Source organism: Podarcis vaucheri (genome assembly GCF_965113315.1).
Source record: "Podarcis vaucheri genome assembly, chromosome: 1".
Taxonomy (NCBI): Eukaryota; Metazoa; Chordata; class Lepidosauria; order Squamata; family Lacertidae; genus Podarcis; species Podarcis vaucheri.
The window spans coordinates 53,313,237-53,385,133 of NC_138759.1; the positions used below are offsets into that span (position 1 = coordinate 53,313,237).

At 44.4% G+C, this 71,897-nt stretch overlaps 2 protein-coding genes and 3 long non-coding RNA genes across 11 annotated transcripts in view; 1 reads left to right on the forward strand and 4 right to left on the reverse strand.

Annotated features, from left to right (window-relative positions):
• The window catches only part of CRY2 (cryptochrome circadian regulator 2), a 28,664-nt gene extending 11,415 nt beyond the window's left edge, over positions 1-17,249 (reverse strand). For both annotated transcript variants that reach the window (XM_082222827.1, XM_082222826.1), the window contains exons 1-3: positions 16,954-17,249; positions 10,845-10,953; positions 5,756-5,898 (exon numbers count right to left, since the gene is read on the reverse strand). In XM_082222827.1, coding sequence (XP_082078953.1) covers positions 5,756-5,898; positions 10,845-10,953; positions 16,954-17,174 — 473 coding nt within the window. In that variant the 5' untranslated portion in view covers positions 17,175-17,249. The remainder of the gene's footprint in view (positions 1-5,755; positions 5,899-10,844; positions 10,954-16,953) is intronic.
• A 5,059-nt stretch (positions 17,250-22,308) lies between these two features.
• SLC35C1 (solute carrier family 35 member C1) lies at positions 22,309-44,849 on the reverse strand. 6 transcript variants are annotated; one of them, XM_082226254.1, is made up of 4 exons: positions 44,734-44,849; positions 43,868-44,047; positions 26,360-26,913; positions 22,309-24,038 (listed from the first exon to the last, which is right to left on the reverse strand). In XM_082226254.1, the coding sequence occupies exons 3-4, from the start codon at positions 26,880-26,882 to the stop codon at positions 23,479-23,481; spliced, it is 1,083 nt and encodes a 360-aa protein (XP_082082380.1). In that variant the 5' UTR covers positions 26,883-26,913; positions 43,868-44,047; positions 44,734-44,849; the 3' UTR covers positions 22,309-23,478. The 6 variants fall into 6 exon arrangements, with proteins under 6 accessions (XP_082082380.1, XP_082082381.1, XP_082082379.1 ...); XM_082226255.1 differs by having other exon boundaries at positions 44,682-44,784; XM_082226253.1 differs by lacking the exon at positions 44,734-44,849 and adding an exon at positions 44,327-44,634.
• A 12,449-nt stretch (positions 44,850-57,298) lies between these two features.
• On the reverse strand, positions 57,299-64,568 carry LOC309535133. Its single transcript, XR_014221026.1, has 2 exons — positions 63,677-64,568; positions 57,299-57,555 (listed from the first exon to the last, which is right to left on the reverse strand). It is a non-coding gene; the product is annotated as an uncharacterized lncRNA (long non-coding RNA).
• Positions 64,569-66,704: 2,136 nt separating this feature from the next.
• LOC309535084 lies at positions 66,705-67,307 on the reverse strand. Its single transcript, XR_014221009.1, has 2 exons — positions 67,241-67,307; positions 66,705-66,907 (listed from the first exon to the last, which is right to left on the reverse strand). It is a non-coding gene; the product is annotated as an uncharacterized lncRNA (long non-coding RNA).
• A 298-nt stretch (positions 67,308-67,605) lies between these two features.
• The window catches only part of LOC309535088, a 7,559-nt gene continuing 3,267 nt past the window's right edge, over positions 67,606-71,897 (forward strand). The window contains exon 1 of the long non-coding RNA XR_014221010.1: positions 67,606-67,728. This is a non-coding gene — a long non-coding RNA (uncharacterized lncRNA). The remainder of the gene's footprint in view (positions 67,729-71,897) is intronic.

Sequence of the window (71,897 nt, forward strand, 5' to 3'; positions counted from 1 at the left end):
TGCTTTAGTTGAGAATCCTGCATTGCAGGGAGTTGGACTAGATGACCCTCAGGGTACTTTGTAACTCTACAATTCTATGATTCTAAGTATTCCTCAGTACTCTTCTTCATGACATCTATGGCCTGGAAGCCCCACCCCACTACAAGAGCAATGTACCAGACCAAAATATATACATTAATAATAATCTATAAAATCATACTGCTCCTAAATTAACAGTTGGCAGACTAGAATTACCCTTCTGGGCAAGTCTGGTGGAATAAAAAAATGCCTTAACAGGTGCCAAAATCCCAAAAGGGTCAGCAGCAGCTCAATACCCAACCATAGGGCTGCTACGCTAAAAACCCTGCTCCATGTCACCAGAAAACAGACCTTGGGAATGTGCAACCCTACAAGAAGCAGTCCCCTGATGACTGCACCAGTATTCAGGGGGTAAGGAGACTTCTCAAGTATCTTGGTCAAAAGTTGTTAAAGGATTTAAAAAAGAAAACTAAAACATTGAATCTGTTCCAGTAACATATTGGCAGGCAGTGCAGATCCCAGTGCACAGGTGCTATTGTATTGCCAATAGGTCACTCCAGTTAACAGGCTAGGTGTCATTCTCTGCACCAACTGCAACTTCTGGACCAAGCCAGAATGCAGACCCAGACAGTAATCAAGGCTTGAGGTTACTAACACAAGACTGACTTTGGTCAAGTTATTCTGCCCCTAGAACAGTTGCATTTGTTTAACAAGGCAAAGTTGGTCGCTGAGGACACTTGGGTTTCAAGTGATGATGATGGATCCAGAAATATCCCCAGACTATGAAACTGCTGTCTTTGTCCATGGAGTTGTCTATGGAAGTGAGAGCTGGACCATAAAGAAGGCTGATCGCTGAAGAATTGATGCTTTTGAATTATGGTGCTGGAGGAGACTCTTGAGAGTCCCATGGACTGTAAGAAGATCAAACGCATCCATTCTTAAGGAAATCAGCCCTGAGTGGTCACTGGAAGGACAGATCATGAAGCTGAGGCTCCAATACTTTGGCCACCTCATGAGAAGAGAAGACTCCCTGGAAAAGACCCTGATGTTGGGAAAGATGGAGGGCACAAGAAGAAGGGGATGACAGAGGATGAGATGGTTGGACAGTGTTCTCAAAGCTACAAACATGAGTCTGACCAAACTGCGGGAGGCAGTGGAAGACAGGAGTGCCTGGCATGCTCTGGTGCATGAGGTCACGAAGAGTCGGACACGACTAAACGACTAAACAACAAAAACATGAACCTGCTTCTTCAAAGTGAGCACAATCCTGCCAGGTAATTGACCTATCTCCCAGACACTGAAATCACTTGCATACGGTATGTATGTCTTGTTAGGATTCAGCTTCAGCTTACTGGCCCCATTCAGTCCACTTGCATGTCCAGACACAAATCCAGGCCTTGCACAGCCATTCCTGGTTCAGCTGTTTAAGAGAGACAGAGTCAAGTGTCATCAGCATACTGGTGACACTTTTCTAGTTCCAACTGAGGCTGAGAAACACAAACTAGTGGTTTGGTTGTTGTAAAGAATTATTTTTTGTGAAAGTTTCATGCTTAGGTAGTTTCAATCACAGCTGCAAAACTGCCTTAAAAAGAAGTTTACTGGTGTGGTTAAGAATGCCTAAATACTGCAGAGATCACCACCACTAAAATAATGATTTCATATGTGGGTTAGGAGTCCACATTGTTTATGCTCTCAGTGTCAGTCATGTCACCAATGTAACTTAAAGATGAACCCAAAATGCCTCTGCAGGGTGTGAAATGCAGATGAAGATGCTTTAAGTTTCCCAGAAAAACAGAATGGTTTCCTGAAAGTCATACAACACACAGAACATGCTGTTCAGACTGTCTCAGATCCAGGCACCCACCAGTGATTCAGGCTATGCTTGAACACAGAAGCGATCTGCATTCGTTTAATTGCTTTATACTGTACAATTCTAAATGGGAACCCTCTGTATTAAAGAAGTTAACAGCTAGCTAAGAAGATCCAGAAGCAACAGATCTTTTCTCTGGCGAAACAAAGCCTCCAGAACAGAAATAACTAAAGACTCTCAAAAGCCAGAATGGGAAGAGTTAAAGAGGAAGGGAGAGAGCCAAGTTGCTAGCTTATGTAAAGCCAAAGCAGCTTCCTGCTCAGCTTGTGTACTAGGAGTTACAAGAGCAGCAGCCACGTCCTCCCAGTCAACAACTTACGCAAAAGGGTTGGGCTTTCAGTCTAATGTTTCAGCATAAGCCATGTGCCTGCCTTTCCCCTGGCATCTGCACGTGTAAAGGGGAGGAGCTCCACGCCATCCAGGCTTTTACAGAGCTACACTCACATGCATGGCTCCGTGACCTAGCTTCCCAACAATGCACAACAGCCGCAAAACGGAAGGCAGCTCCTTGCCTTACGATATCTCTACCTATTGAATCCAAGCAACAAACTAATCCCCTCTTACGTATTGAAGCAAAAGGAACTGTGCAAATGAAACTGTGTGAACTAGAAAGCCAAGAGTGAAGAGTAAGTGTGAGGGTTCCAAAAATTGACTGGGTCAGTGCAACAGGATCAAATACTGAGTGAGCATAGTCCAGCTGTCAGGAGGAACACAGAAGGTCAACCCCCCTGGCTCAGCCATGCTCAATAGCAGAACTTGGGCATAACTCTCCAGCTCAAGTTCCCCCAGCTTAACTATAGAGATGTGAATGTCTTATTTTCACATGTTGTGTGAGGATGAATGAGTCAAGAACAGCAAATAAGTTTTAAATTGAAATAGAGCTCCAAAATTAAATATGCTCTTTAGAGAAGAAATAGGAAAATTTGACCTTTTTAGCATTAAAAGACAGAAAGTGAGGGCCATACAACAACATACAAGAAAGAAGATTCCACCTAAACATTAGGAAGAACTTCCTGACAGTAAGAGCTGTTCGACAGTGGAATTTGCTGCCAAGGAGTGTGGTGGAGTCTCCTACTTTGGAGGTCTTTAAGCAGAGGCTTGACAACCATATGTCAGGAGTGCTCTGATGGTGTTTCCTGCTTGGCAGGGGGTTGGACTCGATGGCCCTTGTGGTCTCTTCCAACTCTATGATTCTATGATTCTATATGATTTCCCCCTTTCCAAAATGGTCAAACTCTGTAGTTCATATAAATGTTCTTCTTCCTCCACCATTAGCCTTCTGCCCTTATAAGCAATTATTTCCCCATCAATAGAAATTCTGCATTTAAATAGTGGGGGGAATTATATTTTTACACTCTTTTATAAGCATTTTAAGCAGCTTCTCAGCAACAGATGAAATAAGCTCACTCATCCTCATTAATTACAGGAAGTTCCCTGATTGTATCTGAATGTTTAGTAATGACTAGACGTTACAATTCTGAGTAATACACCAGGTTGCAGAATTTGCTGAGGGCATCTCAGTCAGCCCTATACTTCAGACCCTTCAGTCTAGCAAGAATAAAATGTCTAGATTCTAAAGGAAAGAGGCTCTTCCTAACAGCAGAAAACTAGGAAGCAGTTTAAATACTTTAAAAATGTAAACAACCTGTGATTGCGGAATTATTTTGGCTACTTTCTCCACAAACAATTCAAGCTACAAAACAGTTCAAGCCACTGTCCAATTCATACACAGCATAGGCATATAGCATACTTATTTTTAAAGTCTAATAACAATACTGCAAATACAAACATATCCACACTAAAATTTAATTCCTAAAAAACTGAACTGAAATTACTTAACACTGAGTTGATGTAAAATGTTTACTGCCTGAAACATAACACTGATCTAATGCTGGATGGGAGGGGAAAATACCAAGTGTTGGGGGAGGGGCATAACAATAATCATAATTTTTCAGCATTGGAAAGAATCTTGGTGAGCTTTGGTCTTAACATGTCCCTTCCAACACTACCACTCTGGTGTGGTTGCAAGGAAATGCAAGCCCAAGGCTTGCCTAGTCCCATTTCCTTTATAATAAAAGCCAGCTTATCATTATATCCAAACCCAGCCACTTTGAATGAAATAACATAAAACCAGGAAAACTAGCACATTTGCTAATATGGTAATTAGCTACTGCCCCAGCTTTTCAGATTTTTCTAATACCAGGCAGTCCATCAGCCACAAGACTGTGGGGAGGGGAGTGCTCTGACTATATAGATCCCAAGTAGCAGTATGCCTAGCATGCTTCTAAGCTGGGGGAGGGGTTGTGAAGGAGGAGAGAGCAAATGTGGCTTCCTGAGAAACACATGCGGCTTCCTTTTAAAATACAGTGGCTAGAGATGGGCCTCCAACATAGACTCTAAAAGACACCTAATGTCAAGGCACCAATATGGTAGAGCTCTGCTGCTGTTTTGCACTTAAAAATACAGTAAGTAGATAAGTACAGGCATGACACAAAGGAGAATATAAAATTTCTAAAGAATTTTAAAAATTAGAATGCTCAGAAATGGTAGCAGTGTACAGGCAGGGCCAGAAAAAAACATTTTCTGCAACATGTACAAAACCTTTAAATAAAACCAGCCCTATCAGAGGTCTTGTACATGGACTTCCACTCATGCAACAGGGCTTTCCCCACTCCTCTCCCTATCCCCAATTGGGGAGCTAGAACAACCTCCACAATAGCACATGAGAGAAAGGGGGGGGGGAGTGTCCCTTTTGGTAAGCTGCAATGTTTGCACAGCTGGAACAGTTGGAAGAACAGGGCATGGAATTCCACATGTAGATTGTGCATAATGATAAATGGGCAAGCACTGCATAAAATTCCATCTGCAGAATGAATAGCTTCCCCTCTCAAGAATTACAAAGCTGGACAGACTCTGAAAGACACTGACAAAACAGAACCTGACTGGGTAAAGGGCATGTCAGGATTTAAGTTACCATCATAATAAGACAGGATGTGCCACACCAAAGATACTTCTGTTTTAATTTAAATTTGCAATTACTAACTTAACATATTTGCACACTTAAACAATACAATGCAGCTTAACACCTATATAAAACCTGTACAACTGTGACCACAATGTTTATGTTAAGTGCTGCTGCCTTGCCACGAGAATACAGGTGTGTGAGAGAATGAATCATGTTTCGTTTAAGAACAAACAGAGAGCAATAGTGAATGAAGGACTGAACAGTCTCATACAACCAGTTTCACAGTCTCTTTGACCTATTGTCCCTGCGACAGAATGCATACATATCCCATGCATCTTCTCCCAGTCTCCTTCAGCTCCTTCCTTGGGGAAGAATTCAAAGTTGTGCTATGGCAATCATTCCATCACTGAAAGCATTTCAGCTTGCCAGGTGGAACATTCCCCTCCATGTACTGTTCTATGGGTTTTTCTGGAAACCCCACCGCCACCAATTGTGGGGAGGCAAGGGGAGAAAAGCCCTGTTGTGCTAGCAAAAGCCCTCACTTCTGCTAGTGGGACTTGTTAGCTGAATCTGTTCCCTAATGTTTTGTCTTCAGTAGATTACAAACCTGTAGCAATAATGAACTTATTCCATAGCACTTTGCAGCAGTAGCAATATAATTAGCTCATAATTTATAAACTCTGGATCAGCTGCTTCTTTTCCCAATTCCCACACCAAAAGATGGAATTCAGTATGAAACTTGAGATCTTTTAATCCTATAGCAGTACCACAATAGGATGAATTGAAACTCTGATCAGTTAAGAAATCCTAAATATTCTCTCCCACCTCATCACCAGATGTGTTTTATTTCCCCCCAGATATCATAATACCTTAGCATCTCCTTAGGCAGATCTATATCTTACCTGTCCAGATCGTAAAGGGTATGCGAGTTCTCCATTATCACTGATACTCCAGCTTCTTTAGCCAGCTTCACTATAGCTGCATCTCTCTCTTTTCCAAAGGGCTCAGAGTCATATTCAAAGGTAAGACGTGTCACTCCCCATTCCTGCAAGAAACCACACAATATTACCCCACTACAAATATGAAATGCCACTCTTAGCTCACCATAGAAGTCTGAGAACTAACACTTTAAAGGTAGGCTGAAATCCAAAGACAGATTTAGGGAAAGGATCCCATTTTAAACAATAAGCATTAACACATACAAACAAAAGATAATCCACTAATAACAGCTGTTCTCACAATGCATTAAAAAACTTTGCTTTTTAAGAGTAGTTTCTTAGTGTCTACTTTCAGGTCACTTCCCTTGCTATCCTCACTGAATATCAAAAATAGGAACTCTTTGGTTTGCTGCTGACTTTCTGGTGTGTGAGTGTGTGTTTGTGCGCCTCTCTGTATACGTATGTACAAACATCAGGACACACAACATTGTTTAATTACAATCATAGTAACGAGAAACTTGAGTAAATTGACCTTTTTTCTTGCCAGTTCAAATCATTATTTAAATAATTCCAGTCTGCCACTGTGTATCCCAAACAGCACTATAAGCCACCTAGGATAACTAGACACCTGAACCAGAACACTCCCTTTATGGGATAATGAAACACTGCAACATGGTTGCAGCTCCCAGCTGCATGTTCATGTTAATAATATGTAATATGTATCAAATTGTGAAACCACAGTACAGTTGTACCTTGGCTTCCGAACACCTTGAGACTCCAACGTTTTGGCTCCCGAATGCCGCAAACCCGGAAGTGAGTGTTCTTTGGAACCTGAACGTCCGAGGCGGCTTCAGCTTGAGTGCAGGAAGCTCCTGCAGCCAATCGGAAGCCGCGCCTTGGTTGTCGAATGTTTTCGGAAGTTGAATGGACTTCTGGAACGGATTCCGTTCGATAACCAAGGTACAACTGTACTTGCATATTGAACGCCATCTATGACCAATCTAGTAACACAATATAGGACCTTGCATCAACCATAGAAAACACCACAAGGGAAAGCCTATGCTTCGCATGCAGAAGATTACACCAGTGAAAAGGAGAACAGGTTTCAGGCCAAGAAAAACTAGTCAGAGGATATAATGACAGCTTCACAGAATCTAACAAGAAATTGAGGATCTCACGTTTTAAACTTTTCATATACCAAATTTTGGGAGAGTGCTGGGGTGCCAGTCACAAAATGGCTTCCATAGAAAGTGTGGCATAACACAAAATTTGAGAGATAACCACCCCTGACAACCTTATGCTTACCATAGGAAGTCAGCTATGTACTGATTGTGGAAATCACACAATACTGATTATATATACACACAGATACACGCTGATGGTGTTGCTGTCTAACAACAACAACAACAGGGAGTACCCCTCAGTACCAGGAAAAATATGCAAGGTAGTCACATCACACTCACTTTCATTTCACATGCCCCATGCCTTTCTTTCTAGGAGAGCCAGAGACTGACTTATTTTTAAAATGAAAACTCAGAGCCTGAGGAACCTGCCAGGGGCACCAATGAAAGTGTTCGCATGTGCTGGGTTGGCAACCCCCATTCTATTCAGCCAAATTAAAGTCACCATCATTTTGGAAAAAAATTGCCTACAAGATATGTAAAGTTCTACACCTAATTACAGTGGCCACACTACAATTTAGAGATAAAAGAAGGATCAAGAGGCTAAAAGAGCCCCCATTCTGATATTGTAGGTCCCCAACTGGACAGATTAAGTTCTTGAGAAGCTTGTGTTGCATCTAATGCTCTGCATGTGTAGTTCAGCTGGTGTAACAAGACTTCTTTTTTTTTTTTAATTAATTTTAAATATTTTATTTTATTATTATTTTTTATCATTAATACACATATACAAGCATACAAACATACATTTCATACAATCTTTAAAAATATTCAAACATACTTACACTCAATCCCACAAATAGTTCCTTTCCCCATCACCATCCACCGACCCTTCACCCCACCTTTGTGTTGACTTCCAATCTACTCAATTACAATATCTTTCCACTTCTATTGCTTTCTTTCACACACCTTTACCCTAATTTCATGCTTCTTTTTCTAATACACGTTGTTTTCCATCTTATTTGATATTTCAGTATTTGAAACGGAACTTGTTTATTCTAATAGGAGTTCTGATTTTTCGATATGATTTTGCAAGTATCTTTTAAACACCTTCCAGTCCCTATGTATCTTTTCTTTTGAAATCCTTCCAATTTCTTCCATTGTTTTGGATATATTGTAATACTCCAATAATTTGGCAAGCCACTCTGTTTTTGTCGGTATTATACCACTTTTCCAGTTTTTCGCAATCAATAGCCTTGCTGCTACTGTTGCGTATAAATATAAGGTCTTATCTTCTTCCTTTAGGCTTCCTGGTACTATTCCCAATAGAAAACCTTCTGGTGTTTTCCTAAATGAGTATCTAAACATTTTTTTCATTTCATTATATATTATTTCCCAAAATTGTTTGATGTTTAAACAACTCCACCATATATGTATCATAGTACCTTTTCCCGTGTTGCATCGCCAGCAGATATCGCTACAGTTTTTATTCATTTTTGCTATTCTTTCAGGTGTTAAATACCATCTATGTTGCATTTTAAGGTAATTTTCTTTCAGTATATAACACATGGTGAATTTCATATCTTCTTTCCACAATTTTTCCCATTGTTCAAACATAATATTTTTCCCAATGTCTTGCGCCCATTTAATCATTGATGCTTTAACCAGTTCATCCTTTGTTTCCCACTCTAAAATCAGATTATACAATTTAGATATATTTTTTGATTTTTCTTGTATTAAATATTTATCGAGTTTTGATATTTCTTTTTCAAATCCTAACTTTTTGTCTTTTGCTAATCTATACTTAATTTGAATATATTGAAACCAATCACTAATATGAGCTTTAATTTGTGTGTAGTCCTTTAATTCCAATTCCCCGTTTTCTTCCTTTAATACAGTTTTATAGGTAGCCCAATTTTCTTTCATATTTAATTTTTTCACTGCGACAATCTCTGCTGGCGATGCCCACCAGGGAGTTTTCGGTTCTAAAAGTCTTTTATATTTCTCCCATATTTTGTATATAGATTTTCTGATTATATGCCCTAGGAAGCCTTTATGCACTCTCACTTTTTCATCTATTAAATAGGCATGCCATCCAAATCTCGTCTCTACTCCTTCTAAATCCAATACATCCGAGTCATCTAATTTGATCCATTCCTTTAGCCAGGTCAGACCCACCGCATCGTTTGTTCCCTTTCTTCCCTCCTTTTAAGGGAAAGTGTGAGCTGGAGTGGGGAGGAAAAGGAAGAGGAAGCTGTTGTGCAAAAGGAGCTGCAGCACTGGATATGACCCATGGCCCTGCAAATATACAGACAACCTAGAAAATTACTGGAAGAAGCACCCAGCAAACATCCCAGAACAGACAGAAGTACAAGAATTTCTACCCAGAGTGTGGTGCAGCCCCTTCAGAATATTCATAAGACCAGTTTTTTAAACATGAAAGTTGAATGTTACTGGATAGATCATGAATAAATCGTAAGCTGAATGGTCAATGCACTGGAAAGGACAATATAAAGAATTCAAGCATCTTTAGAACCTTAGCTACAGCTTTTTGCAGCATCTTGATCTTCAAAAACATGGCCTATTTTCTCTGACAAAATGTGTTAGATGTAATTGCTTGCCACAGCAAGCATCCTAAAAATATGACAAAGGGAAGTGTGTATGATGCAGAAAACTCTGCTTCACACAAATCAAGATCTAGGTACAATCAAGATAAAAGCATAAGGTGGAAACTTTGGCAAACAGGTGCACAGACTATTTGGAATTGAGTCCAACACGTATTTGCTTTACACAACCATTTGAGATAAAAGTTATCATGTAAATCCTCAACTTGAAAAAAAGCAAGGTTTCTCTATTCTGCATGCAAAATTCTGCATGATCTTTCCCATTCATCATGCTATGCCGCTATATACATATACAACTTAAGAACAGAATGGTACACTACACTGAATTTCAGCATGATCAGTAGACAAAAGAGGGATACTTTCTGCTCCACATAAAATTTACAACCACAGAAATGGCATAAGCCCTCAAAAAAGTTACTTCAGTTCCTTGAATAAGCCCTTAGGGATAAGGTGTTAAGATATCAATGAGCTAGATTAAGCAGCTACAATAAGGGTAGAAATAGTTGCAATTTTGATGCAGATTCCCAACTGACAATTTTAAAAGAATGGAGAAACCAAAAGATGCAGCTGTTGTGCCCTGTTCCCCCACCCTAATTGTCTAGTTTCTTATGTGGCAAAACTAGAACCCTGTTTGCTAAAATAGGCAGCAGAGATGTGATCAGTGGAGGAATGGAAGGCACAGCAGCTGCATGCTCTCCCATCACTTCCAAACATTTATACATCAGGCCCAGGGGCCAAATTGTCCCTCCAGGCCCTTCTATCTGGCCCCCAAGGCTCTCCCCAGGGCACATCCCTCATAAGCCCTGATTTCAACCCTCCTTAAATGTTTTTGCTTGGCTACAATCAATGTAAATATCAATGTTAGTCAGCAGCAGCTGAATGAGGCATGGAATTTTAGGGTGGTATTCAACTTTTTGCGGTAGCTCCTGGGTTAACAGTAGTGCAAGCAGATTCCCTCCTCCTCCCCCACCATCCCCAGATTTGCTCTGGAGAGGGGGTGGTACCCCCCAAACAGATTTAGGGAGTGTGCAGGAGAGCATTCTGTCACACAAGGAGAAATCCATGTGTCAACATAACACTCACCTTAGTGCTACACTGAATACAAACCTAATTTACAGGAAAATTCACTTTCCTTTAAAACAGGCTTCCTCAAACTCGGCCCGCCAGAGGTTCTGAGACTACAATTCCCATCATCCCTGACCACTGGTTCTGCTAGCTAGGGATCATGGGAGTTGTAGGCCAAAAACATCTGGAGGGCCGAGTTTGAGGAAGCCTGCTTTAAAAGCTTTTCACACAGAGACATTTTTTTACCTTAAAGAGTCTTGGGAAAACATCAGTAGGCTGCCCTCTTACTACAAACAAGCGAGAGTTGAGTTTTCGTAAACTGTTATCCAAATCTTCCAGGGACTGGAGTAAAAACCTATGGAGAAGAAGAAATGAGATGGCATCAGCAGCTGTTGGGTCAAGTAGTTAAGGGTCCTCAAACTCCAAAGCAAAGAATTCAGTTTCTTATCTATCAGTGCTTGGCAGTCCTTTGCCAACACTTATATTTTATATTTTCTTCTCCTTAAGAAGAAAAAAACCATATGGCAGAAATACCAATCAGAAATACCAGGTTGTGTAATCAGAAGTTTATGTTTATGCTAGAGAATAATTCAGTTGCATGAGCTCTTCCATCATCCTTGATGAACTCTTCCTCTACATTTTTGCCTTTGAGCCAGGATACTAGGTTGGAATCAAGCTAGGCAAAGCTACCTTTGGGCACCCTCTGAAGGATATATAAGGATTGTGGGAGGAATGTTTGGAGGTGTGTGAAGAGAAAAGAGACATTTAATTGCACTAGAGTAAATCCTCTCACATAACACTAGATTCCGCACAAATATGTGCACAAATAATACTTTTCATACAAATCATACTTTTCATTTCCATGCATTTAATTTTCTTAGTCGATTTGTCTTCCAAATAAATTCTTCTTTCCCATTGCTACATCTAAAAAATGATTCATGTAACAATTTACTATCAATCCTTGCATACCCAAATCAGGAATGAAGTGTGTACACACACACACACACACACACACACACACGAACTGCCATTTTTGCATACATCTATCACTGTAAAGGTGAATTTTTCCACTTAAAAACAAAACAGAGAATATAAACAGTTTAATTTTTGAAATGCAAGACTCGTTGCTAGAGTGCATGTTCTAACTCTATACAAAAGCATTGAATTTCAGAATCACATCACATATCTTCCTTGTTGCATTCAAGTGGAAATGTCAAACTACCGCTATTAATTTAGGCTTTTCTCCGTAAAACAAAATAATGATGTTGACAAGCTGCTTGCAGGGCTACACCAGACCATATGTCTTCTTGTTCCCTGTCCCAAGCTAGCATGACTGTATCTGAATCACGAGTAAGAATTCACTGTGTAACCAGTTGTTGCATACACCTTGAAAAAGGTGGTGGTATGGCCACTCCTTGAAGCTGATGTTTTGGATCAACTACAAATATTCCCCATTCTGGAAAGTAGAGATGGTTATGGCAAGGCAACTGCAGGCATTCTTGGATGAAATCTACACCCATTCCAATCTGGGCTAGACCTGGCCATGGGACAAATCTGCCCTTGATTGCATTGAAGGATGGCCAGTGTTGACAGCGGGCAACAAGGGGATTACAACCTTGCTCCTGCTTCTTGATCTTTCTGTCGTTTTCACTATCGTCAACCATGGTACCCCCTTGGCCTGGCTTAATGGGATAAGAATTGGGGGAATTGTGTTGCAGTGGCACAATTCAAAGAGTAGCATTGAGAGAGTGCTTTCTGACCCTCTGGCAGTTATGCTATAGAGATGCTACAGGGCATTATTTTATCCCCAATGTTGGGAGCAGACACCAGGAGATTTGGGGCATTAGTATGCTGATTACACTCTATTTCATTGTAACATGTGAATCAGAATAGTCCATGAAGGCTCTGGATAACACAGTGCCTGGATACAGTGGTGAGAGGAATGAAGGAAATTAACTGAGCTTGAATCGTGACAAGACAAAGACACGGTGAGTGAATGGTTCCTGTGTCCAAGAAATCGGTCAGTTTACATCCACCTGAAGGAGCAGGTATGCATTTTGGGATGGCTTCTGAATCCAGCTTTGTCATTGGAGGTGGCCCCAGTAACTAGGAGCACCTTTTATCAGCTTTGACTCATACATAAGCCACAGTCCTTCCTGGACAAAGACAGTTTGACTACAATAGTCCAGGCACTGGCTTCCCCTCTGGTTGGTCCAAAACCTGCAGTTAGCACAGAATGCTGAACCAAATTGCTAACAGGAGTGAGACCTGCACTAGCTTCCCATTTGTTACTGGGCCAAATTCAAGGTGTTAGGTTATAAAGTCGTCAAAAACTTGGGATCGGTTTACTTGAAGGATCACCTTGCCCAATCACTTGACCATTTTAATCTACGGAACTAGTGCTTTTATAAGTACCACATAATACTCATTTTGCCTTTTGAGGAATATATCCTTTAGTGTGAAGAACCTGCTCTCTGGAACTTTTAATATTAGGAAGGCCCATTCATTGCACCTTTCTTAATGGCTGCTAAAGTTCTGCTCACACAATCAAATGAAAACATGTATTTTTATTATATATAGTCACACCTCAGGTTGAATGCGCTTTGGGTTGAGCGCGTTCGAGTTGCGCTCCACAGCAACCTGGAAGTAATGGAGTGCATTACTTCCGGGTTTCGCCGCTTGCGCATACGCAGCCGCTCAAAATTATGTCACGCACATGTGCAGAAGCGGCAAAAAGCGACGCGTGCATGCACAGACATGCCGTCGCTAGTTACGTTTGCTTCTAGATGTGAACGGGGCTCCGGAACGGATCCTGTTCATATCTAGAGATACCACTGTACATTTGTTGTGACTTGACTTTAGCTATATTTTATTATGTATACTTGTTTTTCAGTTTGATTTTATGGGTATTTTCCTATGACTATTTTATATTATTTAATCATCTTAGCGAGTTTTAAAATTTATTTTGCAGCATAGTATATAAATCTTGTTAGTTAAAAAATAAATCTGGAGGAAAAACTGTGCCTTCAAAAACTATGCAAAAAACTCTGGAAGACAGTTAAGCCTCTTTCTGTATTAATGATGTACATGTAAAAGAGTATGTCCAAAATGTTAGCTATGTATCTGTTGCAAGTGATATTCTTCTGCCCCAAATGAACTCTCTTAAAGTAGCCAAATTACATCTCAAGTCTCACAAGGTATTTCTCTGGCTTAAACATAGAATAATCCTGAGCCAAACTAAGCATGCCATAACAGGGCTTTCCCAGCTTCTTCACCTAGGATTCTGTATGTTGAAACCACATTTTGAATGTGCAGGTATTTCCAAACTAGTAGAACAAGATTGTCCTATTAGACAAGGTGCAGCCTATCCTCAAATGACAGCATCATTCCAGCAGCTATGCCAGCTACCAACAACAGATTTACTCCCTTTTACAGCTGCTCCAGCACATCTCATTTTTTCCATATTTTTTTAGAGGGTGAACATATTCACAGCTAAGTGGTGGTTTTCAAAGTGTATTATTCTGTTAGAAGTACAGAGGGGGACACAAACGTAACACAGGAATTACTCACAAAACTACTCTCAAATTACAAACAGCCTAAATTATTTTACATGGTTATGGCCTACTGAACTTACAGCACAAATGGAGAGAATTAGTTTATATTCCATTTATTCCAGAGCAGTATTTTGTGTATTGTGACCCTAACAAGCTCCCTGTTTTAAAGATTAAAAGAAATTTAAACAAAGCCACGCAACATAGCAGCTAGTACAGTGAAAAGGCATTTTTAGATGATAATATTTGCTTTCCCTTAAAAGCACAAGCAAAATAAAAGTATCAAGGGTGGGATTCATTGTTGTACTATTACAAGCTTCCCACCCCTGCAAGCATTGCAGCTTGCCAAATGGAACAACCCCCCTTCCCCTCATGTGCTGTTCTGGGTGTTCTCCTTACTCTGATCCAATTTTGGAGGATGCTGGGGAGGGGGGGAGAAGGGGGGTGCCCTGGAGCTCAAGGGGAAGTCCTAGCACAAGACAGGGTTTCTGTTAAAGGGGATCATTAGGTGAATCCCACGCCTAGTTTCAACTTGTTTTGTTGCTGTCATATGTTATAAAAAGATTAATAGCCTCCATGGTTGCTTAAATATTGCTTCAAATGTTTTTTGATGTATTTAGGCAGTCAGAAAGGATGCCAGAGATGATTCAGTTGTGGGGAGGAGAGACATCATTGTCCTTAGGGCAGTGGCAATCGAAGGGGCAAGTAAGGTGCTTCCCTTAGTTGGTTTCCATAATTGCGGGGGGGTGGGATGGGGCGGGCTTCTCTTTAGGCAGCATCAGTGAAATAGTATTCGTTCAATAACAGCCTGATATTTAGGCACTAGCCTAGTAGCTACAGGCAACTAGAAATTCCATGCAGATGAGTGCTTCGAATTCCATGCAGGTGAGTGGGCTGGCAGAGGACAAGAGCACTTTGTCCTTCATCCATGTCCTGGACAAAAACAAAGCAGGCTGCTGGACAAGGAAAGCCCTCCTCCCCAGGCCCAACACAGCAATGCAGCTCCATGTTTCCCTGCTGCCAATCCCACAAAATGGCTAGTAATTTTTTTTTAACCTGCAAGTAACTTTTGTGAGCTTATTTTCAAGCATGCTCCATTAACCTGACTACAGTCTTTGGGCAGTGAGGCCATACATGGCCTTCCTTAACAGACCCAAGGCATATTATCTTTGGAAATCAACAGAATACAGTGGTATCTCGGGTTAAGTACTTAACTCGTTCCAGAGGTCTGTTCTTAACCTGAAACTGTTCTTAACCTGAAACACCACTTTAGCTAAAGGGGCCTCCCGCTGCTGCCAGAGCACGATTTCTGTTCTCATCCTGAAGCAAAGTTCTTAACCCAAGGTACTATTTCTGGGTTAGCGGAGTCTGTAACCTGAAGCGTATGTAACCTGAAGTGTATGTAACCCGAGGTACCACCATACTCTATGGCAAAAGAACAGAATCCTTGGCTGCTCCAATTTACTTGTTGAACTCCAGAACAGAACATGATGCAAGAAATCTGAAGTGTAAACACCAGAAAATCCTATTGGATACTGTACTTGTGATGTCATCTTTACAACAACAACACCCCCCCCATAAGTTCAGCCAAAGGCAACTAGGGGGTTGCAGCACTCGTCTTGCTTTCAGGCTGAGGGAGCCGAAGTTTGTACACAGACAGCTCTCTGGGTCATGTGGCCAGCATGACTAACACGCTTCTGGCGCAACATCTACTAGCACTGGCGTGCTTTCGAACTGCTAGGCTGGCAGGAGCTGGGACAGAGCAACGCGAGCTCATCCTGTCGCGGGGATTCGAACCGCCGACCTTCCTACTGGCAGGCTCAATCTAAACCACTGAGCCACCCGCGTCTCCCCCCCCCCGTCCGTAGACACACGTAACAGACGCACAAAAACATATGCAGCGCTGACACTCCTTTTATTTCATAAGTTGATTTCCCCTCATTTTCTGCTCCTTCTTCCCTTCCTCCGGTATTTCTGACGTCTGTCCCGCGCCCGCCTGCAGCGACACACTCTGCGTGCCTGTTATTTAACCGGGTGAAAGGCTTCGCCCAGGCATCGCTGCGAGCCTCCTACGCGGCTCCTACCACCAGCAGGCCGGAGCCGACCCCGCAGCCGAAGAGAGCTGCGTCTGGAAGTCCCAAGCTCAAGCCTCGTCCCCACTGGGCTTAACCCCCCCACACACACAGGGCGCCCCCTATCGATTCTCTGCGCCCTGCCGCGCAGTTCTCGCGCCGCTTAAGTTATCGATTCCTCCCACGGGCTCCACGTCAGCAAGGCGACCGAGTTAACCTGCAGGGGGGGCTTGTAGTCCTGCTAAGTCTGGGGCGTTTTACAGTGGTACCTCAGGTTACATACGCTTCAGGTTACAGACTCCGCTAACCCAGAAATATTACCTCGGGTTAAGAACTTTGCTTCAGGATGAGAACAGAAATCGTGCAGCAGCAGCAGCGGCGCGGCGGCATCAGGAAGCCCCATTAGCTAAAGTGGTGCTTCAGGTTAAGAACAGTTTCAGGTGAAGTACGAACCTCCGGGACGAATTAAGTACTTAACCTGAGGTACCACTGTATTTTAGGCCACTGACGGGCGGAGCTTCACCTTTTCTTGAGCCCGCTCTCCTGTTTCTCAAAACTTTACACCCCCCTGGGCACGTCTGCCAACACCCTCCGCGTCGGGGCACCGGGGTGAGAGGCAGCCTCTCCTCCTACGTCCTCGCGCCCCAGCTCGCGCCAATTCTCCACCCCCAACTCCCCCGCCCCGCGAACCCCGCGCGCCCACTCGCGAGGCCTCCCCCTCCCCTCGCTCACCGCCAGCGGTTGATGCCCACAGCCGAGGAGGCCGCGAACCAGGGGTCCAAGATGTAGATGCAGCGCACGGGGCCGCCCTCTCGGATGGCCGCCTGCAGCGCGGGGTTGTCGTGGAGCCGCAAGCCGCGGCGGAACCAGTGCACGGAGCAGCCGCCGGTGGTGCGGGCGTCGCGGCCGCCCGAGGTCCGAGAGCCCGGGCCCATTGGGAAAGCAGTCGCCATTCCGTCAAGCAACGCAGCCGCCAGAAGAAGCACAACCGCCGCCCGTGTCTGTCAGGCGCGCTGTGCCCCGCCCGGCTCCCAACCGCCACACTTGGCGCGGCCCCTCCCGCCCGGAGCTCTCGCGCAGAAGCTCCGCCCCGCGAAGCCCATTGGCCGCCCGTGCTACATAACACGGCCAGCTCCCCCTACACGTTCCAGGGATGCGGCGCGGCACGTTTCTGCGGCGTGTAGCTGCCGGGGGCGGAGGCCGCGCCGCACAAGGGAGAACCTTACCAAAGAGCAGGCGGGGCAGGCAGGTGGGGCAGCCCCTCCGAGATCCCGAACCGTACATGCCTTTCGAGCTGAAGCGCTGGTTGAAACGTAGCTGTCAACTTTCGGATTTGAAAATAAGGGATCAGTAGCCTCACCTGTCCCGGGGGCAGTCTACGGGATATCTAAGAATCCGGGATAGCAGCGGGAAACGGGGCTGGAATAAGGGAATTTCCCGCAAAAAAGGGAAGGTTGACAGCTATGGGCTGAAAATCGGGCCGGTTTTGTTGTGAAAACGTGCCCCGGACACAGAATTAATATCCATCCTACGGGATAGTTCAGTCGGTAGAGCATAAGACGCTTAATCTCAGGGTCGTGGATTCGAGCCCTGTGTTAGCCATTGCAGGGGGTTGGACTAGATGACCCCTGGGGTACCTTCCAACTCTAAAGTTCTATGATTCAACAACAGACCGGCGTGCTTTTCGCAAATGAGGCAACCCACAAAAGTGCCTCGCTGATTCATTTCTCCCTTCAGTTCCTTTCTGTTTTGAGGTGTGCTTAAAGCGGGCGCGCCTAACCCTGTCTGTATGTGTACAGTCTAAAACTGGGGAACGGCACACGAGCAAAGCAGTCTAACTGCTGTTTGTCTCCGGCATCTGGTCTTCAAAGGCACACTGTTGACACATGGAGGTTATGTTCCCAGCTATTAGCATTGGCTCGTTGCCTGCAGCAGGTCTGTCCGTGCATTTATGCAATCTTTAAACGCTGGTTATAAGGTCATCACAACATCCTGTAGCACTCCTGTGATCAGTGCAGTACTGTACCTTATGTGGACAGGGAAGGGTGCAGAGCTGGGGGGGGGGGAGAACAGTATCTAGGAAAGGCATAAGAAAATAGTTATATCTGAAATCTATGCATAATTCTTTGAAATTTAATGAAACAATTTTTTTTTACTTCCAGATAAACTTGCTTACAATTAGATTGGAATATTAAGGGCGTTTTTCACATTAACAGCAAGGCTGTCTTCCTGTCGTATACACTTTTTGGAGAGTTGATCCCAGTGAAATTTACTTCAAACTAAATATTAATGTTGAATACAAAAATATAAAAATACCCTCCTTTTGGTCTGACGTGTGTTTGTTGTGATTGCCATCCTATATCTACTTCACTGGGAATAAGTCTCGTTTAAATCAACACATCTTATTTCTTGAATATACATGTGTAGGCTGACACTGTTAGGTTGCAATTTTAAGCCTTTAAACTTTGTAGTGTCTTTCAAAAGAGTTTGGTTTTCGTGTTCTCCAGTAGCTTAATGTGCTTAATTAAGGCAACTGGAGCCATTTACTTTATGTTGGGTTGCTGACTGACCAGAGGGGGGAAAAAGCAAAAACAAATTGCCTGGCTTGCTCTTGTGACTTCAACAGGAACTCTGTGTGCAGAATCAGCTGGTGAAGTTTTTCACAGCATGGAGAGAAACATTATTGCCTATTGATATCTGTCCATCCAGCTGCTTTTAAAAACAGTAAAAGCAGTGACAGCCTGAAAAGTTAGGAAAACTAGTTTAGTGAATACCTGGATGATTTGGCACATGTGTGAGTTATGTGTGCTACTCCATGCAGGAACGAATCCAAGGAAGATCCTGCCTCAGGATTGGAGGCTGGACCCAGTAGCTTTCAGTGATTTGCCAGCAGAGTTATAGGTTACCTAAGCCTTTGGTTTGGTAACCTGTAATCTGTTCCTATGGTTCTACGGGCTCATTTAAAACAGGGAGTAGCACCTTCTCCTTCCAGCAAAACAAGGAGTCATTGCAAAGGAGTTCTATTCAAGGCAGTGTCTGAGCTATGGGAACTAAAGGGATTCCCTTCCTAATGTAGGGTGGGACCTTTAACTGCAGCACAACAAGCTGTAGTGAGGTAATCACCCGCCAGATTCTCCCATCCTTCTTAAAGGTGCAGGATCTCTTCCAGCCTCCACTCCAAAAATTGCCAGCCTTATTCCTGATGTCAAGGAACACATCATACATGAGATACACCCAGGTGATATACATAGTTGCACCCAGAGCCAGCCCAAAGCAATTTTGCTGCCAGAGGCAAAGGACAGGCTGTCACCCACTCTCCATTCAAAGAAGCCCACCAGCAACTGAGCCTCACCTGAACACTGACACACAGACTAGCTTACGGGGCACAGGGCTCTGTCGTTTAATACCTTGCTGCCACTTGCTCATCAGTCTGCTGGGCGGCCCCTAGTTCCCTCTCTGACAAATGGTGCAACACAGCAGCAGTGGCACCTGCACCCGTCCAATGCACAGAACAGCAAACGTAACGTTCACGGTGCCTGGCAGAGTATGTGAGCTGGGCTGGTTGCCCCTCTGCCTGCTCACTTGGTCAAGGGGCTTGTTCAACGACACCATAATATTTAGAGAAGGCAGCCCAGGCAAGCAACACAAGCGAGCATTGCCATGACCAGACTCAGGAGGATGGGAATGATGAATGGGGGGCTGTGAGGGAATTCCAGAGAATGGCTGGAAGGCGGCCACCTCATCTGCTGCCACATGGTGGGTTTGATCAGGATTAAGTCTTGGATCAACACTGCTTGCACTTTCAACTGTACCCTTCTTGCTGCCTTCCTTTCTTGGCTCCACATTTCTTCGTGCTCTCAGTGGCGCTGTGGGTTTACATACAGTAGAAATTTTATTATTCACCATAAATGAGTGTTTGCTCAGCTGAGGCCTCCTATAAATGCTGTCTTCTGGCAAGGCCAAGAGCAATAGTGTGTCCTCTTCCTGCAATCATCCTCTTTTAACAGCTTCAACTTGAGCTTTGCTAGCAACAAAAGGGCACATATCCATTGCCTGCAAGGAGTCCAAGACAGTGACAATCCCAAGCTTCAGGTTAAAAATACTAATGAGACCCCCTCCCCATGCATTATACGTGCTGGATTCAACCCTGTGCAAAGGGAACATCCAATAAGTCAGGGCAGCAAAGGAGCACAGAGAGAAGTATCTGTTCTGCTACAGAGGTTACTCAGTGGCTCCTTCCTAAGCCAGGGAGCCTTAGGCATGGGGAATGAAAGTGCCCCTCTTGGCACTCAAAACGCTACCCAGATCACACCCTGCTTCACACCTTGAGTGTTTTTACCCATCTGGGATGTTTCCTTAAAGTCTGAACATGCCTCTTGCTTGCCTGGATAGAGGCTAGAGGTGTGTGTCTACTGTTCCAAGATAAAATCTGCATTCATTACTTCATCCGCTTTTGCCTCTGGTATGTAGTTTTGCCACTGCACTCTGGTATGTAGGTTTGCCACTACACTCTTTTAGAAAGTAGAACAAATACATAATACTGTAGGGAAGAGCTGAATCTGCAGCATGTAGAATTTTTTGTTATTTTAAGGTGATTTTGGTGTTACTGTTAAAAATATTAAAGATGCTTTTTCCTTGTATGAATGTCTGCCATGATATTGTAAATTCTCCCTACACTCAAAAAGGAACTTATATTGAGTTTTGTCAATATGAAAATGTAAGCAAGTTGATTTAAGTAAATAACTAATAAATAATGGCTATATGCTTATTTAATGATGGGCTTGAAAGTGGGGTGGGATAGTATAAAGGCACAGCCTGTGAAAAGATTTGATCTGCATTAATTCCTTCTGTGGAAAAATGCTGTCTCAAGTGATGCTGGCCCACTTGTGAGCGGTGTTTGCCAATTTATGACAGGTCTCTTGAACGCTGTTTCTAAGACCTACAAGAAAGATTTAGGAACATAAGAAGAGCCTGTTGGATCAGGCCAAATGGCACATCTGGTGCAGCATCCTTTCTCCCAGATGCCTGTAGGTAACCAACATCTCAACATCTTCCAGGGTGGTGCAGTGGTTAAGAGCGATAGACTTGTAAACTGGAGAACCGGGTTCGAGTCTCCGCTCCTCCACATGCAGCTGCTGGGTGACCTTGGGCTAGTCACACTTCTCTGAAGTCTCTCAGCCCCACTCACCTCACAGAGTGTTTGTTGTGGGGGAGGAAGGGAAAGGAGATTGTTAGCCGCTTTGAGACTCCTTAAAGGGAGTGAAAGGCAGGATATCAAATCCAAACACTTCTTCCAACATCTCACTTCCCTGGATGTCCACTTCAAGAATCCCTACTGTCATTTGATTAGAAGTTCAAAATGTTGTGAGCTTTTTTGAGCTATGATTTTAGGGAGTTGAACTCATGTGACTCTTGCAGAAGTGTCAGTGGCCTTGTTCTGACTCAGGTGTGGCACTGGTCTATCAACATACGGCTCAGAAGTTCTCGTGCATGGCTTCCACTGGCAGGACTCAATGCCCTAGTAGGTACACATGTTAAACGGGGATCACCAACATTTGGAATTTTGAGGAAGTCCAATGGGGGGGGGCACGATATGGCACAAAATGACTGCTACATTCAAAAGACAGGGCCAACCACCCACCAAAAACAAGTGCAGCCATTTCCCCTCCTCCAATTAATTCAGCCACCACCACACTTGGGCACTGAGAGAAGCTCTTTGTGTTGATTCACTGGCATCCAATGAAATATGGGCATGTTTAAAGGATGTGTGTTCAGTATAGCAGAGGCAGTGCTGGTTCAAACAGGAGCTGAACAGGAAGAGCAAACAGTCTCTCCTGCATAGCAGATTTTTGGCAAGATATTTACACAGGAGAAACTGGTGCCAGCAGCAAGGGGTCACTTTCACGATCCTTGAGATAACATATGCTAACACCAGTAGGCTAGAAGTGAGTTAAGGCTTTAAAAAGGAAAAAGCCTAGGGTTTAGTTTACATGAAATCCTCTGCTTGGAGCCATCCGTGGCCTCCTTTCACTTTTTATCCCATTCACCTTACCATTGTCCAGGAAGCAGTCAAGCCACTCAAAATAGTAATAATGGTGAACCAAACTTTTATTAAATAAATGTAACAATCAAAGTTCCACAGTGGAAGATTCGTTTCCCAATACAAAATCATAGAAGATTGGGGGGGGGCACAGACATGAGAAAAAGGCAACAAGGCAAATGTGTGAAACATTCCAATGAGACGTGGGCTCTTAGAGCCCATGGGAGGGTCACTCAGTAAAGGAGTGCATACGTATCATTAAATCCTATCTCTCTGAAGAGCAGTGGGCATGCTGCCATTTTAGTTTCTTCAGAGCCCATTAAATGCAAGTCAGGCCGGCCACTGACATACTTTCTTTTATCAGTGATCCTGGGGAGAAGAGTCGGGCCTAGCACGACCGCTACTCAGTTAAGAGCTGGAATTTCTCAAGGAATTGTGGGAAGGCCAGACCACCACTTTTCAAAACTCCTCAGGCCCAACTCCTTTTCTTGTGAGTCAGCCCTGAGGCCCAATGACACTCCACTTGGAAATGAACTTGATGAACAAATGGTGCTGTTCGAAATCCTCCACAACCCTCACTAAACCCAAATGCATATTCTTTGGTGTCTCTGGGGGTATTTCCACTCACCGTTGGAAGGCGGTGCCCTCATATTTCTTGGTACAGATTTGCCCCACGGGGGCAAAAGGGGTTAATGACCAAGAGGTTAGTCCTTCAGCAAGCACACCAGATTGCACTGTGTGGGAAGACAATGTACAGATGCACCTTCACAGAAAGCCCACTCCCCTTGGGACAAACTTAGGCAGAACCCCTCTACTCTTATTTCTTTCAAGTCTCCTTCCATTGGTCCTTTAACAGAACACACACACCTTCCTTTTACCAAGGGAAAAGCAAGGCACACAAAGGCAAGTAGCTGGTAGCGATAGCAGCCATTTTTTCAGGAGCGACTTGACTGACCACAAATCCCTTATCTGAGCTCCCCAGCCCCACCACCAACCCTCATCACCTCCATGATAGAAAACCATTTGTGAAAATCCCCCCTTGACCACGATTACCACAGCAAACTGTATCTGTGGAGGAATCTGGCTTGCATATTTGCAGCCACAGGATTTCCCGGCCTTGCGGACTCCAAGCCCTGGCTCTCTTCTCAGCCAGGCTCCACTGCATCTATGCACGCAGGCTGCAAGTGCAGACAGTGAAGGTCCAGCCTGGGGCAAGTTTAGACACCAGTCTCATTTTTCTCATTTGCTTTGGGGATAGGTTCCTCCTGCACCTTCTTCATCTCCAGCCCTTTCACCCAGGTGTAAGCAAAGGAGCCCCCGAGAACCATCATGTTACTAGTCCACCATAGGAAGCTCTTGACTTCTTCGTAATAGCCAACGGCTAGCACGGTCTGAGCACATGCTTTCGCGGTCCCGGAGACGTTGTGAGTGAGCGGGCTGGTAAATTTGATCTGAAGTCCTGTCACATAGCCGATAGCGAAGCCGAAGACCCCGCTCAAAGTCATCATGCCCCAGAAGTTGAGGCTCCCCAATTTATCAAAGTAGTAGAGTGTATGGAACTCACCAGAGAACAACATGAGCGGCAGGAACAAGATACAGGCATTGATGTTGTTATAGAACGTCAGGCGCCAGATGCTGCTATCCACAGCAGGCAGCACTTTTTTAGTGTAGATCGCATTGAGGGAGACGCAGAGGCTGGCCAGGATTCCGAAAACTATGCCAGCCCAGGACAATGTGCCTTCAGCTCCCTCCTGGTCTATACCAAGCCAGAAGCCGCCTGCGAAGCAAAGAAGACTGGTGACATACTGGCCAGGCAAGAAAAGAAAAGCACAAGAAGAGCCTCAGAATTAGCAACGTAATCCTTAAGATGCGAGACTTTGACAACTCAGGAGGGGAGAGCAGTTTCTACTCCCTTAGTGTTGTTTATCTTTGGAGATTTGTGGACACACATCAAGACTATCCTGATTCTTCTGGAGATCATTGAAAAGGAGAACTGGGAACTCCCGCAGAGCACTGATTACAAGGAAATGTGTTTTTGTTTCTAAAACTTTAATGGAGAGTCCAAAATTTCAACACAATATTGCATTTGAGTAAGCATTTTGCTGCTAAATATCTTCAGGGCTGGCTCAATCAGCTGCCCTCCCTTACTGAAATTCTGATTCTTATTGGGCTCTGACTCTTGATTTTTAATTCTCTGTTTTCTAAACTCTTCAGTTTTATTTGGGAGAGGCAATTGTGTTTTGTTTTTATTTTGTTTCTAGGAAATGTTATTGAGTGTTGTTAGATATTTTTATTATATTAAGACGTATAATATTTTTGAACAAATAAATACCTTTGTAGCGGGAAGAGGAGATGGACTTGTGGGGCAAGAAATGGTAATTGTAGAGAAATACTAAGCTCTGAAAGTTGCTCAAGCTTCTAGCTTTGACACCAACATCTTTGCTCAGTATTCCCTCACTCAGCTCAACTCAACTTCTTACCAATTCTTTCCACAGATGGTGACCATATGTTGCTAAGTTTTTCTGTATAAATATAAGAGCTTAAAACTTTTATGTGGAAAAATAAAAGTCTATATGCAAGTCACTGGATTTTTCTCCCATGTGAAATGTAAGCATGTATCTTCCATGTATCTTCCATAAGTACTGTATGATCACCCCCATCACTAATGGAGATTAGAAATTTACATGCTATTACTACCTACCAGTTTAGAATAGGCAAGCATCTCTCAGCTTGTAACAGACCTAAATATCAAATGTTCCTTCTAATCCTTACAAGTAATACTGTGAGTGAAACCAATGGTACCATCCATCATACCCATGGCACTTACACCTGTGATGTACTTAATGTCACATTGTCCAACAGCAGTTTGCATTAGACAAAAGGGCCTATCCTTTTTAGGCACAGTAACAAATCAGATAAAGAACAAAGCACTAAGGGACCCATGAGTGATCATGGAATGCAACAGGGACGAACAGGAGTTCATTCGGAAACTTCACAGTCTTAACAAAGGCTATGGTTCCTTTGCACGCCATGAAGAAATGATCTTCATTACTGTTCCTTTAAGAACTACAGAATATTTCCTTCTGGTCAACTTTCAGCAGACCTTTCTGCCTTATCTTCCCCAGTTCTAAGACAGCACCTGACAAATTAGATTGTCACTTATGAAAGCTTTATTTTTTTTAAAAAAAAAGCTCCAAAAAAGTTAGTTCTAAAGGTATTAAACAAATTTCTCTCTCTCTGTGTTATAGAGGACAAGAATATAACTGTCACATTTTATATAAGCTACAGATCCGTGAGGCTAACAGTCTAATTCAGCAGGGGAACAGCCTTTCAGCTGTTACCAATAGGGCTGGCTCTATCATTAGGTAGAGTGAAGAAGCTGCTTCAGGCAACAGTTGCTTGGGGGAAAGTAATGGCAGCAATTCCAGTTATTTCTCCTGAGCCATTCCCCTCTGCTGGAGGGCAGCTGTGCACACCACACCACACCACACCACCTGCCCTGCAGCCCCACACTAGACTGCTGCTGAGAGGAGTGGTGGAGAATGCTGTCCCAGTATTGAAACAAGAGTCAACTACCATTCCATTAAACTTCTGCATGTGGTCTGACCGAGGAGGGAATGGGGGGGCATATTGTCTTTCAGGCAGCGAAACTTCCAAGACAGGCCGCAGTTGCTATTGATAAACAACTGAAAGTTAGAAACCATACTGCAAATCATCCATAGACTCTTCTGCCCATCCTTGCCCTAAGGCTGCAATTCTAGGCATGTTTTCCTGGATTAAATCCCAGTGGGATTCAAGGGGGCTTCTAAGTGAGAGTGCATAGGCTCAAAAGGCACTGGACACAATTATTTGTAGAGAAGTAAAGGCTTGGGGGGCAGGGAGGGAATGGGAGAAGTTAGGAACCCATTTCCCCCCTGCTGGTTTGGGAGAAAACGGGGGAAACCCTGGGGTTTCTTCCACTTCGGGGGTGGAGAGGAAACCAGTTCCCCCCACTCCAAAATTGTTCCATTTCCCCCACTTCTCCATTTGCAAATTCTACCATACTAGAACATACCACCCCCAAGGTGCTTCTCTGCCATACCACTAGACCCTACTCACCTATGATGACCCCGCAGGCCAGCAGGGCGTAGAGAGAAGTGGTCTGCTTCAGGAGCAGGTAGGAGAGCAGCACATTGAAGACGGTGGTGAGGGAGCGCCCCACGTTGTAGAAGGCCACGTCGACGAACTTGAGGCACAGGTTGTTGAAGGTAATCATGCCTATGAAGACCACGGAGAGGGGCAGGACGCTGCGGGACACCTTGAGGTCCATGCGGATGGAGGGGAAGTCCACGACGCCGGCCGGGCAGCAGGAGGCCACGAGGCTCAGGACCTTGCAGATGAGGACGGTGACAAGGCACTGGTAGAAGGTGACGAAGAGCGGCGCTTCGAAGCGCAGCGAAGGGCTGCCCAACAGGTACTTGTTGAGGAACACCATGGTGATGGAGATGAACCAGTAGAGGGAGACCACCGTGGCGATGCGCAGCGCCCGGATTACGAACGGAGGCTGCTTGCCGCCGCCGCCGCCCTCCCCCTCCGGGTGCTGCTGCTGGAGCAGCGGGTCCGAGGATCCGCTGAGGGCCATCTTGAGGATCGCCGAGCGCTTCAGCTGCACCCTGTTCATGGCGGAAAAGAAGCGGGGGAAGAAGCTCAAGGGAGGAACGAGGAGGAGGTGTCCGCGGCCACTCGCGCCCCGACGGCCCCGCTGCCAGCAAAGGGCAGCGCCGGCAGGTTCATGGACGGGATCCCCGCGCCGAGAGCAGCAAGCCGCGGGGCAATCTCGAGGATCGCTGAAAGGATCTGGCGGCGCCGGCGAGAAAAGGCAAGGCACGCAGCGTACTTTACTTGCAAGGAGGACCCATTGCAATCGATCAGTGGGACGCGGCTCCAAGAAACGTGTTTGGCTCGGGGAACGGGAGCCAGGTCCGCGCAGAGCTCCGGCCTTGCTAGGTAAAGGTTGCGCTCACCCCCGGAGCCGGGAAGGGGACGCCCGTTCGCTCACTTCCTCTCTGTGGAGCCCACCAGTCCCCGAGCTCGGCTCCGCCTGCGAGGGGCCGGCCCCGGCTTAAAGGAGCCGAGCGCTCCGGATTTGCCGAGGCAGCTGACGTGTCGCGATGGCGCCTGTCGCAAGATCGGGAAACACCCGAGCGAAGTCGGTAGCACCTTCTGCGCGGGCCAACGTGCCTTTGACACGCCTTCCCCGATCCCAAGCACGGGGTCACCCAGCGGGCAAGCAGCTCTTTGCAACCAACCTCGCGGCTGCTCGCCTGCCCAAGGCCGCCTCGACTTGCTGCAGCAGCTCTCGGAGCAGTTGCCCCAAGTGCAGAAAGGCATTCAGTTGCATCTCCCGGTGGAGAACCGGTGGCCCACCCGATGTTGCTGAACTATAATTCCCATTAGCCCCAGCCACTATGGCCAGTGTTCAGGGATCATGCAACGTCGTGAAGGCCACAGGTTCCCCACCCTGGTGTGGGCCATACAGAGTAATGGTCTGGGTATCTTCCTATGTGTGCGGCTACCACAGCCTCCATGCCTATTTGCTCCTCTTGACCCTCTCATTTCCCTCTTCTCTCTGTCTTCCTGGGCGGTGCTGCAGCTAGGACGTTCCACTTGTGCTGTCTAGAGTGATGCAGCCGTGAGAATTGCATCCAATGGCCCGTGTCCAACATCATACAATTGTAGAATTGGAAGTGACCCTGAGGGTCGTCTAGCCCAACCCCTTGCGATGTAGGAATCACAGCTGATTGCTGCTCCTTGCAACTAGCACTTGCTTCCCTGCTTTGTTAAGGTGGGTAAGTGGCACCTTTGCCACCTCCCTCTGACAAGGAGGGGAGGGCACAGCAGCTATTAAACACCCCTCCCCAGACAGCCCTTCACTCACCTCTCACTTAAGCAGCAAGCAGCTCTTCTGCCTTCTTGCAACAATGACCTGTACTTCCTGGATCGGATGTTTGCTTGCTTCCTTATCTACCTTTTGGTACCACCCATCAATGAAAAATGCTCATGTGGCACCAACAATGTTTTGGCTATACAGGCAGGAAAACCCCCAGCTACAGCTTTTTCCATCACTGCAACCCCACCAGGAAAGGGTCCACATTCTGAATTTCTCTAGCAGCCTTCAAAAACAGCATGAACTCTGATAGAAATTATGTTTTGTAACCTTGCTTCTCCCTTCTCCCTTTCAGCTGCCATTGTTTAATTCAATTTATTTTCATTTAGTGCAGTTATATCCCACCTTTCATCCCTTTACCCCCTTCCAGTAAAATACCAAATAATAATAATAATAATAATTTATTATTTATACCCCGCCCATCTGGCTGAGTTTCCCCAGCCACTCTTGGCGGCTCCCAATCAAGTGTTAAAAACAGTACAGCATTACATATTAATATTAACATACATATTAACATAATATTAATATACATATTAATTACAAAGTTAATGGATATTGCCATTCAAATGGTGTGCATGCTCTGTGACGTGATCAATTATGCAGGGTGGGGCTTACCTGCCCCCCCCCCATATTTTATTCAAGTTGGCACCCCTGCAGACCAGTGTAACAGTCAACCAACATCTCAGCCTCCAGCATACTACAATGGTACCTCAGGTTACAAACACTTTGGGTTACAAACTCCACTAACCCGGAAGTAGTGTTGTTGTTGTTTAGTCGTTTAGTCGTGTCCGACTCTTCGTGACCCCATGGACCAGAGCACACCAAGCACTCCTGTCTTCCACTGCCTCCCACAGTTTGGTCAAACTCATGCTGGTAGCTTCGAGAACACTGTCCAACCATCTCGTCCTCTCTCGTCCCCTTCACCTTGTGCCCTCCATCTTTCCCAACATCAGGATCTTTTCCAGGGAGTCTTCTCTTCTCATGAGGTAGTCGCTTCAGCCTGTCCTTCCAGTGAGCATTCAGGGCTGATTTCCTTAAGAATGGATACATTTAATCTTCTTGCAGTCCAGCACCATAATTCAAAAGCATCAATTCTTCGGCGATCAGCCTTCTTTATGGTCCTGCTCTCACTTCCATACATCACTACTGGGAAAACCATAGCTTTAACTATACAGGCCTTTGTTGGCAACGTGATGTATCTGCTTTTTAAGATGCTGTCTAGGTTTGTCATTGCTTTTCTCCCAAGAAGCAGGTGTCTCTTAATTTCGTGACTGCTGTCACCATCTGCAGTGATCATGGAGCTGAGGAAAGTAAAATCTCTCACTGCCTCCATTTCTTCCCCTTCTATTTGCTAGGAGGTGATGGGACCAGTGGACATGATCTTCATTTTTTTGATGTTGAGCTTCAGACCATATTTTGCACTCTCCTCTTTCACCCTCATTAAAAGGTTCTTTAATTCCTCCTCACTTTCTGCCATCAAGGCTGTGTCATCTGCATATCTGAGGTTGTTGATATTTCTTCCGGCAATCTTAATTCTGGCTTGGGATTCATCCAGCCCAGCCTTTCGCATGATGAATTCTGCATATAAGTTAAATAAGCAGGGAGACAATATACAGCCTTGCCGTACTCCTTTTCCAGTTTTGAACCAATCAGTTGTTCCATATCCAGTTCTAACTGTAGCTTCTTGTCCCACATAGAAATTTCTCAGGAGACAGATGAGGTGATCAGGCACTCCCATTTCTTTAAGAACTTGCCATAGTTTGCTGTGGTCGACACAGTCAAAGGCTTTTGCATAGTCAATGAAGCAGAAGTAGATGTCTTTCTGGAACTCTCTAGCTTTCTCCATAATCCAGAGCATGTTTGCAATTTGGTCTCTGGTTCCTCTGCCCCTTCGAAATCCAGCTTGCACTTCTGGGAGTTCTCGGTCCACATACTGATTAAGCCTGCCTTGTAGAATTTTAAACATAACCTTGCTAGTGTGTGAAATGAGTGCAATTGTGCGGTAGTTGGAGCATTCTTTGGCACTGCCCTTCTTTGGGATTGGGATGTAGAATGATCTTCTCCAATCCTCTTGCCACTGTTGAGTTTTCCAAACTTGCTGGCATATTGAGTGTAGCACCATAACAGCATCATCTTTTAAAATTTAAAATAGTTCAGCTGGAATATCATCACTTCCACTGGCCTTGTTATTTGCAGTGCTTTCTTCTTTTTTAAAAATAATTTTTTTATTAAGTTTTCCATTTAACAATCCAATCATATCACATTAGTTATTCCAAATTATACCAATACATATCAAAAAGTCCAAATATTTTGCCAAATTTTAAATTTTTATTGGGGGTTCCCATGCTTCGAGTTCAGTAAGGGTCCGATCATCTCATATTTCTGCTGCTTTTAGATTCACAAGTCCCATCTTTCGATCTTCTTGTTGTTATCGTTTTTCTTCTTAATAACCTCTGAGTTGTTTCCACAAGTGAGTTAAGGCAAGCATTATTATGTTTCTGTGTAAGGCTCTCCCCTTTTTTAAAAAAGCTGGTAAGTCTTTTGTTTGCAGTAAATCATCACACACTGATCCAAAAGTCCTGCTCGGGTGGCAGGCACCATTTTTGTCAGTTCCGATGAAATAAAATCTAAGTGTCTGCTCATTAATTTTCACAGACCAGTTGCACCATAAATCAGTCTTTCCAGGGAAGATTTTGCCAAGTCAAACTTACAATCCAAACATGATAACAAAGCATATTTGCAGTGCTTTCTAAGGCCCATTTGACTTCACTCTCCAGGATATTTGGCTCAAGGTCAGCAACCACACTACCTGGGGTGTACGAGACATCCATATCTTTCTGGTATAATTCCTCTGTGTATTCTTGCCACCTCTTCTTGATGTCTTCTGCTTCTGTTAGGTCCTTACTACTTTTGTCCTTTATTATGGTAATAACTTTGCCCCAGGATGCGAACAGAAATCGCGTGGCAGTGGCACGGCAGCAGTGGGAGGCCCCATTAGCTAAAGTGGTACCTCAGGTTAAGAACGGTTTCGGGTTAAGAACAAACTTCCGGAATGAATTAAGTTCATAACCAGAGGTACCACTGTATAGCAATGTTGCCACAATTCTGTGTTCACAGTCATAGTCCCCATTTGCAACCCTTAAACAGGATAGATTGCACGTGACAGTAAGTGAGCAAACTGGCAAGTGAGTAAGCAGTGGCAAACCGGAAACTTACTACTTACTTCCTTATTACTTGGCAAGTCCGTTCAGATTACTAGTTGGATACATGCACACCATGGCCTCATCTTCCTAGCCATTCATTTATTTATCCATCTAATCCCTTGCATGCTTTTAAATACATTATCGACTTTTACAATATATTCTGATCATGTCTTTCATGGACTAGTTGAAACTTTGGTTATCTATAACCTTAAGATATACTGCACTACCATCATGGGTTCATGGGTTTCAGATGGGCTATTAACTTCAGAATTCTAATAAATATCTGCCATTGACAAAGGTATTTTAGAGCTGGCTGCAGTTGTGCTGCTTGCCACATGCTGCCCCCTGCTGGTGGAAAGCACACACACATTTATTTATTATGTTTTCTTTTCTCCTGTCGAAAGTTAGCCTAAGGCTACAATTCTAAGCACACCTGTTTGGATATAAATCTCGCTAAATTCACTGGGAGTTGCTTCTCAGTATTTTCTTTTTTTAAAAAAATTATATACCGCCCTTCATCTGACGATATCAGGGTGGTTCACAAGATAAAAATACAGGATAAAAGCACAAATAAATAGTTAGAACCAAAACAATAACCTCACCTCCCACAAGCACCTTTAAATGGCCATAGAATATTAATCAGCCAAAGGCCTGGTTGAAGAGGACCGGGCCTCCCTGGTTCCAACCAAGCATATCGCAGGGAAGATGGAGACACATAGAAGGGCCTCGGAAAAATTTATTTAGTTAAAATATTTATTGACTGCCTTTCTGAGTGCAGCTCTCAAGGCGGCTTACATGATCAAAATCCAGAAACACAGTAGTAATGCAAAAACTTAAAAATACGATCTCAATAGCCAGACAGTCTCAACAGGGCGAAGGCAGTCCTAAATGATTTAGGGCTTTTATAGGTCATCGCCAGCACTTTGAAGTGTGCCAAGAAATAAATGGGAAGGCAGTGCAGCTATTTCAGTAAGAGAACCATATGCTCCCCATATGCAACCCCTTAAAAATCTGGCCAACACATTCTGGGCCAACTGTAATCTCTGGGTACTTGTCAAAGGCAGGCCTGTGTAGAATGCATTGCAGTACTCCAGACATGATGTGACTCTGGCTTGGTACATGTCACCATGGCCGGGTATGCGTTCTCCAGGAATGGCACACAGGTAGGCACACTGGTCTCCATTGAGCAAAGGCACTCTTGGTCGCAGTCAACTCCTGGGCATTTAGTGTCAAGGTCGAATCCAGATGAACTCCCAAGTATGCACTGGTTAATCCTCACAGAAGGCAGCGATGGCTACCAACTTGGATGGCTTTAAAAGATCAGTTCATGGAGAATTAGGATGACGCTCTACTGACATTGAGCATCTTTGTCTTATCTGGATTGTACTTCATTTTGTTTGCCCACATCCAGTAGATTGCCATCTCCAGGCATCAGTTCAGGACCTCCACAGCTACCTTAGAAAAAGATGGAAAGGAGAGCGAGCTGGGTATCATCTGTCTGTGGATGACACCAAACTCCAAATCCCTAATGACCTTCCCCAGCAAAGGACACACAGTGACACAGTTCAGCCAACTGAAATATTTCCCCTTCTCCTTCTACATCTTCAGTGTCCTACGCAGAAAAGGATGTAGGTGCCAGATTTGAGGATGGGAGGGAGAGGTGGTGGGGGAAAGTTTCAGAAGAGCGGCAGCCTGGTTCTGCATGCACTCACTTGGAGGTAACACCACTGCATTCCTTATTCCAAGAAAAATGACCACAGGATTGCAGCTTGAGTCAAGGAAAGTAGGATCACGAGTGCAGCAGATATTCGCAGGGCTGGAATTTCTGATATACCGTTGTCTTACGGATTTTAGCCCTTCTGCATTATGCCACGGGTCCACCTTGCTCAGGGTGGGATGAGGAATCTTTTTTGGCCCCAGGGCGACATTCCCTCATGGGCCACAATCCAGAGGCCAGGGCCAGAGGCAAAAAGTGGATGGAGCAAAAGATGTGACTCCTGCAGCAGGCTGCATTCCAGACGTGCCACCTTCCCACACACATTTCTCTACTCAGACAAACAAGGGGCATGATCACAGTGTAGTGACACCTTCCACATTAGCAAAAAACCAACTAAGCAAGGATGTAGATCTGGACCAGAGAGGGGCGTGGCCTGAGGGAAGGTGTGTGGCCTGGGAAGAGTCCCAAAGGCTCAACAGAGGCTCTGGGACCTGAGGTTCCCCACCTTGCCTAACCCAGCATTCTGCCTCCAGCTGTGGAAAGCCAGATTCCTCTGGGAAGCTTGCAAGTAGGGTAGGATGTAAAGATAGGCGGCCACTCCCTATTTGTTTATTTTTTTCCTCCACATCAAATCTCTGAGTTTGGAGGTTCCACTTATCTATAGTTCCTGATGGCTCTTGAAGCACTTCTTCATATATTTGTCTTAACTTTTTAAAAAAGAAAAACAGCAGCAACAAATCAACAATATCACCACATCTGGTAGTAATGAATTCCATAGATTATTATTATTATGAACACATGTCCCTTCTACTTATCAAGATCCCGTTCTACTCAAAATATACCTCTGTTTGCTTACAAATAGCATTCCTGCCCCCCCCCCCCCCAGATTTATAATAAGCAGGGATAGCAAGGACCTCTGTTGTAATTTATAGCATGGATGATGAAACCTGTAGCCCTCCAGATGTGGTGAGACTCGCATCAGTCCAGGCAGCATGGCCAATGGTCAGGGATGATGGGGCAGAGACATCTGGAGGGCTTCATGTTCTTTATATCCAATTTAGCTTGCAGTTCAAATCCCTTGCCTCCGGGACCTTGATGATTGGCAGTAGAGCTCATGGCAGCAAAGGTGGTGGGACAGATTGGGCGTGATCTCTTGCACAGTGCATTCATTTGTTTTATTTTATATATTTTACATATATTTTATGTATCATCTTTTCTTCTAAGGAGGTGATGATGATTCTCCCTTTTGCTTCTTATCCATTTTAGTCTCCTTTTCTTTTTCTTCCAGAATCAGGCAACACACACACACACACACACACACACACACACACACGGACAGTTTTCTGTTCACTATGATAACTATAAAAATATCAGTTTTAAATGGAAGTTTTGATTATGCCACATATTGATATCTCTTGTGAGGAAGTCATGGTGTTTGACATGCACACAACAGTTCAATGGACTTGAGAGTAAATTAACAGCATAATTTACTATGGAGCACGGTGGTTAGTGAATATAGCACAATAGGTCATCCTGACATGGAACAGTTTCCTTCTCAATTACAGAGGTCACAAGATGGTAATTGATGCTGGAGGAGACATAACTCCTGGCACCACATGGTGCAGTTCCAGCAACTTCGTGTTCTGCATGTGGCATTGCAAATCAATAAGGGCCTTGTCTATTCAGTGGCGCTGCAGGTATTAGCTGTAGAGATCATTCCCAGCAACACCAAATACTGTAGTCTGCTCAAAAATATACAGGACCTACAAGTCTGCTGTTTATACATATAACCAGGTCACAAGTTCACCAAGAGGGCAGAGTTTTTCACTTGAGCTGCACTCCGTTCAGGCACATACCTGGTTAAACAACGTAAGTAAAAGGGCTCTAACTCTGTGTGGTTGGTGCTGCTGTATCTCGACTAGGGGCATGAAAGTGCTTGACTAGGCAAGAGGAACGTGTAAGGCTCATACAGCAGACGTCATATGTCTTGCACTAATGCAGCCTTTCCTAACCTGAAGCCCTGCAGATGCTTTGGACTACAACTCCCATCAGTCCCAACCAGCATGGCTGATGGGAGTTGGAGTCTAAATCATATTTAGCATACCAGGCTGGGAAATGGTCTACTAATAGTAACCTTATTTAGACACAAAAGCAAATAGAATTGCAAAAGCCAAAACCCCCAAACAGACTGCAGAATGCTTATAGGGAATCAGGTCTGGAGATTTTGACTTGCTTCAGTACACATATCCAGGATTTTGCAATCATCTTGCACCAACCCTTTTATTATAACAGAACAATTCCATACACCACAGTAGGCAGAGTATTATGGATTAATCCAGGCAGAGCCATCTAGTCTCTTAACCAAAGATCATCCATTTACATGAAATCAGCAGGGCAGGAAAGCATAGCAGGAGCGGTGACGTTTAGCAGCACAAAAGCAAACAATGCATAAGTAATGTGTTATGCTGTTCCAACTGGTGTCACCATCTGTAAGAACAAAGCAGCACAGCTTGCAAATATATGTTATAAAACAATATGCATTCCATAATGCCAAACAGCTCCATCTTTGGCTCAGATCTGTTCTTGCTATTGAGATGGAAACTCTTTCATAGCTCTGAAGGACCACATCCCTGCATCATACACATGCCGGTTTCTGAACCATATGTTGCTGTTGTTTAAATGCCAGTAGTGTCACCCCACTTTACTCCTTCTGTGTATCTATCCAGAATGAGGCCACCCTCCAGACTGGTCTTTTACAGTGGCTGTATTCAGCAACAAGCATATACACATTCCACGTGTACAGTATTATTAGTGGTTTTGTTCTGGGACATCTTCTCCTCTTGCTTCAGAAATGCTCTCCTATACTATACTGCTGCATTATCGACTCTTCTCAGTGCTTAGTAGTGTTGTGTCCTTCACTGGCACCCACTGTGTGTGTGGGCTCACATGCACCAGGCGGGACCAGGGGCTGGGCATAGAGGTTAAACAAAACCCGCTGCGCCAGCCCAACGCACGCCGCTGGTAGGGCCAGGCAGACGGGCACAGAGGGTTCATGGGGCCATGCTGTGCTGTGTCACTTGCCCACCTAACAAGCTGGAACATGTGCAGAGGAGGGCAACCAAGATGATCAAGGATCTGGAAACCAAGCCTTATGGGGAACGCTTGAGGGCGTTGGGTATGTTTAGCCTGAATAAGAGGAGACTGAGGGGAGATAGGATAGCCATCTTCCAATATCTAAAGAGCAGTGTCACGTGGAAGGTGGAGCAAGCTTGTTTCCTCCTGCTCCGGAGGGGAGGGCCCAAAGAACTTTCTGTTTGACAGTGGATCTGACTCCCTTGGAAGGTGGTGGACTCTCCTTCATTGAAGGGTTTTAAGCAGAGGTTGGATGGCCATCCGCCGCTGATGCTTTGGTTGAGATACCTGCATTGCAGGAGGCTGAACTAGATGACCCTTAGGTCCTTTTCTAACTCTACAATTCTATGATTCTAAGAGCTAGACAGGGAAATTAATTTACATAATTTACATAAAAATGCATTTTGGGGCTCGCTGGTCTGGTCTACTTCTTATTGGACCTACAGGTCCATGAAACATTTCTCCACCCCACCTTTAATGTTTGGGACCTGCTTATACCTCACCCTCTTAACCACTGTAGTCTCTCATTCCGACAGTATGCTGGTAGAAACATGTTACGTTAATTTCACAAACAGATCCTCTGGAACAAATGCTTAGGACGGGCGGGTGGGTGGGTGGGAGGCGTGAATCTGTTTGCATTTTAACAGTGCATTCTAGCCTTCTCTCTTTCATAGAAATACCATGTTCCTTACAATAGCATTCTAGTTGGATATAGCTTTCACATCTTTCATTTAATTCCCTTCATTGTCCTTTTCCTTCATTAGCATAATGTAAGTGCAGCGGTTAGAGAATGCAAAGTCCCATTGTATCTTAATCTTCTCTGTTCCCTCACCCCACCCCGACAGCTTGTTTCCTGCACAATTCTCTGCTACAGTCTTGCCAAGATTTCTTTCAGAGAAGTGGCCAGGTAAGTGGGAGGGATGTTTACCATGTTCAGTTTTGTATGTTTACGGCGCCTTAACCAGATATATAAAGTGCCTTGCACTTTGGTGGAGGCAAGGTATCCATAAATCAAAGAAAACACGAGAAGGTACACAAACATGGAAATTTAAAACATGCAAGAACCTCTGGTTTTATGTTTCAAACTAGATGATGATGACACATGTCCCTGTCCCACTGGGTACCACAACTCTGCCTGGCATACTATACTCTGTCCATCTTATACCATTTATTTCCTTTTCTTCAGCAAGCTTAAGGTCAGGTACTATAAGTAAACTGTTTTGTCACAAATGTGGATTTTTTTTGGGGGGGGAGTGGGGAATCTATGACACAGCGTCTACTAGTGGGTTATTTCACTATTCTCTAGCTTGAACGTTAGCCCACATTTGCTATATCTGTGCATTTATACTGCCGAAAAGATAGGGTTGCATACACATTATAACTTTAAAGCCCATTCAAAGCTCATTCTTTCCTTCAAAGGATTGTAGGCACTGTAATTTACCCCTTGCAGAGTTGGAATTCCAAGAAGACCTTAACAAGCTGCAGTGCCCAGTATTCTCTGAGGGAAAGAATGTGCTTTGAATGTGCTTTAAAGATACACTGCGCACTAAGACTGTATCTATACTGCAGCAGTGTAGTATAGGACAGTTGATCCCAAACACTTTCCCGCACTGACCACTTGAAAATCGTTGTGGGTCTTGGCAGACCACTTAATTGATTTTAATGCTGGTTATAGCAATTGTAATGCACTGAGCTAGATGCAGTATGGTTTTTAATTGTATTTCGTATTGATTTCTTTTATTTCTTATTCAAATCATAATACAATAAAATACAGTATAAGAAATAAAAGAACCAACTGGCACACAATTAAAAATAAAGATGACTATTTAATACAGTGGATGTGCAGCTTTCCATTTTCAACTGCAAATCCACAGACATGCCACAAACCACCTGACTGAAGTTTGTGGACCAGTTTGGGAACTCCTAATATAGGTGAACTTTGCTGGGCACACAGTGGCTACCGTACGCTGAATTTTGCATGGATCCATGAAACTTGCATTCTTGGCCCAGTGTCTCTGCACATTTACTTTGGTGTAGACATGAGCAGGACTGAGCTGTGCATCAGGAAAATGGCCTGTGTCAATTGCCCCTAAAAATGTGGAATGGAACTCAAACCTCTTTCTTGCATAGTATTGTTTGCTTTATTTTAATTTGTTACAGCAGCTAGCAAGAAACTTTTGAAAGAAGTTTAGGGTGCCAGCCAATCCCTGGTTTGCAATACTTGTGCATCCATGATCAATTTATCAAAAGTGTTGGAGGACATTCATTTCATAGTGCATTTTGTCCGATATTTAAGAGCAATTGCGATAAATAGCCCTGATACGAACAACCGAGTGCCTAATGCAGGCTGAAATTCAAGGCAGAACAATGAAAACATTGTTGAAGCCTGCTGAGAATGCCTATCTTTATCTACATATCTAAAATGTTTCTCTATTGAATAGTGTATTTTCCCATTACCTCTACATTCTATATCAATAAAAGAACTAGATGTGTGTAGATGCAAAGTTAGATATTGTGGCTAAGCTTGTTAGTGAGGGTGACACCTTCCTGCAGGACCTTGTTGTTGGAACAGCTGGGATTTGTGTAATAATAATAATAATAATAACAATAATTTTATTATTTACACCCTGCCCATCTGGCTGGGTTTCCCCTGCCACTCTGGGCAGCTTACAGCATATCTAAAAACATAATAAAACATCAAGTGTTAAAAACCTCCCAATAAAGGGCAGCCTTAAGATGTCTTCTAAAAGTTGTGTAATTCTTTGTCCCCTTGACATCTGAAGAGAGGGCCTTCCACAGGGAGGGTGCCACTCTCGAGAAGGCTCTGGTGCAGACCTACACAAGCTGTGAGCCATCAAGCTGAAGAAATCACACTAGCCCTGTAATGTTGCGGCCAAGGTGCCTGACATTAGTCCCAGGAAGGCAGCTGTTGTCAAACGTTTACAAGAGCTCTAGGGAGGAACTGCTCCTCTAGTAAGAACAGGAGCATGAAAAAAACACATAACCACAAGGTAACAAAAGTAGCATCATAGAATTGTAGAGTTGGAAGGGACCCCGAGGGAGTCAACTAAATCTCAACTAAAGTACCCTGACCCATGGCCATCCAACCATACATTGGATAGAAGGCCTTGACTGCTGCCTTTCAGAATCAGTTTGCCACATATACAATGACAGCAGCCTTCTCTTCTCCATTCACCAAGCAAACTCCATTTTTGTCTTCAAACCCAGCTCTTCATGAAAGCATTTCTGGAGCCGCGTGGCTGTACCTCCATTGCTGTCTCTTCCCTATGCCTTTCTCAGCACCCATTTGACAATCTCCAGCATCTCCGTCCACTCCCATCTAGTATAGAGTGTATAAATTAGGATTTGCCAACCTTCTGGGGTCAGTGGACACATTTGGAGTTTTGAGAAAGGGCCACAGGCAAGGGTCACAGTATGGCTGCCATGGCTGGTGTAGCATAGCACAAAATGGGTGCTACATGTAACAGAGCAGAAACACAGGTAGCACCACTGAAAGGTGTGGGCCTTCTGTTCCTCAGTCTCCCATCAGTGGGAAAAAGGCACCTATTTTAGCCACCACTATGCTCATTCACAAAGAGATGCTTTTTTCTGAATGGAAATGAGGGTGGGCTTCTGTCCTGGCATCCAGCAAAACTTGGGCATGTCTGACAGGGCATTTTCAACATAGGAGGCCAAGTCAGTGCAAGCAGGAACTCAGCAGGGAAGCGCAAACTGCCTCATGTGCACCATGGATTTTTGAGGATATATTTATTTATTGAATTTGTATACCACCCTTCCTCCAAAAGGAGCCCATGGTGGCGAGTGAGACCTTTCATGGGTGCCATAAGAGGTACTGGTGGGAACAATGGCACCCATAGGTGTCACCTTGGTGACCATTGAAATAAGCCTTTTAGGTTTCACTTTTAGGTTCTACCAGCTAGGACCAACAACATGTAGAATACTGACTGGCACGATGATATTCATTATGCACTTCTTGCAATAAAAGTACTATATACAACTGATGAATAAACATTCAGTCCTGTGTTGTGATTTTTGGAGAACAAAACATGCTGCTATAGTCAGATAGGGACACTGGAGGGCACCAAAGTGCCTGCTATGGAAAACTACATAGCAGGTGTACAAGCCGAAGCTTCTCATTGATCCAATGACCGTTTCATACATTTATGCAGCAACAAACCTCAGTTTGTAACCAAAAGAACTCTCAAAAGGGAACCATAGCCAGTTCTGTCTCCTTGATGAATGGTTTTACATTTTTAAGGTATACACCTAGATCATCATATGGATATAAACACCCCCCCAAAAAAAAAATGACTGTTAGAGGCAGGGAATCAGCTCAAACCTTTCAGAAGTGTAATGAAGAATGAAGAATATAAAGGATTAAAAGTTTTCTTATACAGTTCTAATTTCTCAAGGATCTTGGTGAAGCTGCTAAGACCACAACTGTAGGAGGAAGCAGCCTGTACAGCGGAGGGTTTCTAAATATTACTAATGGGAAGTGCTGCTGGGGATAAATATACTGTTACCTACATGCACCTCAGTCATTGAGCAGTGAGAGATTTCAGGGATGCCAACACATACCTTGTGTATAGTTTTCTTGAAATGGCAATGCTTGGAAATGGAGGCATTGTCTGTGATATAAGGTTTATTCACACATATAGACTGGCTGAGCATAAGATGGAGAGGTCACAGCATTAGTACTGTAACAGATCCTGCTAATCATAGGGCTTCAAGGGACCCAAAAGGACATCCAGCCAAACCTTATTCCTATGGCACTGTGTTGTTGCCATCAACATATGCACTTGTGGGCAGAGGGCATAACCACCAACGAGCCATTGCTAACAAATGGCCATTAGATAGTTCAGTAGATGTATAACTTCTGAAGGAGATCTACATCCTGTGTCACAGATGTCACTGACCCAGTCGCAACAGATCCTGTGACAGATGTGGACCTCTATAGTTTCGGTCTGAATCCTCTTGGGCGCAATGTGTAGCTGGTGATATAGATTTGTCAGAGATCTGGATTCAGTGTGTTCCATCCCTTGTGGCATTTCTCCTATTTGAGAGCACTGTGTACCACTGACATTATTATTTATTTACTGAGTTTCATTATTTTATCATCAAAACAGGTGACCCGCAAATATCAATATGGGCTGTTTGTATAATACTCATGGAACAAAGAAGAAGAAGAAGAAGAAGAAGAAAACAACTACAAAAATCAATATATATGCACTGCAAGAACTATGCAGTAGGCGGTACAGGATTCAGCCCTCCAGATTAATATCAGAGGTGGAAGCTATCATTGGGTGCACTTCATTAATTTGATCTCCTTTTTGTTCACAATAATCTCATGGCCTCATAATAACCTTAAAATATAGGTTATTATTGCTGAGGAATTTAGGGTGGGACAGTGAGATGTCAAAGTCCCCAGCTGTGTAGGAATTTGAACCAGAAGGCATGTCCACACAGCACATGCTCACTTTAATTTGCTATGGAGCCAACCCATGCCACTTTATTTAGCACCATATAACATATCAAGGCACTAGCTCCCTAATAATGTTCCAGTTTTCAAATCATTCCCTTGCCTCTGCAAGATGGTTGGGCTACTCTTGTGCATGGCTATGGCTCCTAGTTTCCACCATCCTCCTCCCTGTCTGCTTTCCTTGTTTAAAACACAAACAGTTACTCACTCACTCAGTCACAGTTGTCCAATTATGCATTCTTCCAGCTTTTGAGTATTTTATTTCTCATCATGAAGAGCATTGTGGCTGAATAAACACTATTATGTGAAATTTAAATAATGATAAAAGGGGAAAAATACAATCATGCCCTAAAAACTGTGATTGCATCTGCTCCTATTGTATTTTCATATTTCTAATCATGGCGATTATTGAGGTTGAACCTGAGCTATCAAAGCCCCCTTTTGCAGCATTCTATGCATGGGAAACGAACTCATTTTCAATCTGGTAGGACATGGGCCAAATTATGTCAGGAGCTTACAGGGATTCATTGCTGATTTTAAACAAATGTACCTGGTAGTTTATGTGGCACATCTGAAAACTGATACAAGTCTGCATACAAGTTGCACGAATTTGAAGGAGGTCTGGCTTCAGGAAACAAATTCCAGAGGGGGAGCCATGCTTTAGTGATGAAAAACAACACCCCTGAAAGATACTGTACAGAGACAGGCATGGATCAGGTTGTCAAAGAGGACAATAGCAGGGATGAGGTAGAATTCTTGTTCACTTCAGATTTAAAAAGTGAGTTTTCCTAATCTACACTTTATGAAAAAAATACATGAACTGAAACCCCATCCTGTGAAATTTGCACTTCTCCCAATTTTGTGTACAAAACTGCATATACAGTGGTACCTTGGGTTACATACGCTTCAGCTAACCCAGAAATAGTACCTCAGGTTAAGAACTCTGCTTCAGGATGAGAACAGAAATCGTGCTCCGGCGGCACAGCAGCAGCAGGAGGCCCCATTAGCTAAAGTGGTGCTTCTGGTTAAGAACAGTTTCAGGTTAAGAACAGACCTCAGGAACGAATTAAGTACTTAACCCGAGGTACCACTGTACTAAAGTTTGCCTATAAATGTCCATATTAGCGAAGCCACCATACAAAAGTGTTATATTAGGTAACATTGTTTTGCAAAAATGGGTGTATTAGGCACAACTGCATACAAAAACGTGGCACATTGGCAGAATGTCGCATTAAAATGCTGATGAGTTTTCACAAGGACTTTTTATTTATTTATTGCAGACTGAATTTAACACCGGGAAAATGAGAAACAGAAATTTCCCATCCCTAAGAGACTGGGAGGTGATTGGAATGGAATATCTTGGAAAAACAGCATGTTAGAGGCTGTCTGGGCCCCTGAGCAGGAGCACTCCACGCTGCCATGTTTATTACAAGTGTCACTTTTTAATTTGAACTACTTTCCATCACCACCCACCGATTCTGCTTTCAATATCACTGGCAGAGATGCTGCTATTTACTCTTCAGAATAATCAGTAATCCTAGCCAGGATAGTGATGGAAATGAGTGAAACCAGGTTTGGAGAACAGAGAAGGGAACAGAGTAATTAGAAGGAAGAGGAGATGGGGGTAGATCAGGGCCGACCCAAGAAAGTTTGATACCTAAGATGGACCTCAAGATGGTGCCCCCCTCCCTGCCAGGGAAGAACGTCTGAGAGGAGAGCATCAGGAGCAAGGTGGGGAAAGGAAGATTGACAACAGAACCCTGCCGCCCCAGGCAGTCACTTCTCTTTGCCTCATGGGTGGGCCGGCCCTGGGGTAGATCATGATAGGGATAGAACAGGGAAGTTTGGGATAAAAGAGCTAGAAGATTCACCACCCCCAGCTCTGCCAGAGGCAGGGAGCACAGAGTCACTATTAGGATGGCAAAAACCAAAGTTACCACTACAGACTCAAAGGGCCGTGTGAATTAGTTTCGGTAAAATCAGATTGATCAATGGCTATTTGGGAATGGCCAGTTTCTTAGTTGCACGAGTCATCAGATATGATGACCCAAACACAAAACAAGATAAATGGAAAACATCTTTGTATAATCTGCACCTGTGTTGTTTCTGTCTGCAAGTCTCTTCTTACCTTGTCCACCCCTTTGCTGGCACAGACAGGAGTAGTTCCAGGAAAGCTGAGAAGGAAGAGAAGGTAATAATAGGCTTTGTTTAAGGAAACTTGCAATCTTTCACCCGGGAGACATTTTCTTTGCCACTTAATTTCCTTTGCCGTACAAGAGGCTGCAGCAAAAGTGACCAGCAGGTATTCCTACGATGATAAAAAAGAGGAGAGACAGCCAATATGAGAGGTGAGTGGTCCTGCCTCCCATTAAACCCAGAATCATGCTGAGAACCACCCCAAAGGAAGTGCAGTTCTATGCCAAGCAAGACAGCAAGCAAAAAAACCCCGAGTTCGAGTTCTGTGGGCAGGTTGCTGCCTCATGATTTATCACCCGAGCCCTTGGAAGCTCTCGAAAACCCGGGGCCTAAGTGTTCCTGAATAGTGGCATTAATTACTATTAAAAACACACATTTATATCTCTCTCACCTGCTTTAAATCCTGTGAAATTAGATTTCCCACCCCTCCCCTCCAGCCTCAGTGGCAGCCGGGGGTGCTTTATGGGCCTATAAAGCCTTACAGTGCCTGCAGCCTCTACCGGCTTTTATTTATGAGGCCTATAACAGGCTTCCTGGCTCCACTATCAGTGTCCCCTGATAATTTCATTTCAGTTTCCCTCGGATGAAATGATTCCCCACAGCCTCTGCGGCTCTGAGAGTTTTCGGAGGCAGGGTAGCATAAAGGGTATGCGGAGCCGGCAAGAGGCTGAGCAAAGTGATTTGCTGCAAGCGCCGGCACAGAGTCACTTAGAGTGCCACAAACACACTTGGAGTGTGTTTAGAACCTGGCAATCCTTTACTATCAGCGGCAATGGGAGTAAATGTTCTGCCTCCTGCCTAGATTAGATTAGGGAGGCTCAGGAGCGCCTGCTCTTTCCCCTGTCGTTCCTTCTAAATAGCAAACTTGGGAGGGTGATTGCCCATCAGTTTGGAAGCAAAATGGAGGACACCCCCCCCCAAAAAAAAATAAGGTAGTGGTTCCTTTAAAACTTTGGCAGTGGGGGTGTGTGTCCTGAGTATGAATATTTGTAAATTAAAAGGATTTTACAACAAAGCACCAAATGGCCTCCTCACAAGGGCCTGCCAATTTTGCACAGAAAATGTTGGCGTCACTTCAAGATGGGAGATGGGGGTGAGGGAAGAAAACTGTAGAATTTGCCTGCTCCAAACCCCTAGCAGTCTATAGAAAGTAAATTGGAAGGGAGGGGGATTTGAGATGACAAGGAAAAATCCCTTGCCAGGACTGCAGGTCCCACTTGCTCTATTTTATTATTTACTTACTTAGATATTTATTAAATCTATATCCCGCCCCTCCTTCCAAATGAGCCCTGGGAGGCAGACAACAAGTAATAAAGCGTCTTAAACATTCCAGTACAGATGCAGACTGGGAAAGTTCTCAGCTCAAAAGTCTTCAGAAACTGTAGTTTGTTAAGGGTGCTGGGAATTACAGCTCTGTGAGGGGAAAACTTCAGTTCCCTTCTTTGAGGGAAGTCATACGCTTTAAATGTGTGTTGGATGCACTTTAAATGTGCGGTTTGGATCTGCACCATAACTGGTTTTGGTGAAAAGCAGCATTTGCATGTTTTCATGGCGCTTCAAAAACCATCAACATCTGTTTAGTCAGATGGTGGCGGGAGGAAGAAAATAAGTTTTTTTGCAGTCCAGGGCATGGTAAGGGTTAATTTGCCTGTAATGGGAGAGCCTGAGAAAACAGCCTACCCTGGAGTGAGGCTTCAATGGACTTCTTCTTGCCTATGATAGCAACCTGTGAAAAGTGAGATACTTTTTGGGACTCATTTCTTTAATTTTTCTGGCACTTGTTATGACCTCAGAACACTTCCACTTCAGACCTTCTAGACTCTCCCTGAGGAATTGGCCACATTTGTGCACAAAAGCCAGCCTCCTAGATGGAAATTGATAGATCTTTGCCTCCACTCTCCTCAGGCTGAGCATGTTAATTTATAGATTGGATCTGTCACTCCTGATATATGATATCCCTCTTCCTTAATGCAGCCTTCAAAATGAGTTTTTAAGACTTGGTCATCTGGAGAAACTGTGTGTGTGGAAGGGGCAACTTCTCTTGCTTTGAAGCATTCAGAATTGGGTGTTAACACTGGTTAAGAGGAGAAGTTCTTCGTTCAAACTTTATCTGACCCATGGGCTTAAGGAAGTCACCATGTCTGGGTGCCAGCATCAGCGCTGGCCCTACTATTAGTAAACTGTTTTGAGGTGGGTGTTGTTGTTTTTTTGCAGTCAAGTGGTATATTAAATGCTGTGAAATAAAATAAAGAAGTCAGCCTGTCTCAAGAAGCAGATGCTGAAGGCTGGGGAGTGGCCAGCCTGCTAACCTCAGGTTTGGTAATGGATGCCATCCTGGCACCAGTGTTAAAATAAGTTTCAACTGCCAGCCCAGTCAGCTTCTGTACCTGGAGTGGAAATGGGTACCATTTTGTCCTTTGCTTCGGGGAGCAAAGTATCTTGGGCAAGCCCTGTTTACTGTCCCTCCCAGCGATATGTAACTTAGCGATAATAACATAGGCCTACTGTAACATGGCAGCTGTAGTGATTTACTGAGGTAATGTATGGGAAGTTTTTTGGTCTTAGGAGCCGCTGGCAGAGCTGCTGCTTATTGGGATGCTGCCGAGCTCAGAAGGCCAGGACGAGGTCAGAAGAAGAAGAAGAGGAGTTTGGTTTTCTATCCCGCTTTATCACTACCTGAAGGAGTCTCAAAGTGGCTAACATTCTCCTTTCCCTTCCTCCCCCACAACAAACACTCTGTGAGGTGAGTGGGGCTGAGAGACTTCACAGAAGTGTGACTAGCCCAAGGTCACCCAGCAGCTGCATGTGGAGGAGCGGAGACGCGAACCTGGTTCACCAGATTAAGAGACTACCACTCTTAACCACTACACCACACTGGCTCTCCAGGGTGGCATTCCCACTGATGCACCTGCAGCACCCTGACTTTGCTGCTGTTGTGCCCCACCCCGGCTAGCAGCAGTGGGGTTGCTGTCAGGATGCTGTTTATGTGTCCACACTCCACCAGCTGCTTTAGCCTCTTAAGCACCCGACATATCACTTCCTTCCCAGGCTGCTTTGCAGTTGTTGGGTGGCTACACCTGCTGCTGAACACCAAAAATCGCCTGAAGTGGAGCTGAGGCGTATAAAATGGCTTGTGGTGAATGGTCAGATGCCCTGTTTGTTACAGGCTGTGGGGCACCATAAGTAGGGTGCAAGTGGCCATCATAATCTGAAAGGTTGAACTTTTGGCTCCACAGTGTGCTTAATAGCTGAGCAGGGTTTGGAGGTTATGAGGTCTTCTCCTTGCCTTGCTGCTGCAGTTAGCTTTATTAAATAGGAGCCCCAAAATTTGGGATCCCCATCGGTTTGGAGGGGAGTCCAAATTTTGGGGTTCCTATTTAATAAAGCTGCTTCAGTTTCCTGCTGTATAGGCTGCATTTCTGGTGGGTAGGAAGAGTCTTTAGCAACCCTTCCCTTCCTGTAGATCTTCCCAACAGCATCTGTTTGCAGAGATATTTACCTTTGCAGATATTTATAAAATACATGGACCAGAATTGCTAACGCTTCGCTTCCCTACTTAGGGCATTCAAAAGCAGTGAGGAATCCAAAAGTATATAGCATAGGTAGGCAAACTAAGGCCTGTGGGCCAGATCCGGCCCAATCGCCTTCTAAAGCTGGCCCGCGGATCGTCTGGGAATGAGCGTGTTTTTACATGAGTAGAATGTGTCCTTTTATTTAAAATGCATCTCTGGGTTATTTGTGGGGCATAGGAATTCATTCATTTTTTTCTTCAAAATATAGTCCACCCCCCCCCGCAAGGTCTGAGGGACAGTGGAAAGAAAAAGATTGCTGACCCCTGGTATATAGTGTCTGGCTGGGCCATTAAAATTGATTTTGGTCACTATTTTTTCTCTCCTCTAGGTGGCACCAACAGTGCTCGAAGGGTTTCCCCAACCTAACCACTATGACTTTTACCGTATCTCTAGTACGATGATGTGGGCTTTTCTGGGCGCTGATAAGGGTTATAATGCTCAGACAAGAGCTTGTGATGCAGATGGAGCAATTCTCATTTTGGCTGGGCAAGGACAGGTTTTCTAACAGGATCATGATGGTTCGGGCATGCTCCACTTATGGGAGAGATTTAAACTTGGCTGCCTCAATAATGACATTTTTACTCCTCATGCTTTTAGGAAGACTGTAAGATCTTTTGAAAGCTGGTGTTTTACCTCCCAAATGTCTGTATCTTAAGGGCATGAACTAGTATTAAGAACAAATTAAGCACTTAGCAGCACCTAGTTCACACACTAGGAAATAAGTACCACATTTATTAAACAGGTACAGACTGAGCCTATGCAGTTATGGGAAGCATTCAAGATGACATTCCACTTCAGGCAACAGAACTTGTTGACTCCTAATAGCCTGGGTAATTAACATACAGAATACATACAGAATACCTTTCCAAATATTTTCTCTGAAAAACAGGAATACAATTATGATGTTGGAAGTTCTCAGTTCCTTATTTGCATGAAAGTTCAAAGCACGGAGCTCAATCTATCAACTTTATAAGGAACTAAAGTTTATATGCCTATGATCTCCAGGATAAGTTTTGACCTACTCCTTAGCGCCTGCTTTCATGACTGCAGGGCACACCTCTTTAGAAATTGACAACAAAGCAATCATGAACTCTTGAGTAGTCACAACTCAACTATTAGAGATATAGGCTGTGTACACACTGAACATTTAAAGCACATTGCTTCCTGCAAAGTATCCTGGGAACTGTAGTTTACCCCTCAGGAGGGATGGATCAGTCAGTTTTGGTTCTCTCAGTTTATCATTTTTCCAGTCTTAAATTCAGTTGCCCACATTTCTATAGCAATCTTCTTAAAAAAAAAAAGCAACCTAAAAATTCATCATCGTTTTAGTGTGAAATTCTCCTAATTAATACATTTTTGTATGCACTTTGAACCATCAGGTTCCATCAGTCTCTGAGGGCGGGCTATCTGAACAGACCTTGCAAGAGGGAATTGCTGGTACTAGTATAAACTTCAGGTAATGGTCCAATTATGACAAGGGAGTGTTTTGCACACCCCTACCTTTAGTTCATCCCTCATATCACTTGGGGGTAAAGACGACATCAAGCATATGCCTGCTTAGTGTGTTGGACCAGTGAGCATCTGAGACACCTGCTATGGTTGTCATGGAGGCCATGAAGTCCTGTGCTGGTCCAGTCTCCACATGGATGTTGAAGTCACACTGAAGTAGCAACCGGAGTCCTCCAACACCTTACTAGAGACCACCTCAGTCAGTTCGACCACGGATGCTGCTGGGCAACAGGGCTGTTCATGCACCAGCAGCTTTCCCAATCAGTCTCTGTGGCCCAAAATCAGGTACAAGTCCCATTCCAGGATTATGAGTTTTTCTGTAAAGGAGATGGTCTTCTATGGGCAATAGTAACCCACATTGCACCCCCACCCCTGATTAGCCTAGTACCTAGATGGGCACAGCTGACTTACGTCAGGTCAACCCAACTCACCCATTCAAGTCTTGGCAATACATGCCAAGATAGCCCATTCATCTGCTATCAAGTCGTGAATGAGCATGGTCTTATTCTGGACTGATGTGGTATTCGGCAACAGCACTACTAGACCAGAGGTGAAGTCTGCAGGTGATCCAGAGTCTGCATCAGATGTTCATTATATAATTTATGGCACAAATGAGCCCCACAGAACGAGAGAGTTCCTACGTGTACCACTATGTGGTTTAAGAATCAGGTCTAGAAAAGGTCTGATTCATAGGGGATTCACTCCAAACTTCTCCAGGTTTAGCATTCAGCCTGTGTTTTGAACTGTGTGACAAGGCTCAACGCTGCCTAACAGGGATTGATGGCTTTGTGTTTCCAGAGCCAACAGTGTGTGATTGCAGCTCCCAGCCGAACAGTGGTGGTGAGAAATGTGGGAGAGGGTGAGAAAAGGGATGGTTTGTTCCTTCTTTTCCAACTCTCCCTCCCTATCACCCCACATTCTCAAAGAGGTGGGGATTTGGGAAGGTGTTTGCCTGACAGGAAGATGCACATTGAGAATGTGGCGGACTGGCCAGGGCTTTGTGGGGTAGGGTTTTGAGTTCCAGCTGGCCTGTCTGCCATGCAAGCATTTGTTTTAGTGCAGCGTTGAATTCTTCCCCCTATTACTGCACATGCTCACCTTCTGGGGCTATATTGAGGTGATGAATAGTTAGAGACGGGCAAATCTGTCAATTTCTCATTTTTCTGATCTTAGGTTTAGTCCTCCACATTTCCACATCAGCCTGGAATTTTTTGTAACGTCCTCATGAAGACGAAGAGACTCGCGGAACGGATTCTTTTCATCTTGCGAGGCACCACTTTAGTGTGAACCTTTCCTAATATGCAAGTGCATATATGCAATTTTGTCTAATATACACATTTTTGCAAGGCTATTTCCCCTGATTTATTGCATTTTTGTATGTTACCTTCTCTGATACATGTATTTTTATGCACACTTTACCCTAGAGTTGGAAAAGGTTCATAAAATTTTGAAGGGTGGTTGTGTTTTGGTTTCTGTATTGTTTCAGAAACTGTGAATTAGTTACTGTAGGTTCACCTTTAAATGTGAGTTGGATCAAATTTCTCTATCCCCATCGCTTGCCATATCTCAGATTAAACATTGCACTTAGTGTTTTCCTCTTGAAATACAAATGAAGTGTTTTGTTGTTGTTTTGTAAAATTTCAAAGTACAGCATTATTGATTAAATTTATTTTAAATGCTGTCCTTCATCAAGTTGATTCTAGGGTAGTCTGCTACAGTGCAAGGGATAAAAACCCAGTATTTTCAATGCAACATACTAAACCAACCACAAATAAAAATAGTAGGTGACGGATGAGAAGCAGTACTAGAAATGTCTGAGTTAATAAGAAGGACTTTGCTTCATGCCTAAAAATAATGCCACCATCTTCGCTTGGTACATGCTAATAAAGGTGGGATAACCAGTTCCTATGCAAACTGAGGATTTATTCAAGCCACATAGACGTAGCTGGTTGGTTAGTCCCACTACTGTATATTCAGAGTAAATATGTAGGGAAAGCAGGTGCTGTGCCTGTACATTTAGAAAATCTTGGGAATTGGTGTTATGCCACAATTTGGTTCTCTCTGATGGCCTAGTTAAAGTATGGTTGTGGCTGTCTCCCAGATCTTTCAAAATGAGACTGTTTGTAATCCGAGTCACTGGTCAGAGCTTCAGACTGGACAGAGCACATGGCTGACTCAGACTTGATGAGATGCCATTCACACATTAAGTAATTAAGTGAATGGAGAGAAGTTGCAACAGAGGAAAGCAGGGCTATTTGGATAAACACTTCACCATCACAGTTAGGTGTTAACTCTGAAACCTAATGAGAGAGCCTTGATAGGTACCTAGCCTTGCTAGGTACCTTGCTGCTAACCATTTTAAACACACAAGCAACAACAGCTTTCTCTTCTCCAAGTGAGCAAGCCTTTTCAAGATTTCTTAGCAGTCATGTCCCTTGACAGTCTGGTGCTCTCTGAATATAAAATCTTGCAGCCGACTGGGGGAGGGGGGGGGAGGGAGGGAATCAAAATTGGGGAAATGAATTAAATATATAATTGGCACCATCAATCCATTTGTTCTTTTATTTTCATTTTAGCCAGAGCTGCTCTGTACTTTACTTTCATTGAGCTGAACACTGAAGAATACAAGGGTCTGGTTTCAGGATATAGCCCATGATTTGCACAGAGTTCACTTTGGTCTTAACTACTATCAAATGCTTTCACGTTAGAGGCAGAAGCTCAGGTGCTTGAGGAAGAATGCCCAAACTGTTGTACCCCAGTAGCATGGGCGTGTGCGTGTGTTTATGCATATACCATAAGGCATTGCACCCCTCAAGATTCTTCCGATAAGATTGAGAAAATGTCTTCCCTGGGGGAATAAAGATCTGTTCCCTGGTGTGTTATGCCAATGGCTGCAAGAGCAGCGATGCTGTCTAAAGGAGGCAGGCACTGTGGGGGCTGAGCCCGGGGGTGTGTGTGAAGCTGCTGAGAGCATGCCAATGAGCTCACCTCCCTTCTCCTACCATTCCAGCCGACTGCACAGGGGCATTATCACCCTAATTATATTTGTACTTTTTAATCTCTGGCTGTCGTTGGAGTGACGCTGAGCAGCCTTGCGCCCAGAATATTAACCACATCATTATATGGGGGAATTAAAAAGCCCAGGCATCTTGAGAAAGAGACAAAGCAAGGTAGATGGCAAGACCACAAAGAAGCAGTCAGGGCGGAGGCAGACTTTGTAAAGTGTCTGTAGGTAAGGAAATGGATAAGAGATCAAGTCCTCCTTCCTTGATGGGCAGAGTGGATCGCAAGCTGGGGGAGATTGGTTTTTGGACTGAAGAAAAACACTCTTTGTAACTAGTCATAGGCTAGTACAGGGGTCTGCAACCTTTAAGACAAAAAGAGCCACTTGGACCCGTTTCCGAAGAAAAAAACAAACCGGGAGCCGCAAAACCCGTCAATAAAAAAATAACTTTTTTGTCACTTTTTTTTATTTCTTTGTTTGACCCCTCAGAATTACTCCTCCTCATAGAAATAAACGTTAAATTAACAAGTTACCTTTTTGTGTGTATCTTCACTCCCTTTCAAAACAGTGATCAGCGTACATGCCCCTTACAATGTAGCAGGCAGGCGGGCGGGAAGGTGACGTCGGGACGGTGCGTGACTAATGCATGCACTGCCCCCATGTGACATCACAGCCAGAACAGCGCCCGCCACAGTGAGGAGTGTTTGGGCGCACAATGCGCCTCCTCCCCTCACTAGTATCCGCCCTGGAGCCGCGGCAAAGGTGTAAAAGAGCCACATGTGGCTCCGGAGCCGCGGGTTGCAGACCCCTGGGCTAGTAGTATCTTCGGGCCATCTGTCCTTCTGAACTTCCCCTCATCCCTTTGTTCTTATGGACCACTTTTGATAGCCATTCTTCTTTTCCTAGGTCCCCCTGCTGCCCTTGACTGGCTAGTTTCTCAGGACGCTGCTTAGCCAGTCCTCTTTCCCTTAAGGCCTTTTGCTCACTCAGGTCTGCAAGATCAGAAGAGCTCAGCCAGTGACATATAGCAGCCCATGAAGAAGCAGTTAGTGGGGTGTAGGGATGCACAATCTCTCTTATTTCTACCCCATGTTGGTTTATTGCAGATGCTTTTAGCTTACCTTTGGAGTGATCTGCATTGTTTTTCAACTACTGCTGTTCTAATGCTCTATTTTAATCTGCTTTTAATGAACATACACAATGACCTGTATTGTTATAAACTGCTGCTGTGTCAATGTTTTAATGTTTTGGTTAGTGCTGTGCCAGAAAATAAATTGCATTTGCAAATTATCCAAGGGGACAGGAAAAAACTGGTGGAATTCTCATGGGTGGTGTGCTGAGTTTTTGTCATGCTTACTTTACTTTCGAGGGGTATTTGTAAGAGCCCTTCCTTTCATTCAGTAAATCATCTCATCAGTCCATCTACAAGTCCTTTCACCAGGACTTGCACTCGGTGGCCTTCCTGGGTGCACATGCTTCACCTAAAGCCCAGGCAAACTCCTTCCATGAAGCTTCTTTCAGACCAGAAAGTGTGGGCAGCCTGGGAGGCTGCAGAACATTTATAGGGAAGGTTCTGCCTGCAGGCTTCCCACAGGCATCTGGCTGGCCACTCTGAGAACAGGATGCTGGACTAGATGGGCTTTTGGCCTGATCCAGCAGGCTCTTCCTAGGTTCTTATGAAAACCCCTCTCTTGGACACACTGTGTTGGCCACCTTGCAGTGATAAGGTAACCCCAAGACCCTTCAGCCACCCACAAACTCTGAAGTGCTTTGAGAAAGAGGCTGAAAAGCAGGAGCCACGTTTTCAGGGGAAGAAAACTTTCAAGAAACTGGAGGACAAGTTGTGGCACAGCCCTAATTTCAGTATGGACCTGTGCTTTTTTACTGGGTGGGGGAATGCAGGGGTACACATACCCCTAAACATTTTGTGAATCTAAATTTGGCCTCATTGAGGGGCAGTCTTTCAATATGAGTAGGAAAATGAGAGTACCCCTAAACTTTTTTTAAATAGAAAAAAGTACTGATATGGACTATGACTTATGTGACATTATTAATAATTATAGAGGGTTATTTGTATTTTACTATGATGCAAACTACCTTAGGAAAGTTAGCCCTGAAAGACAGCATAAAAATGCTGCAACAAGCAAGCAAGCAAGCAAGCAAGCAAGCAAGCAAGCAAACAACCTGTATGTGTTGTTGAGGGAAATGGGAAGCATTAAGAATCCCAAGTATGGGAGGTCTCTGTCTGAAACATGGGCATAGCCAAGGGAGGGGCAAGGAGGGGCAGCTGGTCCCTAAATCAATAAAAATACATAACAAACTGAGGTTCTGTCCCCCCTAACAAAAGGCCTCCCCCCACAACAAAAATCCTGGCTATGTCCATGGTCTAAAACTTATTTTTAGCTAAGTTATCCTTTGGTGTTTGTCTCCAACTGCAACAGAGAGGCCCCTCATTCCACCGGAGGCATCCTTCTCTTGCCCAGCCTCTCCTCTTGTCCCAACCTATGTGTCCCCTGGTGCGAAGGCGCCAAGTGTTAATTCCGCACTAACAGGGCCTTTGTGAGCCTAATTGCCTGATAAACATAATTGAATCTTATGGATTGCCCTGGTGTTATTACATGAGGCCATTTAAGGGAGTTAATGGGAGTGGAAAGTGCTGCTGTAATTCCTCCTGCCCTTGCAGTAGCATTGCAGAGGCTCCTTGGGAGTTGGAGGCAGGCTTTGCCTCACTGCAGGCCATCTCTCTCTCTCTTCCTTTGTTGCGCTAACCTCAGAGAGTGAGAGAGAGACGGAGATAAGGTCTGCTTCTGGATTATGACAAGAGCGCTTCTTTGTACTTCAGAGCTTCTCTGTGACTCATTGAACATTTGCATGAGAACTGATCTCTTGTAAGAACCCTGGAATGAAGCAGGCGACTTGTCCTCACAGAGGGGGATGGAGTGCCCAACATGGAGCTTAGCCATGCAAGTTGTTTGGATGACACAGTGCTTTTAGCCTGCGTCTCGGCGTCTGAGGCAACTTCTTCAGGCAGACATCTATGCTTGTGTAGTTTAATTTAAGCCTTTTCATAAACAAGATCTTTCTCTCCTAAGTCATTCTTACTTTGTTCAGCATTCAAATGCAAACCCCAAGAGGATATGACTAGGCTAAAGCCAGGGCATAGGATCTTCTCAAAGAGCTAGCAACAACAACTATTCTCATTCTAATCCAGGCAGTTGAAGTAGAGCCAGCAAAGCAAAATTCTGTCATAGCCAACCCAACTTCTGGGGAAAGGCGAAAAAGTCCAGGAACAAGGCAGACAATGGGTGCTTCCAAAGTAGGAAGAAACATGGGCTTGTGGTTAAGATCCACTCTTTCCCTTTATGTGGTATGCTCCAAAATGGTGCCTGCATGCGCATAAGAGGACTTGAACTCCTGCCTGGAGGAGTGCCTGGGAACTGATAGTAGCTGGGTCCTTGCTGCCTATGCCTGCCTATGTGTGGTATGATGCAGGGAGGTGCACTTGGAGCGTGTCCCCCAAAAGAGAACACCCTTCACCTGAAAAGAGGATGCTGATTTGCACAGGCTAATTTGTAAGTATAGGTGCTGATTTAGAAATAGCTGCTATAATTTAAAAAGAAGTACAATGCTTCTCACTGTAGTGAGCAAGTCTATGATCAGGTGACTGATGTTCCTGCTCAGTGTGCTGTCCAGGTGCTGATTGTTGGACAGTTCCAAGGCCTCTTCTATTTCTTTATTCGTAAACTAGACTTGGGCCAGATAGCCCTTCAAACGGACGACACATTCAAAATAGAGGACTGTCCTTTGTAAACCATGGCACACAACTACCCTAGGTATCCCAATAACCTGAATTCATCAGCTCCCACCATATGTGAGCATCTTTGGCAGCACATCCCAGGAGTCGTTGCAGGGATACGGGGAGTCATTCAGGGATTTTCTGAGTGATATGTTTCTCCCTCTCCTTTCAGGCTGAGCATGGAAGTGATCAGAGGTGGTTTTAGGGCAGAGTGACTGTTACCCCCAAACTGGGTGCTGAGTGGAGAAGGTGCCAGATAAGCACTTGCCCAGCTACAGGAACGGGGTGTGAGGGCTCTGACAGGGTCCTAGAGTCCTTCCTCCTTCCTAAAGCCTAGTTAGCACTTGCCCAGCTTTGGGAAGGAGGTGAGAGGGCTCTAGGACCCTGCCAGAGCCCAACACCTCATTCCTAAAGCCTGGCACAGCGCGAGGGCTGGGCGAGAGGGCACCAAATTTTGGCCTGGCTCAGGGCACCATAGTATCAACGTCCACACCTGAAGTGATGGTGTACCTCCCCACTGCTCCCTGGGGTATAGAAGAATAGGACCCGCAACTTAAAGGATCCACAACTACTTGATCCACAAGTTAATAGATTGCAAACTGCACGTATAGGAGATTCAGGATTAACTTGCACAGCACTCAAAGGATAGATGTTTGAGAACTGTACTCTCTGTCCCAGCACTATTACTACAGCCTCAGTTTATAAAAGAAGACATACAGGCACAGAAGGATAATTCTGACAAAGGCTCAAAGATTTTTAGCTGTGATTCCCACATTGCAGGACTTTGGATTAGATGACCCTTGGGGTCCCCACAACCCTCCAATTCTATGATTTGCATAAAACCCGAGTCTGTAAAAGTGCAAAAATGACTGAGGCACATATGAGACTGCAAATTCCGATATGCTTTAGTCAGATGATGCAGCTGGGAAGAACAAAAGAGAACCGAGTTGTGAGCCAATAGTGGATGAAACAACAGAGAATGCAGATGTATTTACAACAGCCTGGGGTGTCAAAACCGAACAAATGAAGCTGTTGCAGTGGAAAATGTCAATGAAACTTCAGAGGGTGTTTTGAAGTTGGGCACAGATATCTGTGATTACATCAAGAGGCAAAGTGATGAAAACCTATTAGTTATAGAAACTAATGTTTTCTATAAAGGGGATATATAGTAGAAACTAAAATGCTCTGTGAGTGAGTAAATGGACAGAGAAACACCAGCAGAAAATTAACAAATAGGACAGCAGCCATTATGAGTGCTATTGTAATAAGAGTTGCATGACATTAACATTTGCTTGTTTCCCACTTCAGTCTGGCATCAAGGCTGCAGTAGTAAATATTATACCAGAGTTTTCCCCGTTGAGGCCCGTGAAAGCATGCAGCCAAGTCCTCCTTCGTTCCATTCCCACCAATCTGGCTTGTGCCATGCCTAGAATAAATGTAATACCTACCAACTGGAATAAGCCACTGGGAACTTGATTGGAATTTCCTGACAGCTGGAGATTTATTAGCTTAGGCCAAATCTTCTTGGCCCAGATTGCATCAGGCTGATCTCTCTGAAGGAGAAGAGGAGATGCCACTATACCCCAGATGTGGGCACAGATGTTCCATTTGCTACTTGGACGCCATCCTTGTTTTGGCCTCTGTCAGTTCCAGGAACGGACTGAATTTCTTGTCAAAGTACATCCCAATGTCAATGCTGAATTACTCCACGAATACTCAAAACACCTCCTTTGCAATGACTAAATAAATGAAGAGGGGGAAGATGAATGTGTTATATACACATCTGATACCAATCACCAGAACAACTCATCTTGTTTTATTTCTGGAACAAAGTAACAGGTGAGGCAGTGGGTGGGGAGCATCTCCATTCTAAAGCAGATTCACATGATTTCTGCAGTGGATGAAGCCACTTGAAACAAATACATAGAGAAAAGCTGCTAGTGCAAAGTAGCTCCCCACACAGTTTGGACAGTTTTAATTACAGTTAACTCGCAACTTACACACATTTAACTTGTGCACACTCAGCTTTACACACTTGGCATATATATATATATATATATATATATATATATATATATATATATATGCAGGTTTTGGTGTCTTCGGGTGTCTTCCCGTGTAAGAGTCGGGGTGTCTGGGCGACGTTTCGACAAGGTCTCACTCGTCATCTTCAGGCTGGTGCTTTCGGCTTCTTGTTACTGGAACAGAGCAGAATCTGGTGTTTGAGTTCCTATAAATACTGTTGAGGGGTGTGGTGCATAGCCTCCAACGTTCTGGGCAGAGAGGAAGTTCCTAGATTAGTGTGCCTTTTCTTCTTTTGTTCCTTAATTACTTGAGGGATATCTTGAGTGATTTCATGAGTGATATTCTGAATACCACTGGGTGGGTCATTAAGTGTAGATTAGTTGCTAAAGCTTTCGTGTCTTGACCTCTTGAGCTTGTGAAGAGTTTTTCTGAGAAGATGGCTGTGCTGCATTTAGTTGTGCTCTGGCTTGGCTTCGTGTATAGGGGCGGGCTGTGGTTTTGTGCCTTGTGCCAGCCAGATCTGTGTAGGGATTGCAGGGGGGTGCAGCATCCGGAGGTGCCACTATAGTTTGGCTACTGGATGGAGTCTGTAATATGTCTGTGGAGAGGGTCTGGGTTTGGGTCTGGTGTGGTTGATTGGTGACGGCGTTCTGTGTGCCTCTGGTTCTGGTGTCGGTTTTTGTGGGGAGGGCTAATTTCCAGATGTCTGGCAGGCGGGACGTGTCGTCACGCTTGTTCATGTTGTGAGGGTGTTTCTCTATCTCGATGGCTTCCATGATTATTCTCTTGTGGTGATGTTCCATGTTAAAGAGCAATTTGGAATCTGCAAAATTAATTTCGTGTCCTGTTTCTTTCATGTGTTGGAAAAGAGAGGAAGTTTTTTCTTCTTTTTTGACGGCATTCTTGTGTTCTGCGATACGTGCATTTATTCGTCTGTTTGTTTGTCCAATGTACGTGGCTGGGCAGACTTTGCAGGGTATTTCATAGACCCCTTGGTTTTCCAGCTGGATTTTGTCTTTTGGGTTTCTGAGGATATTGGCTATTTTTTGGTTGGTGCAGAAGGCTGTTTTGATATTGTGTTTATGGAGGATTTTGCTAATTTTGTCTGTAGTGCCCTTGATATAAGGAAGGAGGGCCATGCCATTGTTTTCTTCTGTGTCTTGTCAGATTCTGCTCTGTTCCAGTAACAAGAAGCCGAAAGCACCAGCCTGAAGATGACGAGTGAGACCTCGTCGAAACGTCGCCCAGACACCCCGACTCTTACACGGGAAGACACCCGAAGACACCAAAACCTGCATTCCTGTACCCGTGAAAATCTACGAAAGCAAATATCTCACCTCTACGGGGAGGAAACCTTCCAGCTGACAAGAACCTACGAGAAACTAGAAATCCGAAGAGCCACCATCTTATGTGATCTCCTGTTCCTACGCAACTGCCGAGACAACAACTTAACTCCCACATGCTTCCAACTTAAATTCCACTCTAAAACCCCAGCTACCGAAAGGATCCTGAAACGAACTGAACTATCCCTAATCAGAAACGAAATACATAAGAAAAGATACCTACTAAACCAAACCAACAAAGATCTGCCCACTCTTCACCTCAAACTATGTAACAAAATCCACCCTGCACTCTGGGACAAATGCAAACAACTAGCCGTCTGGAGAGCTGAAACTGAGACCTCACATAAGACAGACAGACACACCAACAAACTCTACAAACTAGAGAAACGCCAGAAGCCCAGCCACCCTCCACAACAACCCATGAAACAAACAGTACATAACATATCAGACAGGATCCTCACCCCAACTGAAACCAAAGTACTCTCCAAAGGTTTCAACTTTGCAGTCGCCCCGAGACGCATCCCCACGGAAAACATCATATGCGGAGTCGAAGCTAGCCTGACCAAAATCGACCCAGATGAAGCCAATAAAATCAGACTTGAAGTCACCAACATCCTCTGCTCCAGCAAACCACCCAGAAGCAATTTACACAAAGAAGAACAGAAAGCACTCACCAACCTGAGGAAAGACAACAACATAATCATTCTCCCAGCAGACAAAGGCAACGCCACTGTTGTGATGAACACATCGGACTACCAAGCAAAACTATCAAATCTACTCCAAGACCCTACCTACCAACCTATAAAAACAGATCCCACCACCTATCTGGAAAAAAACACCAAATCCAAAATAAAAGCCTCTCCTATCAGTGAAGAAATCCAGCTAAGAATCATCCCCAGAGAAAAATCTTCCAGATGCCCCAAACTCTACGGTCTCCCCAAGATACACAAAGAAGGAACACCACTCAGACCAATAGTCAGCTCCATAGGCTCACCTCTACAAAATCTCGCTAAATTTCTCGCTAAGCAACTTCAGCCCTATGCAGAATCCATCGCTTCACACGTTACTAACTCCTTCCAGTTCATAGAAACAATAAAGAAGCAATACCTACATCCCGATGACCTACTTGTGAGCTTCGATGTTATATCTCTCTTCACTCAAGTGCCCATTAATGAAGCCTTGACAGCCATTCAAAACAAATACAACCCCCCCAAATACATCCTGGACCTGACCAACCACTGCCTAACCAACACGTACTTCATCCACAATGGACAAAGATACAAACAGATAGAAGGAGCACCTATGGGATCACCCCTCTCACCGGTCATCGCAAATTTGTACATGGAACACTTTGAAACCAATGCTTTAGACAAGTCAGAACACAAACCCAAACTTTGGCTCAGATATGTTGACGACACCTTTGTAATTTGGCCACACGGGAAAGAAAAACTAGATAGCTTCCTCACACATCTCAACAGCCTACACCCCAAAATACAATTCACTATGGAAATAGAAGACAACAACCAACTCCCCTTTCTTGACGTCCTAATCTACAAAAAACCTGATGGCTCCCTAGGACACACTATCTACCGGAAAAAAACACACACCAACCGCTACTTACATGCACAATCACACCACCACCCTGCACAAATAAACTCCGTAGCCAAGACTCTCATCTCCAGAACCAAACGCCTGGCTGACAAAGACCACTTGACAACTGAGTTACAGAATCTCTCAAATGTGTTAATCGCCAATGGATACCAGAAAAACAGGGTTACGAAGCTAATCCAAAAAGAAACACCCCCCAAAAACCAAGACACAGAAGAAAACAATGGCATGGCCCTCCTTCCTTATATCAAGGGCACTACAGACAAAATTAGCAAAATCCTCCATAAACACAATATCAAAACAGCCTTCTGCACCAACCAAAAAATAGCCAATATCCTCAGAAACCCAAAAGACAAAATCCAGCTGGAAAACCAAGGGGTCTATGAAATACCCTGCAAAGTCTGCCCAGCCACGTACATTGGACAAACAAACAGACGAATAAATGCACGTATCGCAGAACACAAGAATGCCGTCAAAAAAGAAGAAAAAACTTCCTCTCTTTTCCAACACATGAAAGAAACAGGACACGAAATTAATTTTGCAGATTCCAAATTGCTCTTTAACATGGAACATCACCACAAGAGAATAATCATGGAAGCCATCAAGATAGAGAAACACCCTCACAACATGAACAAGCGTGACGACACGTCCCGCCTGCCAGACATCTGGAAATTAGCCCTCCCCACAAAAACCGACACCAGAACCAGAGGCACACAGAACGCCGTCACCAATCAACCACACCAGACCCAAACCCAGACCCTCTCCACAGACATATTACAGACTCCATCCAGTAGCCAAACTATAGTGGCACCTCCGGATGCTGCACCCCCCTGCAATCCCTACACAGATCTGGCTGGCACAAGGCACAAAACCACAGCCCGCCCCTATACACGAAGCCAAGCCAGAGCACAACTAAATGCAGCACAGCCATCTTCTCAGAAAAACTCTTCACAAGCTCAAGAGGTCAAGACACGAAAGCTTTAGCAACTAATCTACACTTAATGACCCACCCAGTGGTATTCAGAATATCACTCATGAAATCACTCAAGATATCCCTCAAGTAATTAAGGAACAAAAGAAGAAAAGGCACACTAATCTAGGAACTTCCTCTCTGCCCAGAACGTTGGAGGCTATACACCACACCCCTCAACAGTATTTATAGGAACTCAAACACCAGATTCTGCTCTGTTCCAGTAACAAGAAGCCGAAAGCACCAGCCTGAAGATGACGAGTGAGACCTCGTCGAAACGTCGCCCAGACACCCCGACTCTTACACGGGAAGACACCCGAAGACACCAAAACCTGCATTCCTGTACCCATGAAAATCTACGAAAGCAAATATATATATATATATATATATATATATATATATATATATATATATAGGCAGAAAGTGGGCAGGCATCTGGGAAAAAATATTCTAGCAATCCCACCCACCGATGAATCCAATGTGTTTTAACTATACAGTATGTGGTTTTGGCTCTATGCGTTATCCTTGGAACGTAATTCCTGCATAAGTTGAGAGCCGCCTGTATATCCTTGCAAAGTTGGGGGTTTTTGTGTGTAGATGGTATCCAAACCAATGAGAAGCTGCTTCCCACAAACAGAAAATTTCAGGACCCCTTTCATTTGCCCCAGCTGCAACAAAACATGTCTCTCCCATATCAGTCCCTACAGCCGCAGCAGGCGCTATAACCTTCCAACAGTTTGACTTCACCCCCAGAGGCACACCCCTCCATTGTCTCCCAAGATACATGGATACCAACAGCAAGATGGTGGTCAAACCAATGAGAAACTGCTTCCTGCAATGTCATGAACTGGCATGACACAGAGGAAGGGGAGGAAGATCCCAGCGAGGGGTGCAGCTGCAATTGGTATATACCAGGACAAGCAGGCCTTTTTTCCAGCCAAACTCAGTTCTGGCACGTCTCAGGTGGGCGCAATTGCATTTATAAGAGAACAAGGGAGTCGTTCATGGTGAGTTCTGGCACCTTCTTTTCTAGAAAAATAACACTGGCAAGGAGGATGTGGTTACTCAGTTGGATTAGGCTCAGGCCAGCTGAGGATCACATGTTTCGTCAAGTGGAGAGGCACAGCTGCTCACCTGGAGCAAACTCGAGTCCATCAGTCAGGATTGGGAAGGATAAAAGGGAAGCAAGTCTGCTCAGCTTTCTCCGTTGATGGACCATGGCTTGACTGCTTTGGGAAGTCTACTGGGTGGTGACTTTAGGATTGGATCCAGGTATCCAGTCCTGGATCTTCTGCAGAGGTGGGAACCTGATCTTATGGATTGACCTTGGACCTTGCTCATTTTGTTGGACCTCGACCACTATTTGATCACTTGGACTGACTACTCTTTAGCATTGCCCTTGGGACTGTACGCACTCTCACAACACACAGAGAATGCCACATAATTCGGTTTCAAGCAACTTAGCAATGCCACAGTGCAGGCCTGGGCAGAGAGGGGGGAACCGGGTACACTTGTCCTGGGCCTGGGAGAGAGAGCTAAGCTGGCTGGGGTTCCCTGCCAGGGACCGGCTGCTTTTTTGTTTAAGTTTGTAACTTTATTCTAACCAGACTCCCACCCTGGGCCTCAGACAAGCTCTTGACAGGCCCGCCACAGTGGCAGCAATTTATGTAGCTCCTTCCTTCTTTCTCCTCTTCCTTCTGGATCACAAAATAAATTGGTGCAGCTCTCTTTTCTAAATGTTTAAGGTGTTAATTCTGTTATGCCAGAATTAACTTCTCTGTGTCCTGCCTCTGAATTCACTTGCAGCAGAATGTAGCAGAGACAGATGGTGTGTTTGGCAGCCAAGCACTTTGGGTATAAGGGGGGAATCAGGCCATCAACCCAAAATTGCACAGCTACATTACATCTTCTTACCATATTTCAGGTACAAGTAGCCAAGCTGTAGCAGCGCTAAAGAGCTGTCATCTCATGGTGGTGACAGCCCCCCTTGTGATCAAAAGTTCATGGAAAGCAATGCAGACTGCACTGCCTCTTCATCATTTATTTAATAGCATATTGTGCAACAGCCTTCCTGTTTTATTCTTAACGAACCTTTGGTCTTCCTTCCTTCCTTTGGTATGTCACTTTCAGCTTCCAGATCTAACCTGCTGGCCAGGACAGTGGTTTTCTCAAATCTCATAGTGGCTCAGCACTCTTTCATGTATTGGGTTTTCCTTTATCAGAGAAACCTTTGGGAATATTTTTTCTCCAAAAAATAAACTGGTCTTTGAAGATGCTAGTTGCCATGACAACCTGCTTCTTTAAAGAGGCACTTCTTTCCTTGCTTGATGTTGAGAGTTCTTGTTACCATAACAACCAGGCCCTTCTCAAACCTTGGCTTGGGTTCTGTGTTGGGTTGCAGCCCCCAAGTCAAGGGCCCTGTGACTTTCTGAGAAGAGCATCAGAGATCTGAGTAGTGGTGGTGGCATCTCAAAAAACAGATAGCTCCACAGCCTCTTCCCCCATGAACCTTAAGGCCGCTGTCTCCTGAAAAGAACATTTCTTGCTCTAATAACATTAGGATTTAATCTGACAGGACTATCATCTAGTTCAGGGCTCCTCTAGGTGACCTGTTTATTGAGCATTCATCCCGATCTGCTTGCACAAAGCTTATGTGGAGATTAGTTTATATCTGCTCTTTATTGAACATTCAATCTGATTTGTTTGTGGAGAGGTTGTGTGACAATGAACATTCATCCTGATTTGCTTGTACGGTGTCAACGCATGTGCCCATTAATCATTTGTTCATTCCACACTTTTCAGTGCATCTCCCGTCACTTTCCTAACTGCAAAAAGCCTGTTTCTTTTCTTTAAAGTGGATTTGTTGTCCTGGGATGACAGAGTAATTTAACCCACTTTAATTGTGCATACCTAAATTTCTGGTACGCACTTGAAGCTGTCCTGTAGCAGTCTGGAGGCACCCATAGATACCTATTCCTGTATATACAGATTTTCTCATGGGGTTAGCATGCTATTATCCTGAGCACTGTATGAAACTTCGTCAGTTCTCAGTCACTGTAATATAGCAAATGTCAAAGAATATTTATACACAAGTTTTTATACACAGCTTGGTTCCAGCAGGAGTAAAGTGGTGCTGAGATGTAGGTAGAGCACCTATGCTAATGGGAACAACCCACAGGCTATTCTCTAGGGTGTTCTTCAAAGGCCATTATGGTTGATAAAAGATTTTAATGTTAGATTGATAGAACTGTAGAGTTGGAAGGGACCCTGAGGGTCATCTATGTAAACATTTTTAACCAAAAGCAAACTACCCCCTCCATTCCTATCTCTCCCCACCTCTCATTCTATATAATATTACACTTCAACAAACTAAGTATTTTTCAGTACTGTACACATACAGCTTAATAAATGAGGCAGTTTCTTCAAGCTTAGACTTCAGCTGGGGGGAGGGGGGGCCTTGTTGAGATTTCCATTCCACCTTAAAGAGCAGACGTGTGGAACTGTTGCATGTCACATGTCTGTTTACATTCTAGCACAGTTTGCTGGGAACTTCCTTTGTGTGTATAGCTTTTTCTTTTCTGTTCTCTCTGAGAAGACGAAGAGAGAGAGACATGTTTCGTTGTCCTGATTTATGATTAATAAATTTGTAGTTGTAGTATGCTTCCATAAGCCTCACGCCTATTCTGTGTGTGCAGTTCTCTCTGCTGATAGCGTGCCCTGGCTTTGAAGCCCAGGTCACTGATTTTCGTCGGAGCAGAGGCCGATGGGTCTATGAAGTGGGACGGCTGGAAGGAGATGGCTCAGCTGGAGCTAGCCAGCTGGCCTCATGGCCCTCTGCATGTCGACAGAGCTTGGGGGGGGGCAATGTGGCAGGGGACTGTGGACACTATGGGACCTGTAGGTGCCATGTTGGCAAAAGCACATGTTGGCAATACAGGGGCAGAGGAAGGGGGTGCGGTGGGGACGCATCGCCCCAGGTGTCACCACTGGGGTGTGTGTGACAAAATGCCGGGCAGCACTCACCACGGGGCCTGTGGCGTACCTGAGCCATGTGTGTCTCCTGGGAGTGACGCAGTGGCTTGGGTGCCTGCAGTCTCCGCGCTGCCCCAAATCGTCCGCCTCCCCCTCACCTGAGTGGGAGGAGGTAGGCAGACGCCTCGGAGGCCCTGTGGAGCATCCTGCCATGGCTGGCCTCGCTCCTCAGATGGCTGCCCCTGCCCCTGTGCGCAGGGCATGCATGCCGGCCCAGGCACCTGATCGGCTTGCTCTGCCACTGTGGCAATACTGAGCTAGTTTTTCCCCTGAGCATAGCATTGGCAGCTTTCATAAGCATATAACTGAGAAGACCATATCTGCAGTCTCATGCTTATTCACTTTGTTCGTTATAGAGAGCACCTGTTTCCTCCCCGTTAACATTTAGGGATCTTCTGCTGTCTGCTTCACCCCAGACAGGCCACATCAGCACGCACCGTCCTCAGCAGCATTCAGAGGAACCTCTCTCAGCAGCCATTCATTCTCTCTCTCTCTCTCTCTCTCTCTCTCTCTCTCTCTCTCACACACACACACAAAAGAACAGAAAACAGTTAAAAACAACAGTTACTTGTGTAATAGTCACAACAGAATGGAATGCCTGTCTCATGTAACTCACAGTCAGCCAATCACATGAGATTGGCCACTGCCAAAGGAAAGACCCCTTGTTAAAAATACACAGCAATTCAACATAAGCAAACGTTCCCATTTCAGGAAATTAAACCACTATCTATAACAGTCTGTAGCTAATAGCAACAGCTGAGGAGGCATCAGCACAACCTTGTTCTGACAATTATGGGGCACATCAGCAACATTTTTTTTGTTATTAAAAATGTTTTCATGTGTATTGATATGAGGGTCACACCATAAACTCAGGTATTTTACCTGCCATTGAAGAAGAAGATAGACCGGATACTAAAGACAGGTGTATTCAGAAAAACATACCGTACATTTAGAAATACAAGCTGACTTGTACTTAAATTCTACAGTTCTCTTCATTGCTTTCACAGGGGGTGAAGGGTCTTGAAAAAGCCTCACCCACTTCAGACAGCCTTACAGTCCTCTTCACTGCTTGAATGTGTGATCTTTCAAAAACTCCACTGACTTCAGACATCCCTGGACGGAAAAAAACACAGAGACGATGAAGGAGATGGCTACCATCCAATAGCATCATCCAGGCAGCTTCATTGTCTTCTGCCTGGCAACTTCACTCACTAACTTCAGCTTGCCAGCTTCCATGGGTTTCATCTGTTCATGAGTATCCACTAGTTGTCTTTCACACCTCACATTCATGCACATGCACACATCATTCAGCGTGAGCACATCACAACCTCTCATTCACACGCAAAAGCATATTCCAGCTGACCTCTGTGAAGGATGCCAATGGACTTATATTTCACTTCCCATCCGTTTGCATTCATACCCTGGCTCCAACCCACAAATATCCACCGGTTTCTGTTGAGCAGCTTCTGAAGGTGAATCCCAACCTGCTTACATCCACAAATATCAGCCTGCTTTTAGCCTTCTGGTATCCACTGGCTTCTGGAAGTGAATTCCACCAGTTTCCACCTACCAACATCTGCCACCTTTTGCCAGGTCCATGACTAGACATTAGCCAACTTCCAACCAAGCTGTGATCCCTGTCAGCAAGTAAAGTTGCCTTATTATTGCTCCAAAGCACCCCACAGCCAGATGATCGGCTCTGTCTGTCTGCCAATTCACCACCTCCAAGTAGAAGTAGACAGGGCAATGCAGAATGTCACAGGTGTTGCCCACTGTGTTTTGTTGGGGAAGATGAAAAGACACCCCTTTATATCCACCCAGCTGCCATGCACTTTTGTGATGGCACAGGTAGACTGTAGGCAATGGCAATAGCTGAAGAAGCATCACAATCTTGTCAGACCTCACAGTTGTGGTTGCCCCTCAGCAGTGAGTAAGTGAGTGAGTTATTTATTTATTGAATTTATATACCGCCATATACCTTTGGGTCCTTGTTTATTATTAGAAATATTTATAGACCACCTAAATAAGAAATATGGATTTCATAATTAGAACATGTGTGTAATACAAATGTATAAAAGCTATAATTACCCATTTTCGAAGTACAGCTGGTGAATCTGGTGGGTCCCACTTGACTTGTGGGCTGTGGGTTTCCCACCCCTGTCATAAAAACCCAAGTGCTATATCCAACATTAGTTGAATTCAGAGTAGACCTATTGCGTCAATAGTCTTAGTAACTTAAATTTATTTTGATAGGTTTACTCAGAGTGTGAAATATTTGGATATCACTCCAATTATTAAAAGCACCAGCGGACAAAGATGTTAAAAGAAAAGATGACTAAAATACCAGTTTCACATTTAAAACCCCCTGAAAAGTCTGAGAGCATTTCCTATTCAGGTGTATATAAGTATGATCAATATCAGTAAATTAACTACTATTCCCCTTTACGCATGATGTACGATTATTTCTGGTGTCAGTATTCCCCCCTCCCCATCCTCCATTGGCAGGTGAGAGGTGTTCATAGAAATCAATGGATAAATCTGGGATTTTAGTGTGCCTATAATTGGATGGCACCTAAAACAAAAGGTGGTAGCAAAGACAGAACCTTCTTGTGCTCTCTAAATTGGGCCTTATTACATTAAAAAAAGAGGTTTGTTTATATTTACCATACTTCTCTATTAAAACATGCTCAAAGCATGGTTAGAAAGTCCTCAGGTACAGTGGCAGAGGATGGGCACCTGCTTTCCCCATTTTGGTTTTACCAATTTCCTCCCTTCCAAAAGCTTTCTTTAAAAAAAAAGCCTGCCATGAAAAGAAATGAAGTTTTAAAGCCTTTTCCAGGAAAGCAAAGAGAGAAAAGAAGGGATTATTGGAGGCAAGCTGAGGGGAGTTTACCCATCACTGAGAAATCCATGTAAGAGCTGGTGATAAGTATTATATATGAAACTGTGTGCTTTCACTGAGAGCCCAGAGATTTCATGCCCCCTTGCAGCTTATGCCCAAGCTCACCTCTTTGTCCCCATGCCCCATAATAGTAACAGTAGGCATTTTTCTGCAACACTTATTGTAAATGCCTCAATTAAGCAATTTCTCTACAGTTCATTGAACAGCTTCTGGGAAGAGCTCAAAGGAGTCTCTGTATGCAACGTCTCCTTCGTCTCTTTGGTCTCCTCCAGCCAGCTGTGATCAGCCTTCCACAAGGCGCCACAGATGGCCAAAGCCCTGTGTCCTTTCAAAAGAAGTCCTGAGCTTGGAGTGTCTCAGGCAGGGAAAACAGGCCATAGCGGAGCACAAATACTATCTCCTCAGGACAGAAAGCTGTTTGATGCTTTCTGGTTGACTGCAAGCTGGGGACATGTGCCTTCTGGTCTCATAAAAGCCCCACTAATATTGTCAGCATTGCCAGATTGTCACTTTGCAGTCTTTGGCCTGGTTGATAAATAATTCTAAACCATGCTTTATGAAACCATGGCTTAGTGTTATGTCCGAACCTAATCTGTATTTTGTGGTTACATTTTTTGGGGTAATTGTATATTTTAAAAACTACTTTTAATGGTTTTATTTGATCATCTGCGGAAGCGGACAAACGTCGGCTCCCTCGGCCTGTAAAGCGAGATGAGCGCCACAACCCCAGAGTCGTTCACGACTGGACTTAACTGCCAGGGGTCCCTTTACCTTTAATACAGCTTGTGGTTAACTTGTATGTGAATCCTTAGGTTTCAACTGCAAAAACCTCCCTCCCACCCAATAATAATAATAATAATAATAATAATAATAATAATAATAATAATAATATTTATACCCCACCCACTCTAGGTGGCTTCCAGGGCATATAAAAACATACTAACATATTAGACATTAAAAACTACCTGATACAGAGCTGCTGTTTTTCTTTGAGAGAAGACCCACAATACACTTCACCTCAGGAAAGTGCCTGGGAGCAGCACTTTATTTATTTAAAATATTTATTGCCCACTCTTTTCCCCCAAGAACAGACCCAGAGAGGGTTATATCAAAAGTTAAAATGCAGCATATATTTCTCCCTTCTGTTTTATTATATATCACATCATTCTCCATAAAAATGAAAGCAACAACCACAGTCGGGCATTAATATCCAGCAAATTCAGGAAGGGAACGGTGCCTCTTCAGCTGATGCCTAAAACACATATGGGTTGGTGCCAGCTGTATAACTACAGCAACCTGGTTTAACCCCTTAATCTGTTTTAAGGGATGAAGGATTCCTGCTTTTTCTGCTCTTTACTTCCCCACCACTCCCCACAGTAAACTTTATGGTTATCTGCCCTCGTTGCTTCCACCACCAGCAGTTGCCAGTGGATGGAAGAAGCCCATAATCCCATTGGAGAAACTGAGGAGGAAAATGGGAAGGAAGCCCCTTGCGCCCAGAATGAGGAGCTGCTGCTGCTGCTGTGGTAAAGGTTGGGACACTTATAGACTGACATCCTGCATTTCTTGTTTTGGACAAAGTGGGTCACAGATCTGCATAGCATTTGGACGTGCTAAGTTATATGTAGAGGTGAAAATTTGAGTTCCCATTGCCCTGTGATGTAACATTTATATATCTCTCATATTACGACAATGACCCAAGAATGGGCATATTCTGCCATTGCCCCTGCATCATGGAATGCCCTTCCTTTTGCCATACACGAAGCATCATCCATCAGTTGATTCAGATGTCTTGTAAAGGAAGTTTCTTTTTTGCCCAGGCTTTCCCTGACCCAGAAGACTGGACCCTGTTATGACTGTATTCCTGTTTTTAATCGAACAGCGCTTTGCTGGTTTTTATGTTGTATTTTAATGATACTGTTTTATTGCTGGTTGTTGTTTTTTAACAACCCTTCAGAGATTTTTTTCAAATATCAAGCAGTTTAGAAATGCTTTCAAACAAATAAACATTTAATTTAAATGGAACTCTTGGCCATAGTGTGGAAGACCTGTGACCAGTTGACCTGGATGCCTGCTCAGTCTGTGGTCCAGGGGCTATTGGCTGATAAGCAGTTTCACCTTCCCTTCCTCTGGCTCTTTTTATGTAAACCAAACCTGGAACAGACAACCCTTCAAACAGAGGACTGCTCCCTGTAAAATAGGACACATAGCCAGCAGTTGTGGTGGGTGGTGATGGGGTACTTGAACTCTTCTTTGCTCAGCAAACCCCTGCTGTCCGGACTGATGTAAAAACAGCAGGAAAGTGAAAGGGCCATGTAATCTCTCCAGCCTTTCCGCATCTTCTCCCGCTGATGGCAATTCTGGTACTTACTCCTGTGCTACCCAAGTTAGTGCTGCACTGAACAACCCAGAATTCTTGTGTATTTGCATAAATGGTAAAGGGACCAATGACCGTTAAGTCCAGTCACGGACGACTCTGGGGTTGTGGCACTCATCTCACTTTATTGGCCGAAGGAGCTGGCATTTGTCCGCAGACAGCTTCCGAGTCATGTGGCCAGCATGACTAAGCCACTTCTGGCGAACCAGAGCAGCGCACGGAAACGCCGTTTACCATTCCACCGGAGCAGTACCTATTTATCTACTTGCACTTTGATGTGCTTTTGAACTGCTAGGTTGGCAGGAGCAGGGACCGAGCAATGGGAGCTCACCCTGTCGATTCGAACTGTCAACTTTCTGATCGGCAAGCCCTAGGCTCTATGGTTTAGACCACAGCACCCCCCACGTCCCTTGTAAAACAGAAATAGGGACTAATGGGAGTCAGAATTCCATGATGCCTAGAGAGCCACAAGTTCACCATCCCTGGTCTAAAAAGTTTTGTACTTTGCATGGAGGCGTTTGATTTTTGTACATGTGTGAGTATTTGCATGCATTTAGAAATGGAGCAGCAAACCCAGTTCATTTCTACCGATTTGGTTTTCAGCCAACATGCTGCTGCAGTCATAGCTGCATGCTACAGTCCCCCCCCCCAGCAGCTGGAGCAGCTCTGCTTGTGCTTTGAATTCTCCAGCATGGGGTTTACCGACTGGGGCAGTAAACCTGGGAACAGCAAGGGACACGACAAGGTTGCCCAATCTCCCCATTGCTTTTTATATCGGTCCTGGAGGTTTTGCTGAATATGATAAGAAGGGACCAGTTGGTTAA

Coding starts and splice junctions, on each gene's coding strand:
- SLC35C1 (XM_082226252.1), bottom strand. CDS start 26,921: ATGAACAGGGTGCAGCTGAAGCGCTCGGCGATCCTCAAGATGGCCCTC. Junction 24,039..26,359: donor GGCCTGCGGGGTCATCATAG/GTGAGTAGGGTC, acceptor TTTGCTTCGCAG/GCGGCTTCTGGCTTGGTATA.